This window comes from Odocoileus virginianus, unplaced genomic scaffold (assembly GCF_023699985.2).
Source record: "Odocoileus virginianus isolate 20LAN1187 ecotype Illinois unplaced genomic scaffold, Ovbor_1.2 Unplaced_Contig_50, whole genome shotgun sequence".
Lineage (NCBI taxonomy): Eukaryota > Metazoa > Chordata > Mammalia > Artiodactyla > Cervidae > Odocoileus > Odocoileus virginianus.
Window position 1 is genome coordinate 119,407 of NW_027224367.1, and position 72,089 is coordinate 191,495.

A 72,089-nucleotide genomic window follows, 5' to 3' on the forward strand; every position below is an offset into this window, starting at 1 on the left:
TCCCTGCTTATTTAACTTATATTCAGTGACTATCATTCAAAATGCCCAGCTAGATGAAGCTCAAGCTGGCATCAAGTTTGACAGGAGAAATATCAATAACTTCAGATATGCAGATGACACCACCCTAATGGCAGAAATCAAAGAGGAACTAAAGAGCCTCTTGATGAGAGTGAAAGAGCCAGTTTTAAGTGCTGGATTAAAACTCAAGATTCAAAAACTAAGATCATGGCATCTGGTCCCATCACTTCATGGCAAGTAGATGGGGAAATAACAGAAACAGTGACAGACATTATTTTCTTCATCTTCCAAAATCACTGCAGATGGTGACTGCAGCCTTGAAATTAAAAGATGCTTGCTCTTTGAAAGAAAAGCTATAACAATCCCAGACAGAATATTAAAAAGTAGGAACATCACTTTGCTGACAGAGGTCTCTTTAGTCAAAGCTATGATATTTCCGGTTGTCATGCATGGATGTGAGAGTTGGGCCATAGACAAGACTGCAGGCCAAATAATTGATGCTGAGAAAGATTGAGGGCAGGAGGAAAGGGGGTAACAGGGGATGAGATGTTTGGGTGGCAACACCGACTGAATGGACATGAGTTTGAGCAAACTTGGGGAGACAGTGAAGGACAGGCAAGCGTGGGCGCTGCAGTCCATGGAGGAGTGGGGGTGTCCCAAAGAATTGGACATGACTGAGCAACTGAACAATGACAGAGCTAAAGAATCATAGTCAGAATAAAATGAATTTTCTTGAGGCAAGTCATTTGTTGTAAGATGGGATCACATAGAAGGTTAAATGGAGACCTCTTGGGGCAAAACAGTATCTTGTTTCTGTACAGTTTTCCTTCCCTTTGTTCTGTCCTTCCTACTCTCCCTCCAGTCCTTCTTTCCTTCCTTTTTAAGGAATGTATACATGTGGCTTACATATATTTACGTATACACACATATATAAATATATATATATATTACGTTATATATATATATATAATACATACATCTATGTTTGTTTGGTCGGTCAGCCCATGGATTGTAGCCCACCAGGCTCCTCTGTCCATGGGATTCTCCAGGCAAGAATACTGGAGTGGGCTGCCATGTCCTTCTCCAGGGGAATCTTCCTGACCCAGGAATCGAACTCCAGCCTCTTCTGTCTTCTGAACGGGCAGGAGACATAAGACATATCTTCTTTACCACTAGAGTCACCTGGGAAGTAAGCCCATATATATATATATGTGTGTGTGTGTGTGTGTGTGTGTGTGTGTATATATATGTATGTATATATGTATGTATATATATGCCCCTATATAATTCCCTTACTTTCAGAGAGCTATGTGTAAGTCCTAAATTTCCTGATGAACCCCTGATCCCAGCAATAATTACTTTTATTGAGGAATATGTGGACGACACAGTTGTAAGCACTTTGGATGTATTAACTCACTAGTTCCAAGCTCAGTCACAAATACAGGTGGGTTAATACCAGTAATAAAAACATGAAAACAAATACGTAAAAAACAAGGAGAAAAAAAATGTTTGGTTTTCATCACTGAAAAACGTCAAGAGTGACGTTACAGTTACCAAAAAAAAAAAAAAAAACTAGCTTTGAGACACTAAAATTACAACTGGCTCCTTTAATTCTCGGCGGAAGGTGGGGCCAGGTGGCCCACAAGGAAAGCCCCATCTGGCTGGTCGCGCTCTATCGAGCTTGGGCTTTGTAAGAGCCCGGGCCACGTGATGGCAACGGGCGGCATTCTGTCTTTTTCCGCGCAGTCTCTATGGTATTCGTCTCAGCCCAGTAGCCCCTAGGGAAGCGGCAGTCACGTGACAAGCTCCGGGTTTAAGGCAGGTGCCCACGTGATCCTGGCCTGCAGTAGGGTGGCTGCGGTGGTGTACCTGCGCTCCTGAAGGGCGGGCTGTTAGGTCGTAGTCGCCGCTGCCTCCAACGGACTCTCTGGAGCAGTTAGGCTCGGGAACAAGGAGCCTACGAGGCATTCATCGCTGGTGCCTACGGCACGGGTCTGCTCTTTCTGCCACCTCTGCCTTCCTCATCCCCACCTCTTCGCGAGTGAAGTCCCCTTTGGGTTTCAAGACCTTGGGTCCTGAGGCCCAAACTTGAGACGAACCTCCCGCTCTCCCTCTTTCCTTCTCATCCTCCATCTCTTCCTTTGCATCACCGAATCACTTCGCCTTTGAGCTGGCCAGCTCGGCGGTGCCTTGAGGCCAAGTTCCAGTCGGTAAAGGTAACCGTGCGGAAAGCGGACCCCCGGTGGACAAAGGCGGAGGCGAGAATAGAGCAGGCCTAAGGACCGCAGGCGAGGAGAACAGGCGGCTGAGGGGGTGAACAAGGGGAAAAAAAAAAAGAGAGAGTACTGCGGATTTAGAAGAGACTGGAAAAGACTTGTTGCACGATGGAAGAATCTGACTCTGAAAAAAAGATGGAGAAAGAGAATCTGGGGCCGAGAATGGATCCTCCCATGGGGGAACCGGAAGGATCGCTTGGGTAGGTGAAGGGTATTAACTGAAAACTGGAAGCGGGGGTGGGGGGGGGGCGTAGACGTTCTGACTGAAGGGAGTATTGTGAATTAGAATACCCCACCTATGATAAATTGCTTCGATTTGCCAGTAAGGTTGCTTTTGGTGATTGGATAAGCTATCAAGAGGCCTGGTTGTTGGGACAAGCATGATATCACTCCAGGGAGTGAGGATTGTTCTAAGGAGGCAATCTGGATTGTTTTGAATTGTCCATAAAGAAGATTTGACGTCATTATGTTGAGAATAAGACTGAGAAGAGAGCTGGTTTTTCCTGGACAGAGATCAGTGGCTTGAGAATGCTTTCTGTGCCAATTTGTACTTGAGTTTGAGAATTTACATACTTTGTGCCTGTGATGAGTGAGATATGACTTGGAAGGACAGCTGAAGGAATAAAGATTTAGAAAAATATGCTGACTTTGAAAAAAGACATTCAAATATGACAATATTGTTTGGTTTATTAAAACATTTGTAAATGTTGCTTTGATAGTGTTTTAAGGTGGTAAAAAACTGAATGTTGAATTTTAACTCCTTTATATTTCTAAATACATCGTAGGAGCTATCTCCTCAGCAGGTAATTACAGTTTTATAATTTAGGAAATTGATGGCCTCTGTTTAACTAAGGTCTGCCACACAGCTGTACTTAGCTGTTGTGCTAAATATGCTCTTTTGCACCTCTGCATTTTTTTAAAAAATTGTTTCATTCTAATTTCCAAGGCAGCTGGATCATTGAAACTCTGTCTTTTGGTTTATATCTGCAGGTGGGTGCTACCAAATACAGCCATGAAGAAAAAGGTAAGATGTGTTAGGTACATCAAAAACATGAAAGTAAAGGTAAGACATTACTGTTTAGGGAATATATTTGTGGTCACATTTGCCATCTTTTCTTGACTGTTGTCGGAGCCTTCTACATGTTCTCCCTGACTCTTGTCCCCTTCTTTGCTATCAGATTTAATTTTTTCTAACATAGAAATCTCCCATACACATACTAAAGAACTTTTTGTAACTTCCCAAAGCCCACTAAATACAATCCAAAAGATTCATCTTATAGAATGCCCTTTAAAATTATATTCCTGACTAAATCATCTGCCACACCTTTAAACCCTATCATAGCCATGCAGCATCTGTTTTTCTCCAAGTTTACAGATTAATTTGCATTTTGGGCAAGCTATGCACGCACACTACACATGTCTCTGCCTGCACATTTATGTTGAACCCAGCTCAGATGTTACCACTATAAGGTTTCATGTGAGTTCTCCAAATGGAATTGTGCTCTTACGGTAATGTTCCCCACCTTGGGGTTTAGGAAGGATAGATAAGGGCACAGCTCTGGAGCAAATTTCTGACCCTTTTAGGCTTTCAGCTTCCTCATTTATAAAATGGTGATAATAGTGTTACCTATCTCATAAGATTGTTATTAAGCTTAAATAATCAAATGCAGATAGAGCACTTAAATTAGTACTTAATACAGTTAACCTTGATAAGTCTTTCATAAGCTATTAAAATAAGATTTCTTAAATTAAAAACCAAAGACCATAAAAAAAGAATGAAATACTGTCATTTGCATCAGTATGGATGGACCTAGAGAATTTTGTGCTCAAAGACAAATGCTATATGATGTCACTTATATATGGAATCTAAAAACTAATACAGATGAATCTATACACAAAATAGAGAAAGACACAGAAAGCAAACTACTGGTTACAAAGGAGAGAGAGACAATTTAGGGGTATGAGAGTAACATATACAAGCTACTATATACAAAATAGATAAGCAAAAAATATTTATTGTTTAGCATGGGGAATTATACTCATTATCTTTTAATAACCTATAGTGGAATATAATCTGCAAAAATGAATCACTGTTCTATATACCTGAAACTATTATAACTAATTATTTTGTCATAAATATTGTTTGTATGCATGCTAAGTCATTTCAGTCATGTCCAACTCTTTGAGACTCTATAGACTGCAGCCGGCCGGGCTCCTCTGTGCATGGGATTCTCCAGGATAGAATACTGGAGTGGGTTGCTGTGCTCTCCTCCAGGGGATCTGACCAACCCAAGGATAAATACTATGTATTAGTATTCAATTAACAAAAAAAGAAATATACTATATTTAGTCTTTATTTAATAATTCAGTTATATAACTTCAGTTTGCAGAGGAAATGTTCTTGATGAGCCTGTCTAAAGTTGCTATCAACAAGGATGCCTAAAAATACCAGAAATTTGTAAATGCTTGAGAGTAAAAATAAAACTTTTTTTTCTAATGACTTTAAACAATATCCTCAGTAACACTTCCTTAGTAAGATAAAGTTATATAGCTAAATAGTTAGATTAAGTGGAACTTGAGTGTAGTATACGTTTTTAATATTCTCAATATTTGTAATTATAAATTTTTATAAAATATCTTAGAATTGAAGATAAAATGTGTACCCCCTTATCTGAAAATCAAAGTAATTGGAACTATAGTTCATAAATTTTAAGTGAGAAAAGACTCTTAAAAGTTATATCACCTAGTTTCTCTCTTAGTGCAAGTGTCTTTGTTAAATGCTGTCACTGACTAGAAGGTGCTTACCTTCACTGTTTCCACTGGACAATTCTCATTGCTAAAAATTTGCTTGTTTTATATCTTTTTGTTTTGATGGCTTGCTCATTCTTTTGATGAATGTATTTTAAGTGACTGTTATATATGTTAGGCACTGAAGACTTAAAGGGAATTCTCCTTGCCATTCAGGAGCTCAGAGTCTTGTGAGACACACTGAAACAAAAATTGAATAACTGCAATGCATTATGGTCTTTGCAGTATCATAAGAATGTCATGGGAGAAAAGAGATGAAGTATACCTAAGCCAGCCTAGAGTATTGGAATCAGAGAAATTATTATTATTTATTTATTTATTTTAATTGGAGGCTAATTACTTTACAATATTGTGGTGGTTTTTGCCATACATTCACATGAATCAGCCATGGGTGTACATGTGTTCCCCATCCTGAACCCCCTCCCACCTCCCTCCCCATCCCATCCCTCTGGGTCATCCCAGTGCACCAGCCCTGAGCACCCTGTCTCATGCATTGAACCTGGACTGGCAATCTGTTTCATATATGATAGTATACATGTTTCAATGTTATTCTCTCAAATCATCCCACCCTTGCCTTCTCCCAGAGTCTAAAAGTCTGTTCTTTACATCTGTGTCTCTTTTGCTATCTTGCATATAGGGTCATCATTACCATCTTTCTAAATTCCATATATATGCATTAATATACTGTATTGGTGTTTTTCTTTCTGACTTACTTCACTCTGTATAATAGGCTCCAGTTTCATCCACCTCATTAGAACTGATTCAAATGCATTCTTTTTAATAGCTGAGTAATATTCCATTGTGTATATGTACCACAGCTTTCTTATCCATTCGTCTGCTGATGGACATCTAGGTTGCTTCCATGTCCTAGCTATTGTAAACAGTGCTGTGATGAACATTGGGGTACACATGTCTCTTTCAATTCTGGTTTCCTCAGTGTGTATGCCCAGCAGTGGGATTGCTGGGTCATATGGCAGTTCTATTTCCAGTTTTTTAAGGAATCTCCACACTGTTCTCCATAGTGGTTGTACTGATTTGCATTCCCACCAACAGTGTAAGAGGGTTCCTTTTCTCTGCACCCTCTCCAGCATTTATTGTTTGTAGACTTTTTGATAGCAGCCATTCTGACTGGCATGAGATGGTACCTCATTGTGGTTTTGATTTTCATTTCTCTGATAATGAGTGATGTTGAGCATCTTTTCATGTGTTTGTTAGCCATCTGTATGTCTTCTTTGGAGAAATGTCTGTTTAGTTCTTTGGCCCATTTTTTGATTGGGTCATTTATTTTTCTGGAATTGAGCTGCAGGAGCTGCTTGTATATTTTTGAGATTAATTCTTTGTCAGTTGCTTCATTTGCTATTATTTTCTCCCATTCTGAAGGCTGTCTTTTCACCTTGCTTATAGTTTCCTTTGTTGTGCAAAAGCTTTTAAGTTTAATTAGGTCCCATTTGTTTATTTTTGCTTTTATTTCCATTACTTTGGGAGGTGGGTCATAGAGGATCCTGCTATGGTTTACATCAGAGAGTGTTTTGACTATGTTTTCCGGAATCAGAGAAATTCTTGAGATGATTGCTGAACCAAGTCTTAAAGGATAAGTGGAGCTTAGGTGAAGAAAGAAAAGGGAGTGTAAAGTTAATGGCAGAGAGTTCAGCATAAAAAATGATATAGAACTGGGCTCCCTGGAGACCTGACACATTCAAAGAAACTACAAGCAGTTCAGTTCATTGTGGCTGGACTCTACAAGTTTCAGGCTAGGAGGGTCAGAAGACAAGGGCAGAGGAGTAGATAAGCCAAATCAAGGAGGGTCTTATATGTAGTTTAAGGACTTGATCCTGTAAGCAATGGGACACTTATGAAAAGAAAGAAAAGAGTATCTAGGACTTCCCAGGTGTCTCAGTGGTAAATCCACCTGCCAATGTAGGAGACGTGGGTTTGATCCCTGGGTTGGGGAGATACCCTGGAGAAGGAAATGGCAACCCACTCCAGTATTTTTGCCTGGAAAATCCCATGGCAGAGGATTCGGTTGGGCTACACTTCATGGGGTTACAAACTGTCGGACACAACTGAGCAACTGAGCACACGCACAGTGCAAAAGAGTAAATAATGGAACAAAATTATGAAGGTGAGTAAAAGGGATGAGATTAATGGCAGAAGTGGTAAGGTTGACCCTGAGGAAGAGGGTGAAATTTAATTTATACTGAAATACCCTGACAGATAGTGCAGTGCATAAAATATTAGATTATGAGAGTTTCCTGTTAAGTTGATTCCTTTCATCAGATTATTGGAGCTTCCTTTATTTCACTAACGTAGTACTGAATGTATGATAGTATATATTTATAACATGATAAATTCACCGTGATTCTATCACCAAGAGAAATTGTGACTTATGACAGGTAAGTGACTGGTCTCTGAAATTCTAGGTACCTCCATGTTCACATTGGTCAGAGAGCTAGTCAATTACAAGTATCCACTTTAGGTTGTGTGTACTGTCACTTCAGTAAAACATCAAGTTCAAGAGATAAATAGATCCCTTTAGATTTGATTTGCCCTTGATTGCTGACTTCTTTCTTTTCTTTTTTCCCATTTTGTCTTTAGGTGCTGTTGATGGGTAAAAGTGGGTCGGGTAAGACCAGCATGAGGTCTATTATCTTTGCAAATTATATTGCAAGAGACACACGTCGCCTTGGTGCAACAAGTAAGATGTTTTATCTTATTGTAAAGTCATGTGATCTTAATCTGCATAACACACTTGGTTGCAGTAGCTTGGTGATACAGAGACTGACAGATTTGTTTTTGAGCACTTTTCCTTTTTTTTCCATTCCTTCTCAGAAGGATGTGACCTAATTCTGGTTACTACTGCTGGCTCTCTTGGAGAGGTTCTTTTCTTTCTAGGTTGCTTACCAAATGGGATATCCTTGTCCAACTTCGTTTTTATCCTGTTCTTTCTCAACAAGCATAGAGGTCCTTTCGTTTGTTCAACTTTTATATGGGGGAGGGTATTTATTTTTAACTGTTATTATGTAAAAAGAAATTAATTATAGGTGTTAACAAGCACAACATTAAAATATATGATTTTTAAAGCAGTTGTTAGTCCTAGTCTTATTAAAAGGTAAATTGCTGGGGTTGGGAGGCTGTCAGAGGACGATTATTTGGATCTGTATTCTATTTCTCTTCCTGGATATACATAGATGTTCTCATTGGAATTCAAGCTTTGACTTGAGAAATGTTTCATTGCCCTTTATGGTTTGAATCTTAAATCTGATTTCTTAGTACAAGCTAGCTGGGCTGCCATGGCTGCTCAGTAGATCTATGCTCCTGGGAGACCCTTTCTGTCTTTAGACTATAATGCCATTTCATTTTGTAGCATCCAAGAATTTTTGGATTCTTGGTCCTTGGCCTTAGGTAACAAAACCGTTGTCCTACTTGGCTTTCGATTTTTCCTGATCTGGGTTACTAGCATCTTGAACACTTTTAGGGACAAGCTACCTACTACTTCCAAAGGTATCTCATTATGGTTTCAAGAACCACAGACATTTTTAAAACACACCTATATTCCAGATGCTAGGATACAAAGGAGAAAGAAACCTCTTTTCTGTTCTTAAAGTGCTTAGAGTATAGTATAGACTCTCATAATTGGGTAAGCTTATAATGATTAGAAAGTTATTTCTTAGTTAAAGCCCCAGATCTATTTCCCTTTATTTCTGTTAGTTGGTACCCTTTCTGTTCTCTTGAACCTCTGCAAATATTTTAGTATGATTAATGTCTCAATCTATCCTAGCCATCCCTTGCCTCCCAAATCTTATCTTCCTTTAGTTAAAAATCTCTGGTTCCTCCTCTCTCTCATTTGACATCATTTTGAAGTATTTTTAGGGACTTGTTTGAATATGTCTGTATTTTTTTAGAGCTGAGATTTAAATGAAGACATGGTCTAATCACAGGAGAGTATGACTAGTACATCTTTTGTCCTGGGTGTCACACTGCTGTTAGCACAGTCTAGCCTCTACTCTCCTGTGGAGTGGCTTTCATTATACTGAGTCATACTAAAAAGTATTACTTTTCACATATATTTTTATTAAAACACAAATCATCCTTTTGATTCTTATGCACTTAACAGTTTGAACATATGAATAAATGTTTATTGAATTATTCAGTTTTGATTGTTTTAGCCCATGAAAGGTTAACTTTGAAATCTAGAACAAGTTACTGTCTCACTGGGCCTGTTTCCTTATCCATAGAAAAGGAGTTGGATCCTATTTTCATTTTAGCTACTTATTTGCTCATCTGATATGTTAACTATCCTTCCTAGCTTTGTGCAATTTTTACATTTGATAAGCATCTCATCTAGTTTTCATCTACGTCATTTATCAAAAATTTTGGTCAGGACAGGGTCCTATGGTCTATTATGCCTCAAGAGACTTCCTTCTAGAAATTATCTGTTCAGACTCCTCCCTGTTTTGATTGGCTATATTTTAATTTTTTTCTGTTCTTCCAAGTTTAATACTTGGACCTTAATCAAATGGTTTCAGTAGAACAGACAAAGTTAATGTTTAATTATATGCTGTTCTATTTACTTCAGTTCTCATATGAACTTCATTTTAATAGGTGAAGAAAATATGACCTTGAAGTTAAGCTCACTCAACTCATGAGTGTTAGAGCTAGAATGTCAGTCTGTGCTCCTGCTTTATTCATTAGGCTACAGCTGCAATTTCTGGCAGACTTCTCTTTGTGTTTTAAGTTCTGCACCTTTCATTGAAGTTGTTTTCTAGTCCAGTTAATATTTTTGTCTTTAGCTAATCAGAGTTGAATGACTACTCTGAGTCTGGTGAATAGTCTTATCACCCAAATTTCAGAGCTAGTCAAGCTACTTACAGTAGTTATGAAATAATCCAGCAGCTTCATTAAAATGTTATGAAAAGAATGTTGCAAATTATATTAACCCTGTACATTTAAACAGGCCATTTATTTAACAAATGTTTTTCTGGAGCTTCCTGTGGATGGGACAGGGCTCTTGGGGCTATCTCAAGTGGGACCTTTATTGATAATACTTTGTTAGTAATTACTATATTTCTTAAAGTTGGTAAAAGTATACTTCAAAATATTATGTTGACCTTAATGCTTTAGTGTATCATTAACTAGCTTGTCATTTCTGGAAGAAAGGTCTGAGTTCTACTGCTAAATTTATAGACTAAATGAAAATATGTATAGTATATTGATTTTTGCTTACTGTTCAGTTTTGTTCAATTGCTGATTTTCTTTAAAAGTAGTGAAAGAGTACATATTCTAAAATATTATATCACTTTGAATGTTTTAGTGTTTTTCTAGTTTGTCATTGCTGAAAAAAGTCCAGTTTCATTTTATTAAACTTAGAGTGTACTGTGTTTTGGAATTTGAAGTAAGGATACAGAATGGTGGTATTTATTTATTAGGGCACTGTTAAAATGTTTGTTGGAATAGTAAACTTGTCAATAAAAATTGTGCTTATGAAGTATGTTAGTCTCAAACACTGTTGACAGCTCCAAGATTTCCTACCTTCTCAAAATTCTCTTATCTCTTGGCTTTTATTTAATGCTGTATTACCCTGGTTTTATTGCTTTATCTTTAATCATCCCTCCCTTTAAAAAAAAGAATTTCTTCTTTCTGCCCCATAAGTGTATGTGATTTCTCAAAGCTCTGTTCTTGGTTCTTTCCAGTTGCTCTTATGATAGCAAGACAGGAAGACTAGGAGAGCCAGAGGGCCCTGTAGGAGAACTGAGACTGAAGAGAGAGGCAGAAAGTGGGGGTTAGATCATAAAGTGCCCTGTATGCCAAGTCAGGTAGTTTAAACTGAAGTTGGAGGGAAACCCTTAGAGAGTTTCTAACAGAAAAGTAATATGATCAGATTTCATTATTTTTAATTTTCAACTTTAATTACAAAAGTAGTATTTGTGAAAAGTCCCTCATTCTCAGGCCTACTTCCTATGGACAACCATCACTAATAATTTGAGGTTATCCTTCTGGCCTTATTTTTTCTGAGCATATGCAGTCATGCATAGAGACATATTATTATTTTACTTTTTAAAGAAGGATTAAGTAAAATCTGCATTGTGGAGAGATCATTATATCTGTAATATGGAGGATAGATTGGAGAGAGGCAAGGGAAGAAACAGATTGACAAATTAGGGAACTATTTTTAGTAGACCAGGTAAGAGATGATGGGGGCTTAATGTGGGTTAGGGTAGTAGTAGTGGATATGTTGAGAAGCAAATGGATTTGGGATATATTTAAGAGGTAAAGTCATCAGGACTTGCTGGTATGTTTGGGGGGAATGAAGTAGGAAAGAGTGAACTCAGGATGAAACTTAAGGTTTTGGCTTAGTCACCTGGTTAAAATCACTGAATTAGGGAAGACTAAAAGAGGAATAGATTTTGTGGGAAGAATGGGGAGATGATGTTATATTTGGATATATTGAGTTTGGGATACTTGCAGTATATGCAAATGAAGATGTCCAATATATGATTCAGAAAGGGAAGAGAGAAATCTGTATTACAGATAAATAATTATGGATTATCAGTATCTAAATGTTAAAATAATATGAATTGATTAGCTTGCCTGGGAGGGGAAGAATACATAGAGAGAAGAGTAGGTTGCCAAAGATGGAATCCTGAAGAACTCCAACATTTAAGGGACAGAAAGAAGAACAGGAACCTGTGAAAGAGGACCTGCTGGAGCAGTTATAGGTCTCCTATCAGAGGCCAAGAGAAGAGAATTTTTTTGAGAAGAGAATAGTCAACAGTGTCATCTGCAGAAAGTAAGACAAGGACTAAAAAGTCCACTGGATTTGGTAATGGGCCATTGGTCACTTGATGAGAACAATTTTTATGATATGGGAGTAGACCAGATTTTTATCCCATGTGCTCCATATCTAAAGTCACTGAATCCTGTCACTTCCTTTGTTATTGTCTTTCCCTTTCTCAGTAGCACTTCTTTCCATTTTTTTTTAGTACTAGACCGTTTACATAGTCTTCAAATTAATAGCAGTTTGAGCACCTACTCTCTCGTAGACTCTGTTGGAAATACAAAGACATGTAAGATATGATTCCTTTTCCAAGGAGGGGGAAAAAGTGGGAAAAGGGAAATAGTTTGAGCAACTACTACATGCCAGGCACTTGAGGTATGATAATCCCTTTAATCCTGTGAGGTCAATAGTATGCCTCCCACCTTTTTTTTAATAGAAGAGGAAACTGATACTCAGGGGTTAAGTGACTTACTCAAGGTCACACAGAGAGGTAGAATGGGTATCTGAGCTAAGAGCTGTTTGACTCCAATGCCCGTATTTTTAAAGTAATGCTTTGCTGCTTATGATCTAGTTTATGAGAAGATAAAATTCCACAAAGTTAGATAGCAGTCAGTTTAAGCAACAGCTTCAAGATAGTCAGAGAAGAAACACCACTGTGTGTTGATTAACTGTTACAGAAATTATAAAGATGATAATTGCTAGACTTTAAGAAATTTCCAGGAAAAGAATTTTCATTATTCCTTGTGATTTTTAGTGCCTGGCAGAGAGTAGATGCTTAATAAATGTTTAAATGAATTCAGAGGGAGTGATGATGGTAAGTGGGGGTGGCTAGGTAGGGTTTTTAGAGGAGGTGGGGTTTAAGCTGGGTCTTAGAAGATGAATCTAACTTTGGAAGAAAGGTGGGGAAGATTTTCAAGGCAGATGGACAGAATAGACAAAGTATAGGGTGGGAAGGGACATGGAAGGCAGAGGTCGCAAACAGGCAGCTTGTATGCTGGATAAGGCCTGTAGATGTGTTTTGTTTGACCTGTGCAATGTTTTAGAAAAATTTGAATTAGTTATCAATATGTAAAAGTTTCCATAAAAACTCTGGATTTCCTGCTACTATTGAAAAATTTAAAGATCTGGAAATCCTGAGCCTATGTTCCTGCATGGCAAATGAGCTAGAGCTAAGTGATTGCTGTCCATTCCATTGTCCCCTTCAGTGGATGTTTACTCTCCATACATGATCAACTTCACACTTGTACGTTTACTGGCCTGGCTCCTATTAGCAAGTTTGCGACCCCTGATATAAAGTGTGTTGGAGGCTGGGGAGGTAGAGGGATTTGGGAGGACTGTGAATAAACTGAATAAAATTGGACTGGAGCAAAAGGCTTTATTAATGTGATTCATTGGGGGAACATAAAGGTAGATTGGAAGCCAAATTCTGAAGGACCTTGCATGCCCCTCTGTAGGCATGGAGGAGCCATTGAAAGTTTATAAAATGGGGAGTGACATGTTCAAAGTAGTGTTAAGAAGATGAACCTGGCAGTAGTCTGTAGGATGAAGTAAAGTGAGTAAGGCTTCCTGAGGCTGAGCATGTGCATGCTCAGTCGTGTCCAACTCTTTACGACCCTATGGACTGCAGCCCACCAGGCTCCTCTGTCCTTGGGATTTTCTAGGCAAGAATGCTGGAGTGGGTTGCCATTCCTCCTCCAGAGAATCTTCCTGACCCAGGAATCAAACCCTCATCTCCTGTGTTACCTGCAGTGCAGGCAGATTCTTTACTGTTTGAGCCATCGGGGAAGCCCCCAAGGCTTCCTGGTGGGAGGTAATTATGGAGCTACTGTAGCTGTATAGACTTGAGAAGGTAAGAGCCTTCCCTAATATTAGTAGCAGATAGTGAAACAAAGAATGGAATTGGGAATAGCAATGAATTGAATGTGGACAGAGGAGTCAAAGATGACCCCCTCAAAATGGGAAAATGATAGGGTCCTTAATCAAAATAAGCAAATCAGTAGAGGGAGTGAGTTTGGTTATGTTTTATGTTCATTTATATTTGGTTTTTGTTGTCCTTTTTAATTTTAATTTTTTTGTGGAATGTATTGATAGGTCAGAAAAGAGCTATTAAATGGTATATGTCTCTGTCTTACATGTTGAAATTTTAACAGTATTATAATTGGAGATTGTTTCTGCTCTAAGCACTAAAACTACTAAAATATATTGACTTACATGAAAGCCATTTCTGTAGCTCAGGATAGTTTAGGTGCCCACCTTGCCACTAAACCACACTGCTAAGCTGAAAATCACCTTCTTCTTGTAGCTTTGAGCATTTCACTCCTTTGGTCCTTCTAAATTCTATGGGTTAGTGCTTTATTTTGAATTTCATCTTGCATGCTACAATTACTAGATTTGTCATATTTGTTTTCCAGTTGATGTAGAACATTCTCATGTTCGATTTCTGGGAAACCTGGTATTGAACCTGTGGGACTGTGGTGGGTAAGTACTATCTGCTTAATTCTTCATAAAGTCAATGACAATAATCATGGCATCTAGTATAATCAGCACAGAGAATGCTATTGCTGCTGTTTAGTCACTAAATTATGTCTGACTCTTTGCAACCCCATGGACTCAGCAAATATACTAGAGTAACTATCATTTGTAATAGATAAATTAGATAAAATTACTTCAGAATTGGCACTTCATTGAATGAAGATATCTGATTTTTCTATTACTGTGAAAATACCCTCTATATTTGACATGTTTAAGCAGTACTCACACAAGCTATATCTAAGTATCTATGGTATGGGATCAATCATCCTTCTCTGTTTCAGATGAAGAAATTAGGTTTCTGTCTCAAGCAGCCTAACACCAATGCTGAGCTCTTAGCCATCACACCATATCATCTCATTCTTTGGTATTTTAATGATTATCTCCAGGCAATCTAAGCAGTTATTTAGACTTCCGCTCTCCAGCTGAGTTCCCCACTATTGGAGGAATAGGAGACAGTTTTTCCTCTTGTGTCCAACACACTTCCAGAATATCCCATCACAAATACACATTCACTGTGCATATGGAGCTCCCTTCCATATGGTGTGCTTTCTATTCTTGCATCTCTATGCTACAGTAGCAATATATAGTGCACAATAATTAGGAGCCCTTAAGCTGTGGAATTAGATTAGGGTTTGTATCTCAGCTTATTTGTTATCTTGGATAGATCATTTAAACACTCTGAGCTACAGGTTTTTCATCTGTATAATAAGAATAATGATGGTACCAACCCATAGAGTTTTGATGATTGAAATTATATATATATATATAAAGTAAAGAAAGTAAAGAAATGTTATAATTAGCTCAGTGTCTCCTAGCTCCTAGTATAGAGCCAATTAGGGAATAGGTGCTCAATGAGTATTTGGTGAAAGAATAACAAATCAGAAAATAACTTCATTATTGCTAACAGGTGGATCACTTAATACACTAGTAGCTTTCTCCATGTAAATCCTTCTTCAGTATCATGGCTTTCAATTCTGTAATCTGTATCAAGAGATTAGTCCAAGTCCTTTGCTTTTAGTTACTAACATGTTATTGTCACTTTTACAGATAAGGCAGCTGAGGTCCAGTGAGATCATGAATCTCCCAAGGTCACATAGCAACTTGAGAGCAGAGTGCAGGACTAGAAGCTGCATTCCCGATTTCTTGTAAAGGAACTGCTATTTATTGAGAGCATGCCATATGCCAGGTTTCATGCTAGATTCTTTCCTTTAGGAAAGAAAAACCATAGATTTTCAGAATAGCCTCCAGAAATTTAGGAAGTTAAATTTACCAGAAACCCCCACCCCAATTCAATGATTATTCTTATTTTCTAGAAATCTATTCAACATTCACTCAGCAAATACCTATTGATCACCTTCTGTGTATCACACAGTAAGAAAAGCATTGAAAGTTACACCATACTAGATTAATATACACAGTATTTGGTGGCTATGACAAAAGCTTTCATAGTACATATCTTTTTTCTTTTCTTCTTTATATAGTTGTTTCATTTTTGTTTTTTTTAAGATTTAATTTTTGTTGAGGTAGCATTTGTTTTTACTATCATATAGATTTCATGTGTACAACATTGTATTTCTACTTCTGTATACCCTACAGCATGCTCGCAACCCAAAATATAGTTTCTCTCCATACAGTTTACCCCCTGTATCCTTTCCACCCACCCCCTGCCCCTTTCCTTCCAATAATCACTACTCTGTTTTCTATATCTATGTGCTTGTTTTTTTAGTTTGATCTGTAAATTTATTATTTTTTATATGATGAGTAAGATCATATGGTATTTGTCCATCTGACTTATTTCACTTAAAATAATATCCACAAGATCTACCCATGTTGTTCATATGTCAAGTTTTCATCTTTTTTATGGTTGAATAGTAGCCCATTGTATATAGATATGACACCTTTTTTATCTATTCATCTGTTGATTGACACTTAGGTGGTTTCCATATCTTATCTATTACAAATAATGCCACAGTGAACATGGGGTGCATGTTTCTTTTCAAGTTAGTGTTTTCATATTCTTTGAATAAATATCCAGAAGTGAGATAGCTGATAGTTGTAGTCTTGATTTTTTGAGGACTCTCCATATTTCTTCCTTTATCGTGGGAATCCACAATAAAGGACAGAAACAGTAAGGACCTAACAGAAGGAGAAGAGATTAAGAAGAGGTGGCAAGAATACAAAGAAATATAAAAGAAAGATCTTGAGAGCCCCTTGGAAAGCAAGGAGATCAAGCCAGTCATTCCTAAAGGAAATCAACCTGAATATTCATTGAAGAGACTGATGCTGAAGCTGAAGCTCCAATAATTTGGCCACCTGATACAAAGAGTCAATTCATTGAAAAGGCCTTGATGCTGGGAAAGATGGTTAGATAGCATCACCAACTCAACAGACATGAATTTGAGCAAACTCCAGGGGATAGTGGAGGACAGAGGAGCTTCTTTTGCTACAATTCATGGAGTCACAAAGAGTCTGACACAATTTGGCAACGGAACAACAGCAACAACATATTTCTTCCATACTGGCTGCACCAACTTACATTCCCACAAAGAGCTCATAAAGGTTCCCCTTTTTCCACTTGTTATTTCTGCCTTTTCGTTAATAGCCAATATAACAGGCCTTAGATGATTATTATGGTTTATATTTACATTTCCCTAGTAATCAGTGACATTGAACATCTTTTCATGCTCCTGTTAACCATTTGCATACATTTGGAAAAATGTCTGTTCAGCTGCTCTGCCCATTTTTTAATCAGATTGTTTTGTTGTTGTTGTTGATGATGATGATGAGTTTATATGGATTATTTATATATTTTAGATATTAGCACATTATCAGATGTATGATTTGAATGTGTTTTCCCATTCAGTCGGTTGTCTGTTTGTTCTGTTGTTAGTTTCTTTTGCTGTGGAGAAGCTTTTTAGTTTGTTGTAGTTCCATTTGTTTATTTTTATTTCTGTTTCCCTTACCTAAGGAGACATATCTAGAAAAATATTGCTAAGACTGATATCAAATACCATACTGCCTAAGTTTTCTTTTAGGAGTTTTATGGCTTCAAATACTGTGTTGAAGTCTTTAGACCATTTCCATTTTCAGTTAATTTTTCTGTATGGTATGAGATTAGTTTAATTTCATTTCTGTATGGTGTGAGATTGATCTAGTTTCTTTTTTCTTTGCATGCTGCTCTTCATTTTTTCCAACACCATTTACTGAAGAGATTATACTTTGTTCATTGCATATTCTTTGCTTCTTTGTCATAAATTAATTTCTGTATATGCATAGATTTCTAGACTCTCAGTTCTGCTCCTTGATCTGTATCTATTTTTCTGCTAATACCATGCATCTTTGATTACTGTGGCTTTGTAGTATTTTGAAATCAGGGAGTGTTATATCTCCACCTTTGTTCTTTTATTCAGAATTACTTTCACTATTTGGGTCTTTTGTAATTCTATACAAATTTTAGGATTATTTCTTCTATTCCTATAAAAATGTTGTTGGAATTTTAATAGGGATTATATTCATTTTGTATATTACTTTGCATTATAGAGACATTTTAACAATATTCTTCTAATCCAAGAGCACACAATATCTTCCCATTTATTTGTTTCTTCAGTTCTTTTTTTATCAGCGATTTATAGATTTCAATGTACGGTTCTTTTGCCTTCTTGATATTCTTTTTGTCGTAGTTATAAATGGGATTGTTTACTTAATCTCTCTATCTCATTATTAGTGTATAGAAACATACCATTTTTGTACATTGATTTTGTATCCTTCAACTTTATTGAATTTGTTTATTATTTTTATTATTTTTTTGGTGGAGACTTTAGGATTTTATACAAAATCATGTCATCTACAAATCAGTTTTACTTCTTCCTTTCCAATTTATATATCTTTTGTTTCCTTTTCTTACCTAATTGCTCTGGCTAGGATTTCCAATACTATGTTGAATAAAAATGGCTATGGTGGGCATTCTTGTCTTGTTCCAGATTTTAGAGAATAGCTCTCAATTTTTCACCATTGAGTATGATGTTAGCTGTGGGTTTATCATATACATCTTTTATTATGTTGAGGTGCTTCCTTTTATACCTACTTTATTGAGTTTTATCATAAATGTATGTTGAATTTTGTCAAATGCTTCCTCTGCAGTTACTGAGGTAATCATATGATTTTTATACTTCATTTTATGAATGTAGTATATCACATGGATTGATTTGCAGATGTTGAAACATCCATGTATCCCTAGAGTAAATACCACTGATCATGGTGCATGATCCTTTTAATGTATTGTATTTGGTTTGCTGTTATTTTGTTGATGATTTCTGCATCCATGTGCATCAGAGATACTGGCTTGTAATTTTCCTTTTGTGTGTGTTGACTTTGTCTGATTTGGTATTAGGGTGATATCGGCTTCATAAAATGAGATAGGAAGTGTTCCCTTCTCTTCAATTTATTAGAGTAGTTTGAGAAGGGTAGTCATTAAATCTTCCTTGAATGTTTGGTGGAATTCATCTGAAACCATCTGGTCCTGCACTTTTGTTTTTTGGTAGGTTTCTGATTACTGTTTCAACCTCTGTACTAGTGGTCAGCCTATTCAAATTGTCTGTTTCTTCATGGTTCAGTCTTAGAAGGTTTTATAATTCTAAGATTGTGTCCATTTTTTTCTATGTTGTCCAATTTGTTGGAATATTCTCTTACAATCCTTTGTATTTCTGTGGTATCTTTTGTTATTCTCATCCTTTGTATTTTTATTGTATCTTTTGTTTCTGATTTTTTAATATGGGTCTTACTTTATAACCCATCCAGCTGCTCTGTGTCTTTTGATATAAATTCAGTTCACTTACATTTTGGGTGATTATTGATGGATGAGGACTTAGTACTGCCATTTTATCTTTTGTTTTCTACTTGCTCAATGTTTTTATTGTTTATTTTCCTTGAGTTTCTGTCTGCTATTTTTGGTTGGTAGTTTTCTATGATATTTTCCTCAGTTTCCTCTTTTTGTATGTTTTGTGTCTCCATTTTAGATCTATGTCTTGCAGTTACCATGAAGTGTATATCAAATATCACATAGATAAATAGTCCTTTTTCTGTTAATAGCATCTTATCTTCATTTAACTACATGGTTTTCCTCTTCCTCTTTTGTGTTTTTATTGTCTCAAACTTCCCCTTTTTATATTGTGAGTTTGTTACCAACTTAAAGTAGCTATAGTTATTTTGTTTGCATTTTCTCCCCTTTTAACCTTTATGCTATAATAAAGCATTTAAAAACCTGTTCTGACAGTTGTAGTTTTCTGATTTTGTCACCTTCTCATGCTCATGATGATTCGTGTCCAACTCTTTATAACCTTTTGGACTGTAGCCCTCCAGGCTCCTCTGTCCCTGAGATTTTTTAGGCAAAAATCCTGGAGTGGGTTACCATTTCCTTTTTCAGGGGATCTTCCTGACCCACAGATCAAACCCATGTCTTCTGCAATGCAACTGGATTCTTTACCACTGATCCATCGAGGAAACCCATTTATCACTTTATTTATGCCAAGTTTTGTGTACTTTTGTCTTTTTGTTTCTGGTATAAGAACTCTGTTCAGCATCTCTCATAAGGCAGCTCTAGTGTTGATAAACTCAGCTTTTGTAAACTCTGCTCCCTTCTCCCTCTGGGATGTCCACTATCCTAATGTTGCCCTACCTAGAAGAGTCAGATAGCTCTTTCCTCATTGTTTTGCATCTTAGATTTCTTTCTTCATACTTGCTAATTCTCTCTTTCATATGGTCTGCTTCATTTCCAGTGCTTTTTAATGCATTCTTCATCTCATTTATTATAAGTTTTCAGCTCCAGAATTTGTTTAGTTCTTTCTTAAAGTTTCAATCTTTTTGGTAAAGCATTTCTGTTTATTAGTTTTATTCCTAAGTTCATTGAAGTGCCTTTCTGAGTTTTTGTAGCTTGTTGAGTTTCTTCTTGATAGCTATTTTAAATTCTCTATCAGTTAGATCACATTATTCTTTGACTTTATGTTTGATTTCTTGAGAATTGTCATTTTCTTTTTGTGGTGCAATGTGACTGCTGTGGTTCTTCCTGATGCTTCTTCTGACAGAGCATGTGATATGGAACTGGTTAGAAATTAGAAGTCTTTTCTTTTTCCATAGCTGGCACTTTAGCATAAGTTTTTGGTTTCTCTTACCTGAGCTATCTCTGTCAGAAGTGTGTCCCCTGCTCTTGTGCTCATTATCACTTCTTGTGTTTTCAGATTCATTGGCACCTTGCTTTGGCCTGTTTAACTGGCAGAAGCTTCTTGGTGTACCTGGATGGTGGTTATTCCCTTGCTTCCAGTATCCTCTGAGTCATAGGCTCTGCCACTGCAGGGGGCAGGGGTAGGGAGAGCCAAGTTCATACCAGTACCTCTTCCCTATCTGGTTTTCTAAGGTTCACAGGCTCTGCTGCTACTGGGGAAGAACAGAGGGGCTGGAGACTTAGGAACCTCAGTGGCTGGAGACACAGGGCCCCAGCCCCCATTCCCACTACTGTACAGTTACTTGTGGTCATGGGTGTCACTGCAGCCAGGAGGCTGGAGTTGTGTGCACTGCCTACCCTGCTGCTGCCAGGTTATATGGGTCTGCGGGCTTAACTGCCCTGGTCAGAAGGTCAAAACTGTAGGTAATACTTTTACTATTCCTTAGGTTCTGCCTACTTTATCTATTCCAGTCCATCCATCTTTAGAGGTGTAGGTGTGTGGAATTCTCTAGCATCCTGGTATGTTGGGAAAAAACACCTTCGCTGAGTTGTGAATGTTTTACTGGTTGTAGATTAAAGGGGAGAGACAAAGGTAGCTTTTCATTCTACCATGTTGTTGATACCACCCCTTGACATTTTTGTTCAGGACAAAACACTACTGTTTTCTACTAGTAGCTGGTAATTGAGAATTTCTTGGAAAGCTGCATATAGCCTAAGAAGCAAAGAGCAAAATCTACTAAAAAGTTAGCTTGGAGCCATTTTCATATAGTTCAGAGTGTTTGACTAGTTATTCATTCAGTAAATATTCATTGAACAACTACTCTGTGGCAGTTGTTCTGTGCTAAGCTCTGTGCTAAAAGCTGGGAAACAGTGTTGAATAGTAATGGCCATAGTTCTTGCTTTCATGGAGCCTGCTGTCTAGGGAATTGAATGCCATTAATTAAAAACTCACACAAATATGTGTGATATCACACTTGTGGTGAGTGTTACAAATAAGACTGGTGTGTTGGTATAAGGGTCTGTGGTGACTGGATTTGCCCAAATCAGTGAGGGCAGGGATGGTTTCTGTGAGGAAGTATGGATTATACTGAAATCCAGTGCAAAAAGTAGCCATTAATTAGGTGTAAAAGTATGAGACATGTGAGACAGTGAACAGCATGGTGGATAGACCATGGGCCTCTAGAACTATCAGAAGGTCAAAAGTATTTGGAACACAAGGAAGGGGGCAAAATGTGGTGCAAGCTGTGGCCTAATAAGTAAGAAAGTGAGCCCATCCTGATTTATTATTATCATTTGCCTTTTAATTAGAAATGTTAGCATTATCTTTCACACTGATTAAGCCAACAAAAAGAGATCATAAATAGGAGTGATTAAGTGATATTTGCTTACTACCTAGATTTTCTTTTACCTCCTAGACAGGACACCTTCATGGAAAATTATTTTACTAGCCAACGAGACAACATATTCCGGAATGTGGAGGTTTTGATTTATGTCTTTGATGTGGAAAGCCGCGAACTGGAAAAGGACATGCACTATTACCAATCATGCCTGGAGGCCATTCTGCAGAATTCTCCAGATGCCAAAATCTTTTGCTTGGTACACAAAATGGATCTGGTACAGGAGGATCAACGAGACCTGGTAAGTAGAAAGGGTGATGCACCACATGATTATTGTGCTTTGTAAACTTCTTTTGTAGAGATATAGGTAAATTTGTATCATTCAATTTTAGGGAAAAAGAAAATCTCAGTGTAGGCTTTCAAAATAAAATTGATATCTGTTTTAAACAAACCTTCTCTGGTAAGGTAAAGATAATGTTCATTTAACAAATAATGTTCAAATTTAGGAAAGGATCCTAACCACATGATATCACTAAGCAGCTTTATATATATTTAAAATATATTCGCTGCCCTTGTTTTACTGTCCTTCAGAGCAGGCAGTTATTGTCAAGGCTAGAAGACCCACCAGGGTTGAGATGAAGAAAGGTCACAGCTGTTTCTAGATTGACCTAGGAAATTGGCTTGCACCAATTCAAATGCCAATTACACAGTGTTAGGCGCAATTCCAAGACCTCATAATTGCACTGATATGGTATATTTATCTTCTTTTCTACCAGGGGAATTAGTACACAAAGATTAAACCAGAAAAGACACAGTAGGAAGGGCAAACTCCTAGCTAGCTATGAGACCCTAGGACTGGCAAGTCACAAACACAGTCTAGCTTTAGTTTACTCAATATAAAATGAGAAGATTGGATTTTAAAGTCTAAGCTGAAAGAGAAGATTCTCTATTTCCAAGAGTAAATAAAGTTGAGGAAAGCAATTTCAAAATATACTGGTGATATAGAAGAATATGCTTCCTCTTTGAGTTGGAACCTAGGAGTCTAAGGATCCCCTTTAGCTTAAGAATTTTTTTGGTAATAACTGTGGTCAAGAATACTTTTTCCATAATTAGTTATATGATTGCCTTCAGTGTTCCAGTATTTGCATATGTTTTCTTGTTTCTGGGTTAACTTCCAGACTTTCAGAAACAACTTGACAGACAGTTCAATATTTGACTCTGAAAAGAACTTTGGAGTGTCTATCCTTTCTAATTCCTTTTCCCTCTGACTAAGTATCAATTTTGTCTTAATTCAGCTGAAAATTCTGTATGTAGCTTGGCCTTGAGATTGTGAGGGTTTGTTATTTTAGAGTTTTCTGTTTTGTTTCCCTGGCCCAATTTACACAGAAAATCCTAGATCATTCCAATGGATTTTTAAAATACTTATAATTTTTAGTGATCAACTTAATGTTTTCTAAATACTTATGTAAATATCCCCAAAGATACATTAATGTTCTTTGTGGGATTTTAAGCTTAATTAATAGAAGTATACTCTTTCATTAAAGATTCAGACTTGGAAGTTTTAGAGTAAAATGGCTAGGGTGTTCTGTGAATAGCAATTTCAAGCAAAATAAAGTGTTTCCTTATATGTGTGTGTATTACTCAGGTTCCTCAGAGAAAGAGAACAAATAAGAAATATGTGAGAATAAGAGAGAGATTGAATTAATTTTAAGGAATTGACTCATGATTGCAGAGGCTGGCAAGTCTGATATCTACAGGCAGGCTGATAACCCAGGAAAGAGTCAGTGTTGAAGTTTGGGTGAGAAGGCAGTCTGGAAGGCAGAATTCCCTCTTCCTGGGAAATGGGAGTCTTTTTGTCTTAAGGCCTTCAACCAATTATATAAAGCCTACTCATATTATGGAGGGGGATCTGCTTTACTAAAAGTCTATTGATTTAAGTATTAATCTCACCAAAAATATCTTCATAGCAACATCTAAATTGGTGTTTAACCAAATGTGTGGGTCCTGTGGCCTAGTCAAATTGGTAATATAAAATTATCTACCACAATGTTGAACATACACTCATGCAAGCTCTGGAAAATATCTGTGTATCTGTTTATATTTGTATAGATAAATGTTTTTCCATGTGCATATGGGTGTGTGTGTGTGTATATATATATATATATTTGTGTGTAGTTAGTTGTTATATCTATGTAGGCAAATAAATACAGCCTGTACAGAAATAATATGTATGAATGTATGCATGTGTGTATGAGAGAGAAACATATCTATACAAGCTTAAGTATTTTGATTTATAAAATCTTGATATTGGTATGGATATCTTAAAAGTGACCCAGATTGGGTGATTTGAAATGTTAGATATATTTTATTAAGATTTCTCTATATGGTGAATTTTATTTTCCAACATAGTACTCTCAGTGAGTACTCAGAATAAGCAGCACACTCCTGAAGAATTCTAGTAGCTGTTGCACTTTTTAGACCTGACCTGAAATCATTTCTGCCATCCTAGTCTGTGAAGCAAGGTACACATTTAAAAATTTCTCTGGGGGAAAATGAAATACCTCTGTTTAAAATATTTTAAAATATTACACCTCAGATTTTGCAGTGAGAGAGGAGAGCTGTTATATGTTGATCAGTATATTGGTCTTTTTACTTCAGATTTTTAAAGAGCGAGAAGAAGATCTGAGGCGTTTGTCTCGCCCATTGGAATGCTCTTGCTTCCGAACATCTATCTGGGATGAAACTCTCTATAAGGTGTGTATGTTTCCCTGAGTTTAAAGAGCATGAAAAAAAAAAGCTAGAAAGGTATTATCAAAACTAAAAGATTTTAGAGTCTTTCATAGCAATCTAGATGTGTTGAACTAAAAGAAGAAATTATCTACAATAAATTGAAAAGTATCCAACTTAACCTTAAGAGATTTTGGGTTTGATTTTAGGTTGGGTCGACATACCTACCAGATCACACCTAATTAGCCCAGTTTGGTCCTGGTTAATTTGATGCAGATCTTCATGACAGTAGAGGTTTCACTGGCCATCATCCATTTTGACCTGTTTTGGTCTCAATGCTGATTGGAAGTGTATCTAGTATTCAGGTACCTCTACAGGATATAAGCTAGTCTATCTAAGTTTGGATGGCAATAGAAGAACAGTATTTAGGGGAGAAATTGGAGACGGGAGTCTTAGAATGAGACGTGTTATTCCAAGAATATGATAGCTGCAACTTTCATGCAAAATTAAAGACTAGCATTCTTTCAACCAAAGAAATTGTTCCTATTGCTGGGACGGATATCACACTGCTTGTAGTAGTTGTAAAGGTTACAATAATAGCTGTGTTATGGATGAAGTTGAAATTACCTCATTGGCACATAGGCTCCTTATCCTGCTTTCTCCCTTTCTCCCAGTGATTTAGTGATTTGAAAGACTGGCTTCTTTTGGGTCTTCCTGTGGTCAGACCTTTCCTTCAGACTGTTTCTGATATTCATTGACAAATCTGGGTAGGAAAGCATCCTTCTTAGTGACTCATAGCTACAGCCTCAGTATCAACTGCATCTGACAAGTATCTTCAACCAAAAGCACAGAAACCTGATTTGCCAAGGAGAAAAACAGTTGGACTTTAAAACATAACCACTGATTTTTTTTTAACTAATTAATTTTTCCCAATATTATGTTGACCCAGCCTCACTCTAATAACAGATCATTTTGAGATACCTGTCTAGGAAATACTGTTCTAGATTAATTTGGGCCGAATTTCTCTCAAAGCCTTATTCCCATAGAACAGGTAACCGTGAATAAGGATGGACATGACGCACTGATAAGAACCAACTGCGGTGTGAAGGATGGCAATACATAACACGACCAAAGACAATTGGCTAATCACAACACTGCTGTGAGTGACAATGTCTCTGCTGTGGTTAGCTTTGGTGCCTTCTCCAAGGTAAATTCAGCAGTGACATTAACACCGACCTGGGAACTTGGAACCTGAACCCCCATGCCTAAGTAATAAAACTAATTGGAACAGAAACATGGCTCTTACATCTCTTACATCAATGTTACATAGAGCTGACATAAATTTTTATATTTATTAAGTTTTATTCTACAAGCACTCATTGCATATCTGCTTGATACTGTTGGACACACAAATAACTCAGACCAGGTTCCTGTGCTCTAGTAGGGGAAGAGAAGATTATACACCCTACCAGACAAATTGGAATGATATTTAAAGAAATATTATAATGAAAATTCAAATAAAAGAGCCTTAGGAAAATAGAGGGAGAGTGTGATTAATTTAAATTCCTATTATAGTCATACTCCTCTGGATGAAATCAGTTTTAGGCAAACACACAGTGGACCATTTTTAATTTGATTAGATCAATAATTTATACAGTTGACAATAAGCCTTTACAAATAGTGCCACTATTTTCTCTTGTAATTTCTCTTGTATGTTATCCCATTGAGGGGAGGGGCCATTTTTCTATGTGGCTCTGGTGTTTACACTAAATTGATTATTGGATGTATGTAAATATTGGGTTCTGATCTTAGCAATCTACACTATTGGTCTTAGATATCTATTTGAATGACTGGATTAGAAGTTCTTTAGCCAAGTAAATCAGAGTTTTCAGCTTTCCCTAAGGCAATATGATGGAACTAAAGTATTTGTTGATTTCTAACTATCAGTGGAAAGAAGCATTTCATAAGTGTTTGAAACTTTTAAAAATGTAACTGAACAACAGAAATAAAATATTAGTTTCATTTTCTCACTTCATTTGTGTTATATTTGTTACTAGAATTTGTTTAAGACTTAATTATCACTATATTTTCCTATCTATATATTGTAGTATACTTCCACCAGGGAAGCCCATAGTATACTTACACATTTGCAAAGATCTGGGCCTGTTTACCAGTTAGTAATATTGCACTGTGCTTCTGTTCTGTTAGGCTTGGTCCAGCATTGTTTATCAGCTGATCCCCAATGTCCAGCAGCTGGAAATGAACCTAAGGAATTTTGCTGAAATTATCGAAGCTGATGAAGTACTTCTATTTGAGAGAGCCACTTTTCTGGTGAGAACTTTCTGCTGTGCAGATGTATTTCACACTCACCTTTTTCTGTTCAGCAATGGAGAATATGTTGCCACTTTCAGAAAGACTTGTTTTCCTTCTTGTCATTACTTCAGCATACATAGCTTTATTTATGAAGTAGTATTGTCAGCAAGTAACTTGAAAGAAGTTCTTTTGTGTGTTGGTCTTTACTAATTAGTAGCACTTAAGCATTTGCAGGTATTTGTTACTATATAATTTAGATTGTTTTGTTAATAATTGTCCATTTGTCTTAAATAATTCCTATTTCCCATTGACTTCTATTATGAAACGATGGGTATTTTCCTTTGAGAAAACTTGTATCACACCCCTTTCTCCAAAACAGTTTAAAACTTTTAACATGGAGGAGATGTAATGGTCACCTCAGTAACATAAATAAGAGTTCAGATGGTGAGGTGAAAGGGCAAAGAGGTATGTTGGCATTATTTTTCTTATAAATTCAACTTAATAATATTATCTCCTACTGTGTATATGGCTGTGAGGGAGTATGAAAAACCCAATATTATATTTATAAGTGAAATGTTTAATAACAGTAATAAAAACTCATTTGACATGTCACAAGAACTGCATAAGTACTTGCCGATCAGCTGCATAAATATAACCCTAAGAGTAGCTCACAGTAAATAATTTGTTTCTGAGCTCTACCAAAGCTTGGTGATTTTAGACACATTTCTTTTCTTTTTTTACATATACATGTATCTATTCTTTTTCAAATTCTTTTCCCATTTAGGTTATTACAGAATATTGAGCAGAGTTCCCTGTGCTGTACAGTAGGTCCCCATTGGCCATCTGTTCTAAAATATAGCAGCATCTATCTATGTGTCAATCTCAGACTCCCAATCTATCCTTAGACCCACCTGTCCACCCTGGCAATCACATGTTTGTTCTGTAAGTCTGTGAGTCTGTTTCTATCTTGCAAACAAGTTCATTTGTATCATTTCTCTCAGATTCCATATATAAATGATATCATATGATATTTGTCTTTCTCTTTCTGACTTACTTCACTTAATATGATAATCTCTAGGTCCATCCATGTTGCTGCAAATGGCATTATTTCATTCTTTTTTATGGCTGAGTAATATTCCATTGTATATATGTACCACATCTTTATCCATTCAACTGTCAGTGGGTGGTTAGGCCGTTTCCATGTCTTAGCTATTGTGAATAGTGCTGCTGTGAACATAGGGATGCATGTATAGTTTTGAATTATACTTTTATTGAGATATATGCCAAGGAGTGGTATTGCTGGATCACATGACAACCATGCTTTAGTTTTTTAAGGAACTCTCCATACTGTTTTCCATAGTGGCTGTACCAATTTACATTCCCACCAACAGTGTAGGAGAGTTCCCTTTTCTCCACACCCTCTTCAGCATTTATTGTTTGTAGATTTTTTGATGATGGCCATTCTGACTGGTGTGAGGTGATATCTCATTGTAGTTTTGATTTGCATTTCTCTAATAATTAGTGATGTTGAGCATCTTTTCATGTGCCTCTTGGCCATCTGTATGTCTTTGGAGAAATATCTATTTAGGTCTTCTGCCCATTTTTTGATTGGGTTGTTTGTTTTTTTTGATATTGAGACACATGAGCTGTTTGTAAGCCTGGAGATTAATCTGTTGTCAGCTGCATAGTTTACAAATATTTTCTTCCATATCGTGAGTTGTCTTTTTGCTTTCTTTATGGTTTCCTTTGCTGTGCAAGGCTTTTCAGTTTAATTAAATCCTATTTGTTTGTGTTTAATTTCTATTAGTCTAGGAGATGGATTGAAAAAGATATTGCTGAGATTTATGTCAAAGTGTTCTGCCTATGTTTTCTTCTCAAGAGTCTTATATACTGTCCAGTCTAACATTTAGGTCATTAATCCATTTTGAGTTTTTGTGTATTGTGTTAAAGAATGTTGTAATTTAATTTTTCAAATGTAGCTGTCTGGTTTTTCCAGCACCATTTATTGAAGAGATTGTCTTTTCTTCATGTATTCTTGCCTCCTTTGTTATAGATTAATTGATCATAGGTCGTGGATTTACATCTGGGCTTTCTAGTCTATTCCATTAATCTATATGTCTGTTTTCATGCCAGTGCCATACTGTTTCATTTACTGTAGCTTTGTAGTATAGTCTGAAGTCAAGGAGCCTGATTCCTCCAGCTCTGTTTTTCTTACTCAAGATTGCTTTGGCTATTCAGGGAATTTTGTGTCTCCATACAAATTTTAAGATTTTTTGTTCTAGTTCTATGAAAAATGCCATTGGTAATTTGATAGGGATTGTGTTGAATCTGTAGATTGCCTTGGGTAGTATAGTCATTTTGACAATATTGATTTTTCCAATCCAAGAACATGGTATATCTTTCTATCTGTTTGTGTCATGTTTGATTTCTTTCATCAGTGTCTTTGTTTTTTTGCTACTCAGTAAAAACTTGCTACGGGGACAGTAAGATGAAGAAAAGTGAGGTTCTGGCAGTCTGGAAGAAGTTTCTTTATGACACAGAGAAAAGAAAATTGAGATGAGTCTACTATTCTGTAGATTCCCTAAATGTTTTTGTGTTCTATTTCAGTTCTATGGAAACTGAAAAGTTAGGGTTTTGAGTAGTTCTAGTTAGTGTTGTCCGGAGAAGGCAATGGCACCCCACTCCAGTACTCTTGCCTGGAAAATCCCATGGACGGAGGAGCCTGGTAGGCTGTAGTCCATGAGGTCACTAAGAGTCGGACACGACTGAGCAACTTCACTTTCACTTTTCACTTTCATGCATTGGAGAAGGAAATGGCACCCCACTCCAGTACTCTTGCCTGGAGAATCCCAGGGACGGGGGAGCCTGGTGGGCTGCTGTCTATGGGGTCGCACAGTCGGACACAACTGAAGTGACTTAGCAGCAGCAGCAACAGTTAGTATTGTCAACCTCCATTTCTCCCAGTTCACAATGGCTCATCTTTTCATTAGGGGATGAAATCAAATAAACTCCCAGCTTGAAAGAGTATTTGTTGAGGAGTTTTGCTTCCATGTTCATCAGTGTTACTGGCCTGTAATTTTCTTTTTTGTGTGGTATCTTTCTCTGGTTTTGGTGTCAGGGTGATGGTGGCCTTTTAGAATGAGTTTGGGAATATTCCACGCTCTGTGGTTTTTTGGAAGAGTTTAAGAGTGATAGGTGTCAGCTCTTCTCTAAATGTTCGATCTAAATCACCTGTGAAACCATCCGGTCCTGGACTTTTGTTTGTAGGAAGATTTTTAATCACAGTTTTAATTTCATTACTTATGATTAGTCTGTTTATGTTTGCTACTTCTTCCTAGTTCAGTCTTGGAAGGTTGTACTTTTATGATAACTTGCCCATTTCTTCCAGGTTGTCTATTTTATTGGCATATATTTGCTTGTAGTAGTCTCTCACAATCCTTTTTATTTCTGCTGTATCAGCTGTATGTAATTTTTCCTTTTTCATTTCTGATTTTATTTGAGTCCTCTCTTTTTTTCTTGATGAGTCTGGCTAAAGGTTTATCAATTTTGTTTATCTTTTCAAAGAACCAGCTTTTAGTTTCATTGATCTTTTCTGTTGTTTTCTTTATGTCTATTTCATTTGTTTCTGTTCTGATCTTTATGATTTCTTCCCTTCTATTAAATTTTGGGTTTTATTCTTCTTCTCTAGTTGCTTTAGGCCTAAGGTTAGGTTGTTTATTTGAGGTTTTTCTTGCATCCTAGATAAGATTGTATCACCATAAGCTTCCCTCTTAGAACTGCTTTTGTTGTGTCCCATAGGTTTTGGATCATCATGCTTTCATTTTCATTTGTCTCTAGGTATTTTTTATTTCCTCTTTGATTTCTTCAGTGATCCATTGGTTGTTTAGTAGCATATTGTTTAGCCTCCATGTGTTTGTGTTTTTTACAGTTTTTTTTTTCTTGTAATTGATTTCTAATCTCATAGTATTGTGGTGGGAAAAGATGCTTGATATGATTTCAATTTTATTAAATTTACCTGGCGGGGCTCACTTTGTGGTCTAGCATGTGATCAGTTCTGGAGAATGTTCCATGTGCACTTGGTAAGAATGTGTATCCTGCTGCTTTTGGATGGAATGCTCTATAAATACCAGTTAAGTTCATCTGGTCTGATGTGTCATTTCAGGCCTGCATTTCCTTATTGATTTTTCTGTCTGGATGATCTGTCCTTAATGAAATTGTGGTGTTAAAAGTCCCCTGATATTTTTGTGTTACTGTCACTTTCTCTTTTTATGGCTGTTGGCATTTACCTTATATATTGAGGTACTCCTATGTGGGTGCATATATATTTACAATTGTTATGTCTTCTTCTTGGATTGATCCCTTGATCATTATGTAGTGTCCTTCTTTGTCTCTTATAACAGTCTTTATTTTAAAGTCTATTTTGTCTGATATGAGTATTGCTATTCCAGCTTTCTTTTGATTTCCATTGCACAGAATATCTTTTTCCACCCCCTCACTTTCAGTCTCTATGTGTCCCTAGATCTGAAGTGGGTCTCTTGTAAACAACATATGTATGATAGACACATATTTTAATCTGCGTTTGGTTCCCCTTTTATAAAATAGAGATACTAATTACATCATAATTTTTGTGTGGTTTAAAATAGGACATGATAACATTAAATCTTAGTACAAAGTTCAGCATATAGCTGACAGACTGTCAAACATTGGTTTCTTTTCCTATTACAGCCAACAGAATGCAGAGAATGCAGGTGCAGTTTTTCCTTTTAACTTTGTAGAAACATTATTTTTAATGGCAGCATACTTGGCAGTCATTCTTCCTGCTAACTGATACAGCTGAGGCAACAAGACCTAACCAGGGTCTTCTGCCTCACCCCATAGGCAGGGGTTACTTGCTTGGAAGTTCATTATCCTGAGCCCTGTCTTTCCCACTAGTGTAAATAGTAGCAAGCAAGTGAGCTTTTCTGTCTGTCCTGATAGACATGACATTATAGAATCCTGCTTAGTGGTATTTTCCTGCCACATCTACCACATATGATCATAGAGGTTAATTTAATATGAGCTCTGCTTTTCACCAACAATAACAGGTGGCTTTTGGTTTCTCTTGAGGACTGTGTTTAGGTGTTTTGACCATTTTCACTGAGGTGCTTGAAGTCAAGCAACAGGAACCTATTCCACCATTGGTCTAGGAATTATGTTTTTGAAATTTAGATAGTTTCAGGGAATTGCCCTGTGAATTTTCTTCTGGCAAATGACTCCGTTTTGCTTACTACTAGAAACTTAACATCAGCCTGTGGGAAATATTTTTGTGGTTTTATTAATCTGAAAGTGTTAGGGGATGCATTTTCAGCTGGCATTGGTGTCTATCATGAATAGTTCATTTTTCATTTATAAATAGTACATCCTCAGAGGTTAGAATCAATCAGTTAAGATTTTTAAATATAATACCAAAAATCACTTGGTTATAGCCTTCGTTAAAATTAAGTACATTAAGTACACCTCAAGAACAGCTAAGATTTTTTTTTTATTTTTCTGTTTTGATTTGTACTTTTTTGAATCAACAACCATTCTGTGAAATATTGAAATAAGATGAATATTTAAAGTAAGTGAGAAAGGCTAGCAGTGAACCAAAATAGATAATACTTAAATGTTCTAATAAAATTATAACCAAACATTACTGGATGGGTCATCCTTAGGGATGTTGAATTTATTCAAAATACTGATAGAATATGGGACAGATCAATAAAGACAGCAAAGCCAGTTGCCAACTCTACCCTGAAAATCAGGGTGACTAAGAGACTGATGGATGTAATGGCTTGAGGAGTAGTAGAGGGTGATATGACAATGCGGCATGGATTGAAAAGGCATTGCTCTTTTTTGCAGGTGATTTCTCACTATCAGGGTAAAGAACAGCGTGATGCCCACAGATTCGAGAAAATCAGCAACATTATTAAGCAATTTAAGCTGAGCTGCAGGTAAGAGATCTTGTGTGATGTATTCGATATTTATCTCTGGAAAAAATTATCATATTTGAGAGGTTCGAATACCTTTAGTAGACTCCACTTCTATATTCAGCATAGTTCCTTATATTAAAAATAAATCTTGGGCTTCCCTGGTGACTCAGTGGTAAAGAATCTGCCTGCCAATGCAGGAGATGTGGGTTCGATCCCTGATCTGGGAAGATCCCACATGCCACAGAGCAACTAAACCTATATTCCACAAGAGAGGCCACCACAATGAGAAGCCCGTGCACTGCAACTAGAGAGTAGCCCCCACTCCCACAACTAGAGAAAAGCCTGTGCAGCAATGAAGACCCAGTGCAGCCCAAATAAATAAAAAAGATTTTTAAATAAGAGAAAAGCTCAACTCTATAAACTTCTTGACTGAAGTGAAAGACAATATCCTTTAATGCAAACTCAACTGATGCAGAAGAAGCATAAGAAAAATATCTAAGGTGAGTGCCCTTTCAATGTGTTTGTTACTATTTGGGAAGAAATAAGCAGACGATGTCCAAGAGAGTTTTGAAAAAGAAGAAAGAAGGAAGGTTTACCTTACCAAATACCAAGATTTACTATAAAACTACGATAATTAAAATAGTATGGTACTGATTTCAGGAATGGTACAAAGAAGAGCATCTAAAAATGTCTGATCATATTGTCTCAGCTTTGTTTAAATCTAGTTTGAATCTTAGCATTGTGAATGTAGGAAGTAGGAACAGCTGAACATCATAATCTAGTAAAGTTTTAATAATAAAAATTCTTATCATGGTAAAACTTTGATACTCAGACAATAGAATAAGTGTAAGTTATCCCTTTTATGCCTTAGCACACTTTGAGACTTTCTGATATGTTTATGCCAACATTTTTAAAGAATAAATGCAAATGGCATATAAATATTATTACTCTTTTTGTTTTCACAGAAATGGGGTCATTTCTAGAATTTCAACATAACTAACATTCAAAAGGTATAGTTGTTAATCTCAATGATAGGAAAATTTCAACAGAATAAACTTAAATATTAGAGAAATCTTTGGCAACATGATTTTTAACGTGAATCTAGGTCTAAGCCCGCTTTTCATTTCACAGTCACTATCAAGTCCTAATCTGCTTTCTGTCAAGGCCACTTTCCAAGGCATGTTAAATTTGTCATTAGAGTTTCCTGGGAAAAGAAAGTGAGATTAATGACTGTCTTAATGAGGTGGTGGATTGAGATATAATGGTATGCAAATGTTAACATGAAAGATAAGAATGTCTGATATTACTATTACTTTATGTCCTTTACTCACTTTTCCCCTTTCTCCTATAGCAAGCTAGCTGCCTCTTTCCAGAGCATGGAAGTCAGGAACTCTAACTTTGCTGCTTTCATTGACATTTTTACATCCAACACTTATGTGATGGTCGTGATGTCGGATCCATCCATCCGTAAGTTTAAACTTAGCTGACATAGATTCAAAGCCACATATTCTTTAAACTAATTGCCTTAGAAGTTGTACATTATTAAAGATACTGAAAAACTATTTTATAGTGCACAACCCTGTGAATGTACTTAGTGCCACTGACCTATACATTTAACAATGGTTAAAATGATAAATTTCATTTTATGTGTATTTTACCACAATGAAAATAAATTAGTACTAATGGTAAATAATTTTTTTAATCGATTTATATTTTGAAGCTTAGAAATAATTTAGACTCTAGGGTATTATATTTTTCATGGGAGCTTCAAAAATCAAATTACTAAATCTGGGGATTTTAAAGAAAACAAACTCAAATGTATGAGTTGTGCTCCACATAGGGTATATTTTTAAAGGACTAGTCACTCTAAGCTCTGAACTTTTCATTGTTGAACCATTTTATATGTTATTGTATATTTCTAAGTACCGTACTCCCATATTTGTATTATGGGCATAGAGATAGATATTTGATGCCTCCATGCCATAATAGCTGTATCGATCACAACTATTGAAATAAAGGTTCTAGCAGTATTTCTAGGATGTTCCCAGAAATTTAAATTATCTCTTAAATTATCTATCTTATGTTAATATTAGAATATAGAAGAAGATAATGTTTTACTATTAGCCCCAAACTAAACGAGTTTGAAAATTTATTTTGAAAATATTATGTTTAGAATATAAACAAATCTTTCACTCAAAAAAATTAAACTCTGGTTAACTTGGGACATAGGTTCTCTGTGACATACATTGAGGGATTTGGCTCTCTTTCATTTGTTTGTTTTTACTAGTAATATATTCCTTTGGCTATTTGTACTAACTATGTTGGCTATCTTCCCTACCCCATCCTCAGCTTCTGCAGCTACTCTGATCAATATTCGCAATGCCAGGAAACACTTTGAAAAGCTGGAAAGAGTGGATGGACCAAAGCAGTGTCTTCTCATGCGCTAAAACATTGCCAAATGCTGTTTCAGAAAAAAAAAAATTGGAATACTGTTTCTTAGTGTTGTATTAGTATATATAGGCTCTGAAATGTTGTGATGATTATCACTTCTGCATTTCTTCCCTACTCCCCAGTCTTAATGTATAGTCTTGAATGCTATTTACTCAAAACAGCCTGTAAGAAGTTAGAAGATAAACTGTCTGTGAATTTGGTGTGACATAAAAGTAGGTGATATGTAAGTGTTCTGATAACAATGTTCTAATAGTGTAAGTGTTCTAATAACCTGGTTTCAGTTGTTGTGTATGCCAAAGCCTTTTCCAGCATCATCTTATATTCCTTATCAGATAGTAACCTATGTGTTTGGAATATTACTGTTTTCTCAGCATGCACTAAAAATATTCCCTAAATGCAATTATAAATAAAGTTTTGCTGTTACAGATTTCAGTAACATTCTTTTCTTCTTTTTTTCTTTCCCTTGTTTCTTCAGCTTTTCCCTAAGAAAAAGAAAATGAATTTCACAGTTAACCTGGGGGAAGAAGACTTGCTTTTTGGGAAATAGTATAAAATAAAGTTGGTTGGGAAGGATGAGCCAAATGATAGCTTTAAAGCTAGGCAGAAGAGTTTTGATATAATATGATAGGAAATGGTAAAGGAATTTTGAAAGAAAGTTAAGCGACGGGCTGACTGATGGCAGTTGGAGAAACAGATAGTAATCCAGGCTTGAAGTGTGTTGAAAGTCTGTTTCAAGATGCAACTAGAGAAGGAATGAATAAAAAGTTGAGGGAAAATAGATAGTATTTATGAGATGTAAGTCTTCTTTCTATGAGGTCCAGGAATGGTTAATTTATATATTCCATAATACCTAATGGTATGTGCTTTCACTATACTCATTAAGTGTTATTAAAACCTCATTCAAGGTGGGAGTTTATTTGACTTCATTCCCAAGGAAAAGATGAGCCATTGTGAACTGGGAGAAGTGGAGTTTGACAACACTAACTAGAATTACTCAAACCCCTAACTTTTTCAGTTTCTATAGAACTGAAACAAGACACAAAAGCATTTAGGGAATCTACAGCACAGTAGATTCATCTCAATTTTATGTCATGAAGAAACTTCTTCCAGACTGCCAGCACCTCATCTTTGCTCATCTTATTGTCCCCAGTGGAGATAAATAGAGTTTTTACTGAGTAGCAAAGAACATGCTGTCATTATGTAGATTAAAAATGTAAATTCTTAAAAGAATCTCATGGGATTAATTTTATCAACAGTTGCATTAATCTTCTATAGAAGAAGAGTTTAAGTTTGATGTCCTAGATTATTTGTCCTATTAACATCTAGGAAAATGAAAAGAGGAAATGAATAGGGAGTCTGTTCTGTGACTAATGATTTGGCATCTTCTCCTTATCCTTTATCTGGGATGAGATTTGAAGGAAAACACCCAAAAGTGTTTTTTTCTTTTTCCTTTGGAAGGTAGATATAGGTCTCCCACATTGCAGACAGATTCTTTACCAGCTAAGCCACCAGGGAAGCCCAAGAATACTGGAGTGGTAGCCTATCCCTTCTCCAGGGGATCTTCCCAACCCAGGAATTGAACTGGGGTCTCCTGCATTGCAGGCGGATTCTTTACCAGCTGAGCTACCAGGGAAGCCCTAGGTATAGATATATAGATATTCAATTAGTTGAGCACCAGAAAAAAACTGTTACGTGATTACTTTGTTTGCTCTTCATTCAACCTTTTCTCAGATTCTAGTTATAATTTGAACTTGGAAGATGTATAAAATTATGAAAGGTTAGAAAAATGAGGTTAATTTGACTTAATCCTAATGGTAATGAACAGCCAGTCTTCTTTGTCACTGAAGACAAGAAAAAAATGTTTGGAGAAATTTGCCCAAAGATGTGCCACTTAGAAACTGAAATAACACAAGTGGACAGTGAAGACATGTACACAGAAAGAGTTGGAGAGAAGAAATCAAAACCAATGATGTAAAACATATGAGTTTAGTGATACAGTGAGCTGATTCTTTTTATAGGCCTTGTTAGCTATGTTAGTAAGGAGGATTACAGATAAAAAACACTGGAGGATTACAGATAAAAAACACTGGTGCCGGGGGGCACTCTCTGTCCCCCTTCTGATGTCTATGTCAGAAGCTTTCTCTGCCCCTTTTCATACTTTAATAAAACTCTGCTATACAAAAGCTCTTGAGTGATCAAGCCTGGTCCCTGGTTCTCTTCTTTGGAGATCACAAATCCGACATCGTTCACTGTAAGCTATCATCTTGGGGGCTCATCTGGGATCTTCAGGACAAGGTAAGAACACTCAAGAGCTCTAGCTCTTTCCTTTCTCGGTCACCTTTTCCTGGTCTCTTTGACCATTTCATAATTGTGTGGGGAATTAGAACTACTAACCTAATCTGTTGGATCATAGACTTTCAAGGGACTTGTGATCCATGCTGTTACTGTGTACTTTTACTTAGACCCATGTATGGAAGCGCCTAGCCTTGCTAGGAGCCAAAGTTACAAGAGCACGTTTGGGAGTGAGGTGCAGCTCTAGCTCCAGGAACATCTCTCAGGCTAGAGGTCACTCTCTTGGCTGCCTGCCTCTGGGGCCAGTGACCTGAAAGTGAGTCTTTGTCACAGCTGTCCCTCTAATCTGTGGATAAAAATATTGCTTGTGACCATGAGCTTTTTGAGGACACAGATAAGGAATTGTAGGATCTGGTCAGATTGGAAGCACTTCTTCCTTTGGTAGTGCTAACTCTTAGTGGATCAGAGGAGGCTCTCTGGTGGGTTTTGTCTCAACTCCCTAGATATTCCTTTTGTGGAATCTGTGGGAATGAACTGGAAGGATTGGCCCTAGTAGCTTGAGGACAAAAATCACTTTTTCCTCACTGGCCGACCCTTTTGCTATCACATATACTGGTGTGGTGACACTCAGAACAGAACTCTTGATTGTTGTTCATCCCTTTATAACTCACCTCTTCTATTGTGATCAGGACTGTACTCAGAAATGTGCACAGGCACATGGAACACGGATGCTTCCCCTAATAGTCCTAGCTTGGGAAACATTCTGAAAAGCTACTCTGTTCCACCCTGGGTGGCATCAGAGAAAAGGGAAAATCAAACAAAGGTCTTGGTGGTATGGAACTAAATCAGTCTGGGATGCCATCAGGTCTACCCCTGTGCATCTCCACCCCGCCTCAGTGGTAGAACTGAGAGAGTCAGTTCCTAGGCAGGTTGATAAGAAGTCTAGGGGTCCCCAAGGAGAGAGAAGTATGGAATATTCAAGGAGGAAGAAAGGACAAACTTTTTTTACTTTTTTTCCTCTACATTCCTTAGGATTATATAACAATAATGTATCCTGCCTGAGGACAGTCTCTGGCTAATTCTGTTATCTTAAAACATAAATTATGGGAGTGGGTCTGGTGAGGTCTTTGCAACCTCCAGACATTCTTTGGATTCATTGGAGAGTATATAACTCCATTGCTAACACTAGCAAAAGGGGTACTCTTTTGCCCCCTTCTGATGCCTATGTCAGAAGCTTTCTCTATCTCCTTTATACTTTAATAAAACTTTATTACACAAAAGCTCTGAGCGATCCAGCCTCGTCTCTGGCCCCGGATTGAATTCGTCTCCTCCGGAGGCCAAGAATCCCGCGTCTAATCGTTCAGCAACAACCTTTCAGAACCAGTAGGGATGAGTAAGGTAACTGTATCAGTAAGGGACAGACTAAGTCCTACCAGGGAAGGAAAGCTTTGGTGGAAAGTCTGTCTAACCCCTATCTGGAGTGGAGAGGGATGCCCCCGGTGGGAAGAAGCCACAGCTGTGGATGCAGCTGCTTTCTCTCTTACAGATGGGAGCTAGCAGTTCCAGAACCACTCCTTTAAAATGTATTTTAAAAAAACTGGGACAAGTTTGATCCCCAGAGTTTAAAAAGACATGCCTGATCTTCTTCTGTGATACTGAATGGCCACAGTATCCTTTGGAAGATGGGGAATGCTGGCCTGTTGAAGGGTCTCTTAATTATGATCAGTTCAGTTCAGTTGCTCAGTCGTGTCTGACTCTTTGCGACCCCATGAATCACAGCATGCCAGGCCTCCCTGTCCATCACCAACTCCAGGAGTTTACTCAAACTCATGTCTATCGAGTCAGTGATGCCATCCAGCCATCTCATCCTCTGTCGTCCCCTTCTCCTCCTGCCCCCAATCCCTCCCAGCATCAGGGTCTTTTCCAATGAGTCAACTCTTCGCATGAGGTGGCCAAAGTATTGGAGTTTCAGCGTCAGCAGTATCAGTCCTTCCAATGAACACCCAGGACTGATCTCCTTTAGGATGGACTGGTTGGATCTCCTTGCAGTCCAAGGGACTCTCAAGAGTCTTCTACAACACCACAGTTCAAAAGCATCAATTCTTTGGCACTCAGCTTTCTTCACAGTCCAACTCTCACATCCATACATGACCACTGGAAAAACCATAGCCTTGACTAGACGGACCTTTGTTGACAAAGTAATGTCTCTGCTTTTTAATATGCTGTCTAGGCTGGTCATAACTTTCCTTCCAAGGAGTAAGCATCTTTTAATTTCATGGCTGCAGTCACCATCTGCAGTGATTTTGGAGCCCAAAAAATAAAGTCTGACACTGTTTCCACTGTTTCCCCATCTATTTGCCATGAAGTGATGGAACCAGATGCCATGATCTTAGTTTTCTGAATGTTGAGCTTTAAGCTAACTTTTTCACTCTCCTCTTTCACTTTCATCAACAGGCTGTTTAATTCCTCTTCACGTTCTGTCATATGGTGGTGTCATCTGCATATCTGAGGTTATTGATATTTCTCCTGGCAATCTTGATTCCAGCTTGTGCTTCTTCAGCCCAGCGTTCCTCATGATGTACTCTGCATATAAGTTAAATAAGCAGGGTGACAATATACAGCCCTGACGTACTCCTTTTCCTATTTAGAACCAGTCTGTTGTTCCGTGTCCAGTTCTAACTGTTGCTTCCTGACCTGCATACAGGTTTCTCAAGAGGCAGGTCAGGTGGTCTGGTATTCCCATCTCCTTCAGAATTTTCCACAGTTTATTGTGATCCACACAGTCAAAGGTTTTGGCATAGTCAATAAAGCAGAAATAGATGTTTTCTGGAACTCTCTTGCTTTTTTGATAATCCAGCAGATGTTGGCAATTTGATCTCTGGTTCCTCTGCCTTTTCTAAAACCAGCTTGAACATCTGGAAGTTCACAGTTCACGTATTGCTGAAGCCTGGCTTGGAGAATTTTGAGCATTACTTTACTAGTGTGTGTGAGATGAGTGCAATTGTGCGGTAGTTTGAGCATTCTTTGGGATTGCCTTTCTTTGGGATTGGAATGAAAACTGACTTTTTCCAGTCCTGTGGCCACTGCTGAGTTTTCCAAATTTGCTGGCATATTGAGTGCAGCACTTGAACAGCATCATCTTTTAGGATTTGAAATAGCTCAACTGGAATTCCATCTCCTCCACTAGCTTTGTTTGTAGTGATGCTTTCTAAGGCCTACCTGAATTCACATTCCAGGATGTCTGGCTCTAGGTGATTGATCACACCATCATGATTATCTGGGTTGTGAAGATATTTTTTGTACAGTTCTTCTGTGTATTCTTGCCACCTCTTCTTTTTTTTTTTTTTTTTTTTTTTTATTTTATTTATTTTTTTTTTATTAGTTGGAGGCTAATTACTTTACATCATTACAGTAGTTTTTGTTATACATTGATATGAATTAGCCATGGATTTACATGTACTCCCCATCCCAGTCCCCCCTCCCACCTCCCTCTCCACCCGATCCCTCTGGGTCTTCCCAGTGCACCAGGCCCGAGCACTTGTCTCATGTATCCAACCTGAGCTGGTTATCGTTTCACCCTAGATAATATACATGTTTCAATGCTGTTCTCCTGAAACATCCCACCCTCGCCTTCTCCCAGAGTCCACAAGTCTGTTCCATACATCTGAGTCTCTTTTTCTGTTTTGCATATAGGGTTATCGTTACCATCTTTCTAAAGTCTATATATATGTGTTAGTATACTGTAATGGTCTTTATCTTTCTGGCTTACTTCGCTCTGTATAATGGGCTCCAGTTTCATCCATCTCATTAGAACTGATTCAAATGAATTCTTTTTAATGGCTGAGTAATATTCCATGGTGTATATGTACCACAGCTTCCTCATCCATTCGTCTGCTGATGGGCATCTGGGTTGCTTCCATGTCCTGGCTATTATAAACAGTGCTGCGATGAACATTGGGGTGCACATGTCTCTTTCTGATCTGGTTTCCTTGGTGTGTATGCCCAGAAGTGGGATTGCTGGGTCATATGGCAGTTCTATTTCCAGCTTTTTAAGAAATCTCCACACTGTTTTCCATAGTGGCTGTACTAATTTGCATTCCCACCAACAGTGTAAGAGGGTTCCCTTTTCTCCACACCCTCTCCAGCATTTATTGCTTGTAGACTTTTGGATAGCAGCCATCCTGACTTTGCCACCTCTTCTTAATATCTTCTGCTTCTGTTAGGTCCATACCATTTCTGTCCTTTATCAAACCCATCTTTGCATGAAATATTCCCTTGGTATCTCTCATTTTCTTGAAGAAATCTCTAGTCTTTCCCATTCTATTGTTTTCCTCTATTTCTTTGCATTGATCGCTGAGGAAGGCTTTCTTATCTCTCCTTGCTATTCTTTGGAACTCTGCATTCAAATGGGTATATCTTTCCTTTTCTCCTTTGCTTTTCACTTCTCTTTTCACAGCTATTTGTAAGGCCTCCTCAGACAAATCATTTTGCCTTTTTGCATTTCTTTTCCATGGGGATGGTCTTGATCCCTGTCTCCTGTACAATGTCACGAACCTCCGTCCATAGTTCATCAGGCACTCTGTCTATCAGATCTAGTCCCTTAAATCTATTTCTCACTTCCACTGTATAGTCATAAGGGATTTGATTTAGGTCATACATGAATGGTCTAGTGGTTTTCCCTACTTTCTTCAATTTAAGTCTGAATTTGGCAATAAGGAGTTCATGATCTGAGCCACAGTCAGCTCCCGGTCTTGTTTTTGCTAACTGTATAGAGCTTTTCCATCTTTGGCTGCAAAGAATATAATCAATTTGATTTCAGTGTTGACCATCTGGTGATGTTCATGTGTAGAGTCTTCTCTTGTGTTGTTGCAGGAGGGTGTTTGCTATGACCAGCGTGTTCTCTTGGCAAAACTCTATTAGCCTTTTCCCTGCTTCATTCCGTACTCCAAGGCCAATTTTGCCTGTTACTCCAGGTGTTTCTTGACTTCCTACTTTTGCCTTCCAGTCCTCTATAATGAAAAGGACATCTTTTTTGGGTGTTAGTTCTAAAGGTCTTGTAGGTCTTCATAGAACCATCCAACTTCAGCTTCTTCAGCGTTACTGGTTGGGGCATAGGCTTGGATTACTGTGATATTGAATGGTTTGCCTTGGAAATGAACAGAGATCATTCTGTCATTTTTGAGATTACATCCAAGTACTGCATTTTGGACTCTTTTATTGACCATGATACTCCATTTCTTCTAAGGGATTCCTGCCCACAGCAGTAGATATAATGGTCATGTGAGTTAAATTCACCCATTTCATTCCATTTTAGTTCACAGCATTGAACCTTGCTTACCAGTCACATCCACAACTGGGTATTGTTTTTGCTTTGGCTCCATCCCTTCATTCTTTCTGGAGTTATTTCTCCACTGATCTCCAGTAGCATATTGGGCACCTACTGACCTGGGGAGTTTCTCTTTCAGTATCCTATCATTTTGCCTTTTTCATACTGTTCATGGGGTTCTCAAGGCAAGAATACTGAAGTGGTTTGCCATTCCCTTCTCCAGTGGACCACATTCTGTCAGACCTCTCCACCATGACCCGTCCGTCTTGGGTGGCCCCACACAGCATGGCTTAGTTTCATTGAGTTAGACAAGACTGTGGTCCGAGTGATCAGAATGGCTAGTTTTCTGTGATTATGGTTTCAGTGTGTCTGCCCTTTGATGCCCTCTCACAACACCTACCATCTTACTTGAGTTTCTCTTACCTTGGACGTGGGGTATCTCTTCATGGTTGCTGTGTTACAATTAGATTGGTTCTGTAGAAAACAAGAGAAATGGGTAGAAGTGCCATATGTGTTGCTCTTTATCTCTCTGTGAGACATGCCAGACTTATGTCCTAAGGGTGCAGATTTGGGTGTGAAACCTTCAGCTACCTCCTGTCCTCTTACTTTGCCCCTGTATCTGGGGCTCCCAACTGAACAGGCTGAGAGTCAGGGCACCTTCCAGGAGGGGTTGCCTCAGTCTTGGTAGAAATTCAAACAGTACCAATTGTGGTTGAGACTATTTAGAGGATCCAAAAAGTACATAGAAGCCTTTACAGGACTAACTTTACTTTATGACCTTACTTGGAGAGATGTAATGTATGTCTTGGGACAGATGCTGACTCCTGACTTGAAGAGCTTGAGTTTTGGGGGAAGCTACTACTTTTGGAGATGAATGGCTTGAATGTGAGACAAGGGGAAAGAGGGAACATGAAATAGCCCTCCTCCCTACTGGGAGCCAAGCAGTTCCCATAACAGAGCCACTTTGCTGGATGTATTCTTGAAGGACTCAAGTGAGCGCACACTAAGACTTTAAACTATGCTAAGTTGGCTGACATAGAACAGGGAGAGAAGGACTACGGGAGGCTCTCTGCAAGTTTACTGATGTTGATTCCAAAAATGCAGAGGAAGAAATTTCTTTTTTTTTTTTCCCCATTTATTTTTATTAGTTGGAGGCTAATTACTTTACATCATTACAGTAGTTTTTGTCATACATTGAAATGAATTAGCCATGGATTTACATGTATTCCCCATCCCAGTCCCCCCTCCCACCTCCCTCTCCATCTAGATTTCTCACTCACTCAGCTCCAGATATCTGCTGTAAGTTACAAAGACAGGCATTTGAACTAAATCAGTCTTTAGAAAAACTGTTGCAGCTGGCTCAGATGGTATATGTGGTAGAGAATATGAGGAGGAAAATAGGAGGCAAAAAAGAACCAGCAAAAGACTGAAGCCCCAGCATGGCTGTTAGATCTGCTCTGAAACAGCCTGAGGAAAAATGCCCAGAGGAACCCAGGTGAAAAGGGATGGACTTGTTATTACTGTGGAAAGGAGGGGCATCTCAAGTGGGATTGCCTCAGGCATCTAAGCTACCCCCAGCCTCATGTCCGGTCTGTAAAGGACCATACCTGAGGAGAGACTGCCCTCCAAGGTATAGGCCCCAGGGGTCGGACTCTTAGGACAATCAGGACTGAAGGTGTCCAGGGGTCCACACACAAGCTCCCATCCTAATTACACCTGAGGAACTGGGTGGGGGGGGGGGCAATCAGTTGGTTATCGTTTGGACACCAGGGCAACTTTCTCTGTGCTCACTAAAGCCCCTGGTCTGCTTTCCTCCCAATCCACTACTGTAATGGGACAGTTTGGATGAGACAAACGGTATTATTTCAGTTGTCCTTTAAGCTGTAACTAGGACTCTGTGCTATTTTCTTGAGTTTTAAATCATGCCAGTCTCCCTCAACTCTTCTGGGGAGGGATATATCGAGCAAAGTCTGGGCCTCTGTTTTCATGAATATGGAAGCCACTTTTTTTAACTGAACAAAATGTAAATCCTAGAGTGTGGGCTGATGGAAAAACTGTGGGTTGAACACAAAATGCTGTTCCTGTCATTATCAAGCTCAAAGACCCTCACCTATTTCCACATCAAAAGCAGTATCCACTAAAGTTGATGAATGGGTGAAATCTTACTGTACTGATTTCTCATGGTGCAAGTGGGATCTTAAACTCTAAAGTTCAGAGTGACAATGGCTCCTCTTTAAAGCTGCTGTAACTCAAGGGGTGTCAAAAGCTCTAGGAATAGAATATCACTTACACTGTTCCTGGAGACCCCAATCTTCAGAAAAAGTTGAAAAGGCTAATGACATTATTAAGAGACATCTGTGTAAGCTAACTCAGGAAACACAAGACAGTTGGTTTAAAGTTTTACCCATAGCTTTAATGAGGGCTCAAACTGCCCCTAAGAAGGGACTGTCTCTATGACAGACTGTTTTTGTGCACAGATATTGTCATAGATCCTGAAGCCTTAGAATTAATTAACTATGTGACTCAGCTTTCAGCTTTTCAACAGACATTACGAGAACTCTGGGAGGTGACCCTGACCCAGCCTCCACAGTCAGTCTAATTGCTGGGTCTGTGGAGCGTTCCCCCTCCTCATCAACTGAAGACTTCCTATGGTGGGTTTCTCTGCTTCAAGGAAAGGACTTTCTTCAACTCTGCAAATACCTTCACCAACAACAATCATATGTGATGCCTCTTCTTGATCTGATGACATCTAACAATCCTAAGATGGACTGATGTAACTATGGACATAATGTAACTTTTAATTTTGATTATGTTTTAACTTGGTTTAATGACTATTTTGCCTTACATCTGTAACTGTAAAATGGGGTTTGTTTCTAACTGTCTGAAAGCTTTTAAGTTACAAATGGTTGTCCAGGCTCCTATGAGTGCCACAGCCTCCTCCAACTATTACTTGGGGTCCTGGATCAGAGACCCTCAATATGAGGTTAGGAGAATATGTTGCCTCAACAATTTAGGGACGACACCCTTCAACAGCAGGAAGTAGTTATAGAATGAAAATGATGCCCCTTTCCCTTGGCAACATAATTCTCCTAAAAGAAAAGGAGGGAGGGGGCGGTCAGAGAGTCAATTCCTAGGTAGGTTGATAAGAAGTCTGGGGTCCCTGAGGAGGAGAGAGGGGTCTGGGGCTCTCAAGGAGGAGATAGGGGTCTGGAGTTCTCAAGGAGGAGAAAAGGACAAAATTTTTTTTCTTTAAGCCCAGAGCTGATGATTGCACAACAAAACAACTCATCTTGCTCAAGGATATGTTTTCCCTTAAACTCTGTACCAATGACAACAATGTATCCTGCTTGAGGACATGTTTCTCCTTCTTGAGAACCTTCTGACTAATCCTGTCATCTTAAAATGTATATTATGGGAGTGGGTCTGGTAAGATCTTTCTATTGTTAGTTCTAATCCTGTTATCTTAAAATGTATATTGTGGGAGTGGGTCTGGTAAGACCTTTACAACCTTGAGACATTCTTTTGATTTACTGTAATAACCAATTGAAAAAGTATATAGCTCCCTTGCTAAAACTAGCAAGGGGGGTACTCTTTGTCCCCCTTCTGATGTCTATGTCAGAAGCTTTCTCTGTCCCTTTTCATACTTTAATAAAACTCACACACACACACATACACACACACACACACACACACACACACACGCACTGGTGCCTCACACACCACAACTGAGAGTTTCAGATTCAGTAGGTCTGGGGTGGGGCTCATGAATCTACATTTCTAATATAAGTTCCCAGGTGTTTCTGATACTGATTCTGCTGACCCACTTTGGGAAACACTTTTAAGGGAAAAAAAAGGAAATATAGATATGGAAGCAGGAATGAGAAAACATATTCACCAGGTTTGTAAGGATAAGTTGAAGGCATTATACCAAAATATATAGTTTAGACCACTGAGTCTCAAAGTAATCCAAAACTTTGTAAAGCACTGTCTTAGATTAAAGCAGTGACTAGGAAGCTTCTATTTCATAAGTAATATGTTCCAAATGGAAACCATTGCTAACATATGGGTAGTTTGCATAGGGACTTAACTTTTTCCAGTTTCAATCAGCTTTATTTGTTAACTCAGTAGGATATGGAAGTGTAGATGGGTTGCCAAATGGAAACAGTGTTACCTTTAGTTCAGTATTTACTAAGTGTCATGTTGTAAATCCTTTATAGGGATATCTCATTAGTCTTCACAAGAATCCCATGAGGTAAGTACTATCACTATCTCACTTTTTTTTAGATGGGGAAATTGGGCTCAGAGAGGATAAGAAATTTGGCCACATTTAAACAGTAGTGGTGAAGCTGGGATTTGAATTCAGGTATTATAACTTGAGAGCTTGTGCATTTAACCTTGAAATTATGTTGCCTCCCTGAATTTAAGGGTCTTCTTAGGCTGGAGAGTTTGAGGTGCACCCAAGTTATGGTACCTAGCTGAGAGATTACCACTGTGTTTGTTTGAAAATGAAGTCGCTCAGTCGTGTCCGACTCTTTGTGACCCCATGGACTGCAGCCTCCCAGGCTCCTCCATCCATGGGATTTTCCAGGCAAGAGTACTGGAGTGGGTTGCCATTTCCTTCTCCAGGGGATCTTCCTGACTCAGGGATTGAACCACCGGGTCTCCTGCATTGCAGGCAGACGCTTTACCCTCTAAGCCACCAGGGAATGGCTGCTATAGAAATAGTAAACCAGATGCTTGTGAATCTGTATTACTCTTGTTTTCAGTGGGACTTTACTACATGAAATAAAAAGCTTTACCACAGTTGGCAGTAAAAAGCAGAGTCAAATAGGAGGGGTAAAAATTTCTAGCTTGAAGGATTTAGGTCAAACCTAAGCAGTTTCTCGGTATTTGTTATTTTTTCCCCAAGAATTGGACTGCTGTGAGCAGTTATTTATAACCTCTATGTCTCTGTGTGCTCAGTTGGTCAGTTGTGTCCGAGTCTCTGTGACCCCCTGAACTGTGTAGCCTGCCAGCCTCCTCTGTCCATGGGATTTTCCAGGCAAGAATACTGGAGTGGTTGCCATTTCCTCTTCCAGGGGATCTTCCCGACCCAGGGATCAAATGCATGTCTCTGCCATCTCCTGCGTTAGTAGGCAGATTCTTTACAAATGCACCACCTCTGGGGCCCTTTAAGAATAGGAGGGGAAAACTTTATAACATTTTTAGGTCTCTCACAGCAAAGGCCACCTTATGATTTCCCACTTAAATTCCTGATTTCCTTGTATAGCAGGAAAGCAGTTAGGGTCTTCCTGCAGTCTTCACTAAGGTTTCTGGCCTCATTGTATATAAATGTTCTCACTGCATGAGATTTAGTGGAAAACAATTAGCATTTTTCCAGCTTTATTGAGGTATGATTGACAAATAAAATTTGTATACATTTAGGTTGTACAATGTCATGTTTGTTTTTTTAAGGTGTACAACATTGTGATTCCATATACAAATATATTGTGAAAAGATTATTACAATTAAGACATCCATCACCCCACATAGTTACCTTTTATTTTTCTGGTAAAGAACACTTAAGATCTACTTTCTTAGCAAATTTTAAGTATACAATACACTATTCTTAATTATAGTCACCATACTGTAATTAGATCCTCAGAATTTATTCATCTTATAACTGGAAATCTGTTCTATTTGACCAGCATCTCCCCATTTCCCCCACCCTTCAGCCCTTATGGGTCCTATGGTGGCTCAAATGGTAAAGAATTTGCCTGCAATGCAGGAAACCCAGGTTCAATCCCTGGGTTGGGCAGATCCCCTGGAGAAGGAAATGGCAACCACTCCAGTATTCTTGCCTGGAGAATTCCATGGACAGAGAAACCTGGCAGACTACAGTCCATGGGGTTGCAAAGAGTCAGACACAAATGAGTGACTAACACTTTCACACTTTCTCAGCCCCTGGCAACCACCATTCTATTCTTCTTCTATGAGTTTGACATTTTTAGATTCCACATATAGGTGAGATGATACAGTATTGGTCTTTCTCTAACATCTCACATAGCATAATGTCCTCAAGGTCAGTCTGTGTTGTCATAAATGGTTACATTGTAGTGGAGGAGGCAGAAACCATACTCGGGCTTGACGAGTATGTGGACAGTGATGAAGCAAAGGAGTGACAGATGTTCCTTCAAGAAGCAAGGTTATGCAGGGATGAAGAAAGGATGGAAGCAATATTAAGGGAAGTATTTTTCCATAACTGCTGAAGAATTTCTTCTTTAGGTTGGTCTCATCCCAAAAGAAATTCCTCAAAATCTGGTCAACAGCTTCTGAGTGAAAGATTGCCTCATTTATGATCTATTTTCAACATCACGTATATACTCCTCTTGAGCACTACTTGAAACTGGAAAGACTGAACGCAGTGTAGGAGAAAGTAGCTAAATTCTCACCCCATAAAAAGTAAGACACTGAATTCTTTGGAGTAGCTCAATTGGAAACTGCTAATTTTTTTGTAACTCCCTTCATTCTGGCTCCAGAAGAACAATTATGATTTCCAACGTTTACTGATTGCTTACCATGTATCATGCACTATTATAAATAGTTATATTAGTTACATTATTGCAGGCAAAGTCACTTCAGTGGTGTCTGACTCATTGTGACCCTATGGACTGTAGCCTGCCATGCTTCTCTGTCCATGGGATTCTCCAGGCAAGAACACTGGAGTGGGTTGCGATGCCCTCCTCCAGGGGATCTTGCTGACCCAGGAATTGAACTAGTCTCTTATGTCTCCTGTACTGGCAGGTTGGTTATTTGCCACTAGCACCACCTGGAAAGTCCAAATATATTTTTAATATATATTTATTCATTTTGTCCTTAAAATTCCATTAATTAGTTACTGTTATATATGATAAAAATGAGACACAGAGAGATTAGGTTACTTATCCACAAGTCACATGCTATGTGAGTGACAGATTTGGGACTTGAATCTAGGCATCTGGTGTGTGCCACAAACCTCTCCTACTGTACTGCTTGAGTAGCAGAGAAGATTTTAGAGAAAGATATGTCTGCACCTTGTATAACTCAGGAAATTTCAGAATAAGGTAGCTAGAACTGGACAGACACACTATCTCTGGAAGAGACTGAATATAAATTAGCTCCATAGGGTGTCAATTCCAATTTCTCTTCATATGTTAGTAAGCACTGATTGACTAATCCTGTGTATTTAGCTGTTTTAGGCCTTGTGGTTAGGAAGACAAAAAGACAGTCTGCTTGCAAAAAAGATCTTTCACAAGATCTTTTGGAAAACTTCTTGAGAGCATCAGTTCAGTTCAGTCACTCAGTTGTGACTGACTCTTTGTGACCTCATGGACTGCAACATGCCAGGCTTTCCTGTCTGTCACCAACTCCTGGAGCTTGCTTAAACTCATGTCCATTGAGTTGGTGATGCCATCCAACCATCTCATCCTCTGTCGTCCCCTTCTCCTCCTGCCTTCAGTCTTTCCCAGCATCAGGGTCTTTTCTAATGAGTCAGTTCTTCACATCAGGTGACCAAAGTATTGGAGCTTCAGCTTCAGCATGAGTCAATGCAATGAATATCCAGGATTGGTTTCCTTTAGGATTGACTGACTTGATCTCCTTGCAGTCCAAAGGGACTCTCAAGAGTCTTCTCAACACCACAGTTCAAAAGCATCAATTCTTTGGTGCTCAGGTTTCTTTATGGTTCAACTCTCTTATCCATACATGATGACTGGAAAAACCATAACTCTGAGTATATGTACTTTTGTTGGCAAAGTAATGCTTCTGCTTTTTAATATGTTGTCTAGGTTTGTCATAGGTTTCTTCCAAGGAGCAAGTGTATTTTAATTCAGTGCTTGCAGTCAATATTTGCAGTGATTTTGGAGAGGAAGAAAATAAACTCTGTCACCGTTTTCATTGTTTCCTCATCTATTTCCCATGAAGTGATGGGACCGGATGCCATGAACTTCATTTTTTGAGTGTTGAGTTTTAAGCCAGCTTTTCACTTTCCTTTTTCACTTTATTCAAGAGGCTTTTTAGTTCCTCTTTGCTTTCTGCCTAAGGGTGGTGTCATCTGCATATCTGAGGTTACTGATATTTCTCCCAGCCATCTTGATTCCAACTAGTGCTTCATCCAGCCTAGCATTTCACATGATGCACTCTACATATAAGTTAAATAAATGAAGTGACAATATACAGCCTTGACATACTCCTTTCCCAATTTTGAAATCAGTCCATTGTTCCATGTCCAGTTCTAATTGTTGCTTCTTGACCTGCATACAGGTTTCTCAAGAGGCAGGTAAGGTGGTCTGGTATTCCCATCTCTTTAAGAATTTTCCACAGTTTGTTGTGATCCACACAATCAAAGGCTTTAGCATAGTCAATGAAACAGAAGTAGATGTTTTTTCTGGAATTCTATTGCTTTTTCTATGATTCAACAGGATGTTGACAATTTGATCTCTTGTTCCTCTGCCTTTTCTAAATCCAGCTTGAACATCTGGAAGTTCTTGGTTCATGTACTGTTGAATTCTAGCTTGGAGAATTTTGAGCATTACTTTGCTAGTGTGTGAGATGAGTGCTATCATAGGGGAGCTAGAACATTCTTTGATATTGCCTTTCTTTGGGACTGGAATGAAAACTGAACTTTTCCAGTCCTGTGGCCACTGCTGAGTTTTCCAAGTTTGCTAGCATATTGAGTAGATCACTTTAACAGCATCATCTTTTAGGATTTGAAATAGCTCAGCTGGAATTCCATCACCTCCATTAGCTTTGTTTGTAGTGATGCTTCCTAAGGCCCACTTGACTTTGCACTCCAGGATGTCTGGCTCTAGGTGAGTGATCACACCATCATGGTTATCTGGGTCATTAAGATCTTTTTTGTATAGTTCTTCTGTGTATTCTTTCCACCTCTTCTTAATATCTTCTGCTTCTATTAGATCCATTCTGTTTCTGTCCTTTGTTGTGCCTGTCTTTGCATGAAATGTTCCCTCGATATCTCTAATTTTGTTTAAGATATTGCTAGCCTTTCCCATTCTAGTATTTTCCTCTGTTTCTTTGCAGTGATTGCTTCAGTTCAGCTCAGTTACTCAGTCGTATCTGACTCTTTGTGACCCCACGAATCACAGCACGCCAGGCCTCCCTGTCCTTCACAATCTCCCAGAGCTATGCTCAAACTCATGTCCATTGATTCAGTGATGCCACCAACCATCTCATCCTCTGTCATTCCCTTCTCCTCCTGCCTTCAATCTTTCCTATCATGAGGGCTCTTTATAATGAGTTGGCTCTTTGCATCAGGTGGCCAAAGTATTGGAGTTGCAGCTTTAGCATCAGTCCTTCCAATGAATATTCAGGATTGATTTCCTTCAGGATTGACTGATTTGATCTCCTTGCAGTCCAAGGGACTCTCAAGAGTCTTCTCCAATACCACAGTTCAAAAGCATCAATTCTTCAGCGCTCAGCTTTCTTTATGGTCCAAATCTCACATCCATACATGACTACTGGAAAAACCATAGCTTTGACTACATGGACTTTTGTTGGCAAAGTAATATCTCTGCTTTTTAAAATGATGTCTCTGTTTGTCATAGCCTTTTTTCCAAGGAACAAATGTCTTAATTTCATGGCTGCAGTCACAATCTGCAGTGATTTTGGAGCCCAAGAAAATATAGTCTGCCACTGTTTCCATTGTTTTCCATCTATTTGCCATGAAGTGATGGGACCAGATGTCATGATCTTTGTTTTCTGAATGTTTGAGTTTTAAGCCAGTTTTTTCACTCTCCTCTTTCACTTTCATCAAGAGGCTCTTTAGTTTCTCTTCAACTTTCTGCCATAAGGGTGGCATCATCTGCATATCTGAGGTTATTGATATTTCTCCCAGCAATCTTGATTCCAGCTTGTGCTTCATCCAGTCTGGCATTTTGCATGATGACTCCCATTCAGGTATGACCTAAATCAAATCCCTTATGATTATACAGTGGAAGTGACAAACAGATTTAAGGGATTAGATCTGATAGACAGAGTGCCTGAAGAACTATGGACAGGAGGTTTGCAACATTGTACAGGAGGCAGTGACCATACCCAAGAGAAAGTAATGCAAAAAGGCAAAATAGTTGTCTGAGGAGACCTTACAAATAGCTGAGAAAAGAAAAGAAGCAAAAAGTGGAGGAGAAAAGGAAAGATACACCTATCTGAATGCAACATTCCAAAGAACAGCAAGGAGAGATCTGAAAGCCTTCCTAAGTGAACAAAGCAAATAAATAGAGGAAAACAATAGGATGGGAAAGACTAGAAATCTCTTAAAGAAAATGAGAGATACCAAGGGAATATTTCATGCAAAGATAGGCACAATAAAGGACAGAAACGGTATGGACCTAACAGAAGCAGAAGATATTAAGAAGAGGTGGCAAGAATATACAGAAGAACTATACAAAAAAGATCTTAATGACCCAGATAACCATGATAGTGTGATCACTCACCTAGAGCCAGACATCCTGGAGTGTGAAGTCAAGTGGGCCTTAGGAAGCATCACTATGAACAAAACTAGTGGAGGTGATGGAATTCCAGCTGAGCTATTTCAAATCCTAAATTATGATATTGTGAAAGTGCTGCACTCAGTATGCCAACAAATTTGGAAAACTCAGCAATGGCTACAGGACTAGAAAAGTTCAGTTTTCATTGCAGTCCCAAAGAAGGGCAATGCCAAAGAATGTTCAAACTACCACACAATTGCATTCATTTCACATGCTAGCAAAGTAATGCTCAAAATCCTTCAAGCTAAGCTTCAACAGTATGTGAACTGAGAACTTCCAGATGTTCAAAGTTTATTTCGAAATGGCAGAGAGAGAAAATTGCCAACATCTGTTGGATCATAGAAAAAGCAAGAGAATTTCAGATAAACATCTACTTCTGCTTCATTAATGATGCTGAAGCCTTTGACTATGTGTGTGGATCACAACAAACTCTGGAAAATTCTTCAAGAGATGGGATTACCATACCATCTTACCTGCCTCCTAAGAAATCTATGTGCAGGTCAAGAAGCAACAATTAAAAGCAGACCTAGAACAACGGACTGGTTCAAAACTGGGAAAGGAGTATGTCAAAACTGTACATATATTGTCACCCTGCTTTTTTTTTTGGTTTTAATTAACTTTAATTTACTTTTGGAAAAAGTCTTAAAATTAGAGAAAAGTTCCAAGCACCAGACAGACATTTTCACAAAACTCCCCTATCTCCCATATATCCTCCTAAAGTACCATTTATCTTTCCTAAATGTTATTTGTTATAAGTGCCCCTCCTCCCCCAAGTCACCTGTTTTTCAGAAGATGCCTTTTTCTCCTACTCCCTGTCATTTATTTTTTTTTCATTTATTTTTATTAGTTGGAGGCTAATTACTTCACAACATTGCAGTTGGTTTTGTCATACACTGACATGAATCAGCCATGGAGTTACAGGTATTCCCCATCCCGATCCTCCCTCCTGCCTCCCTCTCCACCCGATTCCTCTGGGTCTTCCCAGTGCACCAGGCCTGAACACTTGTCTCATGCATCCCACCTGGGCTGGTGATCTGTTTCACCATAGATAATATTCATGCTGTTCTCTCGAAACATCCCACCCTCGCCTTCTCCCACAGAGTCCAAAAGTCTGTTCTGTACATCTGTGTCTCTTTTTCTGTTTTGCATATAGGGTTATCATTACCATCTTTCTAAATTCCATATATATGTGTTAGTATACTGTAATGTTCTTTATCTTTCTGGCTTACTTCACTCTGTATAATGGGCTCCAGTGTCATCCATCTCATTAGAACTGATTCAAATGAATTCTTTTTAATGGCTGAGTAATATTCCATGGTGTATATGTACCATAGCTTCCTTATCCATTTGTCTGCTGATGGGCATCTAGGTTGCTTCCATGTCCTGGCTATGATAAACAGTGCTGTGATGAACATTGGGGTGCACGTGTCTCTTTCAGATCTGGTTTCCTCAGTGTGTATGCCCAGAAGTGGGATTGCTGGGTCATATGGCAGTTCTATTTCCAGTTTTTTTAAGAAATCTCCACACTGTTCTCCATAGCGGTTGTACTAGTTTGCATTCCCACCAGCAGTATAAGAGGGTTCCCTTTTCTCCACACCCTCTCCAGCATTTATTGCTTGTAGACTTTTGGATAGCAGCCATCCTGACTGGCGTGTAATGGTACCTCATTGTGGTTTTGATTTGCATTTCTCTGATAATAAGTGATGTTGAGCATCTTTTCATGTGTTTGTTAGCCATCTGCATGTCTTCTTTGGAGAAATGTCTGTTTAGTTCTTTGGCCCATTTATTAATTGGGTCATTTATTTTTCTGGAATTGAGCTTCAGGAGTTGCTTGTATATTTTTGAGATTAATCCTTTGTTGCTTCATTTGCTATTATTTTCTCCCAATCTGAGGGCTGTCCTTTCACCTTACTTATAGCTTCCTTTATTCCCTGTCATTTATTAAGTAGTATATCAACTCACAGTTGTAGTCACCCCTTCAAGTCACATTTCTTTGTGAACCTCTGCATGTTGTTGTTATAGTTCCGTCGCTCAGTCATGTCCATCTCTTTGCAACCCCATGGACTGCAACATGCCAGGCTTTCCTGTCCTTCACCATGTCCCGGAGTTTGCTCAAACTCAATGTCCATTTAGTCGAAGATGCCATATAACTATCTCATCCTCTGTCTCCCCCTTCTCCTCTGGCAGCAATCTTTCACAGCATCAGGGCCTTTTCCTGTAAGTCAGCTCTTCCCATCAAGTGGCCAAAATATTGGAGCTTTAGTATCAGTCCTTCCAATGAATATTCAGGGTTGATTTCTTTTAGGATTGACTGGTTTGATCTCCTTGCAGTCCAAGGGACTCTCAAGAGTCTTCTCCAGCACCACAGTTTGAAAGCATCAATTCTTTAGCACTCAGCCTTCTTTATGGTCCAACTCTCACATGTGTACATCATTCCTGGAAAGCTATGTAAATCTTTTTTTCTCATGGTTATCTGCTTTTGTCAATTTAACTGGCAGACTCCCAATAGCTGAACCTCAGAGGGTGGAGGAAGTGTTTTCCTCCCCAACAATTCCAAGAGCTGACATGTTAATAATGCTCACTTAATCCTTGATCCCCTTGTCTTTCTGTCCTCTCAGATATCTGACTTGGGAGAACTCCAGTTTCATATGAGACTGATGATCCTTCTCTCCTGTCACCCTCTCCAAGGGTCTCCGTGCTGCACTGCCCAGTGATGCTGCTGCTAAGTCGCTTCAGTCGTGTCCGACTCTGTGCAACCCCATAGATGGCAGCCCACCAGGCTCCCCCGTCCCTGGGATTCTCCAGGCAAGAACACTGGAGTGGGTTGCCATTTCCTTCTCCAATGCATGAAAGTGAAAAGTGAAAGTGAAGTCACTTAGTTGTGTCCGACTCTTAGCGACCCCATGGACTGTAGCCTACCAGGCACCTCCATCCATGGGATTTTCCAGGCAAGAGTACTGGAGTCGGTTGCCATTGCCTTCTCTGAGTGATCCTGCTACTTTTATTTAATTTGTATCTTCTGATGATTTCAAATCTCCTTTCTATAAATTTCTCACCCTGCTCTTCCCCTCTCACTTGTACCAGACAATCTTAGGTCCCACAACAAACTTCTTGAAAGGTTTGCCTGTATCTCTAGCAACTCTAGACTGTCTTCCTCTCTTTCCTCAAAACTGCTCCCAAGTCACTGATGACTTCCGCCTCACTGAATCAAAGCCACACCTTTCCAGTCCTTGTCTGTCTGAATTTCTCCTTCCTCTTGGTGTTCACTGTCACTCACCTCTTTGAGACCCTCTTGCTTTTGGCTGGGCTCTCAGTATTCGTTCCTTCTGTCCTGAAGGCACGGACAGGTTATTGCCGTCAGAGACACAGTCCTTAGTAAATATCTCACAGTAAACGTCCGGTGTTGCCCCCTCGCCCGGGGCTGCGCCCGGGGCCGTGTGTTGAGAGCAGGTCAGCTGTCCACAGCAGCAGGGCAGGACGGCAGGAAACCTTGTCCCTGCTGCTTGTGAAGGGCCTTTTCCTCTCCTGGAAGGATCTCCTCCTTACTCTGGCCTTTGATACGTAAGTAAAGCTGGTACCCACCCCAAAAGGGTCCTTCTGCCCAATGTTTCTCCGCCAATGGAGTGAGTTGTGTTGAGAAGCAAAGGAAATGAGAAGTTGAGCACCCACTGTACAGTCCACGCTCTCCAATAGGCCATGGGTGGGCCTGCTCCATAGGGCTCTTATCAGTGGGGGAGTGGGTAGAGTTGGCGGGGTTCTGGGAGCAGAGACAGGCACAGCTGCTCCAGGTAATGGGGCTCACAGGGCTCATTGCCATCTTGCATTAAGGTGTCCTAGCAGCATCTACGAACACGGCCCCCCTACCCCAAGCAGGAGCATCGGCCAAGCCGGTTCACACCAGGAACTGGGGTTTGAAGAGCCAGAAGCAAGGCCTCTGCAGGAAACACCATTCCTGGTTCACATCAGCCTCTGAAGGGAATGTATTAATTTCTTTCCTGCAGTCATTGACAGGTGGGCTTGGTCAGGTTGTTTCCGGCGGCCCCCCGAGCCAGCAGGTACAGCACGCAGTCCGGATGTCCCATGGAGGCAGCCTCGTGCAGAGAGAGCCCGCTTGTAGTCCTGGTTGACGGCCTCGATGTCCAGGTCCCAGGTATCAACCAGATAGGCCAAGATGTCCCAGGGGCTGTGGCGCGTAACGAGTGCAGGAGGGTATCTCGGGCAGGCCCCGCGAAGCCCGCGCGCCCAGTCGCGTACAGCTCCTCTCATCCAGCACCAACCAGCACAGCCGCCGCGGACCCCGAAGCGCAGTCCTGGCCACCGGCTCGGGTCTGGCGGGAACGCCCCGTGACTCTCTCTCGGGCCGGGCTCGGGCCCGCGCCGCTTCCTCTGCCCCCCCCCGCCCCCCCGCGGCCTCCTCCAGGCCCCCACCCCGCCTCCGTCACCCTGCTTATTTAACTTACATGCAGAGTACATCATGTGAAATGCTGGGCTGGATGAAGCACAAGCTGGAATCAAGATTGCTGGGAGATATATCATTAACCTTGATATACAGATGATACCCCCCTTATTGCAGAAAGAGAAGAGGAATTAAAGAGACTCCTGATTAAGGTGAAAGAGGAGAGTGGAAAAGCTGGCTTAAAACTCAACATTCAAAAAACAAAGGTCATGGCATCTGCTCCCATCACTTCATGGCAAATAGATGGGGAAAAATAGAAATGATGGGAGACTTTATTTCTTGGGCTTCCAAATCATCATGGTTGGTGACTGCAGCCATGAAATTATAAGACGCTTGTTCCTTGGAAGAAAAGTAATCACAAACTTAGACTGCATATTAAAAAGCAGAGACATTACTTTGCCTACAAAGGTCTGTATCATCAAATTATAGTTTTTCCAGTAGTCATGTACGGATGTGAGAGCTAGACAAAACTAAAGACTGAGCACTGAGGAATTGATGCCTTTGAACTGTGGTGCTGGAGAAGACTCTTGAGAGTTCCTGGACAGCAGGAGATCAAACCAGTAGATCCTAAAGGAAATCAACCCTGAATATTCATTGGAAGGACTGATGCTGAAACTGAAGCTCTAATACTTTGGCCACCTGATGTGAAGAGTGAAAACATTGGAAGATACCCTGACACTGGGAATGATTGAAGGCAGGAGGAGAAGGGGACAACAGAGGATGAGATTGTTGGATGGTATCACCGACTCAATGGACGTGAGTTTGAGCAAACTCTGGGAGATGGTGAAGGACAGGGAAGCCTGGTGTGCTGTGGTCCATGGGGTCACAAAGACGGACACGACTGAGCAACTGAACAACAACTTCATTGGGAAGTAGTGGGAATCCAGTGAGTTTTACTACATACTTGGGGGGTATGACAGAACATATAGATAATTTGACTCCAAAAAAGGAACACATCTAGAGACAAAGATTCTATTAATTCAAATAAATCAGGTGGCCCTCAAGAACTATGCTCTCTAGCACTGACATGACAAAACTAAGAATACTGAACTCAACCCCCAGCAATCAGCTGCAAACTCTAAAGGCCAACCTAAAAGCACATTACTACTGCTCCAACCATGGCTGACTCAGCTCAGAGACAAGGTATCCAGATGTTCTAAGAGGGAATATATGGGGCCAGTGTTTCATAACCAGGTTCACTTCTCTTTGCCGTCTTTTTTGTTTGTTGTTTAAAAACAAGATAACATTCAGATAGATGCAAGAAGAGCCTACCTTCAATCATTCTTTCAACAAATATTAATTGAGCCCCTACTATATGGCAGCCACTGTTCAGTATACTGAGGACAGAGCAGAGAACAAAATAGATGAAATCTCTGTTCTTACTGAGCTTATACTCTAGTGGGAAATACATTTTACCACAGAAGCAAACACACATATAATATTGTTTTGGACTGTGATCAGTGTTGTGATAAAAATAAAAAGGGAAGGGATAAGGTCACAGAGAATGCCTGGGCTATCCGACTTACTTTAATCTCTCTTTCCTGAGTTCTGAAGGATATAGAGGCCCACCATGGGCAGAACCAGGTAGAAAGAAAAGCAAGTACAAAGTTCCTAAGGTCAGATGGATCCTAGCATATGGGTATAAAAAGGAGATCAGTGTTGCTGTTGCTGTTCTGTTCAGCCACTCAGTTGTGCCCAACTCTTTGCGACCCTGTGGACTGCAGCACTCCAGGCTTCCCTGTCCTTCACCATCTCCTGGAGCTTGCTCAAACTCATGTTCATTGAGTCAGTGATGCCATCCAACCCCAGTGTTGCTAGAGGACAGTATACAATGTTTTTATAAATCACATCAAAGAGTTAGGCAGGGGCTGGATCTATTGATGGTAGTGTCTGTGACCAGGAAGGGTTTCCCAGGTGGTGCTAGTGGTAAATAATCACCTGTCAATGCAGGAGACACAAGAGGTGGGCTGGATCCTTAGGTGGGGAAAATTCCCTGGAAAAGGGCATGGCAACCCCTCCAGTATTCTTGTCTGGAGAATCCCATGGACAGAAGAGCCTGGAGGGCTACAGTCCAACTCTCACATCCATACATGACTACTGGAAAAACCATAACTTTGACTAGATGCACCTTTGTTGGCAAAGTAATGTCTCTGCTTTTTGGTCTGAACAACCAGATGTTCCCATTAACTGGAACGGAGAAAGACATTAAACATGATTTCTGATGGGTCATTCTAGAGTTCCACTAATACCTGTAGACGGGACCTCAGGGTCCTGCTCCAACTTTGACCAGCCTAATTATGGAGTGGGGCGCTGGTGTGAGATTCCCGTTTTGGCTAAGAACAATGAAGCACATTTTGGGGAATCTCTGCCTCCTCCCTCCTGATTGTGTTCGTAAACCTGGAGATTTACACAGATGAGATAGAGAAGACTGATCACATTGGGCCAGGCAAAACGGAGAGTCCCCAGGCAAAGGAAATCTGCCGTAGCCACTTCAGCACAGAAACTATGAGATTGGGCAGCGCCAACGAGGGCGCTGCAGGAACCTTCTTGGCGATCTGGAAGCCTAGGGAACCAATTTGTTTTTTTTAAACTAGAAACAAAGTAAAGAAAAGAGATGGGGTGGGGTTTGGTGGTCTGGCCCGCCGGAAGGAGCTTGGGTGGAGCCAAGTGTGCAAGCTTCAGGGCAGAGGGGGAGAGAAGGCCGCCACTAGCAATAACGTGAGCTTCCTAAACTCACCAGAGAGGTCGGAGGTATTGTTGGAAATGCTAGGAACCCCGTGATTCTGTCTGCCCGCCAAAGAGAGATGAAAACCCAAGTTGTGCGGTGCAGCTTTAAAGGGGCTGGTGATTGACAGAATGTGTAGCAGTGGATGGGGTGGAGCCGCTGGGTGGGGTCTGGGACAGGCAGCTGGGAGAAACCAAAAGGAAGAAAAAAGAAAACCGTAGCCCCTGAAATCGCTAATGCCAGACGGGGGAAGCTAGCTAGAAAGGGAGGATAGGAGGGTTTTAAAGCTCACCTCCATTCCTACCCTGATCAACTCTCTCAGACTCTTCTATCTCCTTTTGAGATAATTAAAACCTACTGTACAACGGCCCTAGTCGGTGCCCGTTCCTAACTCCACTGAATTAGATTTGTAGTACGAGTGAGTGAAGACCCCGGGTCCACCACCTCAACCCCGGCCCCGCCCCATCGGCCTGGCCCGGGGCTAGGAGCAGAGGATGCCTTTGGAGGCGCAGAGTCCGAAAGTAAGTCCCTTTCATTTTGCTTACCCACCCTCTCCCCTTCCTTTTGCTGCCCTCACTGGGGTATTCTCTGGGCGGCAAAGAGCCACCTTACCGAAGGAGACTCTTTCAAGGAGGACACAGAGGGTTGGACCGGGTAGGGTGGGGTAAGAAGGGGAGGGGAACGGAGGAGGGGTGGCGCTTTAAAGCCTAGTGGAGCTGCCATCCACGGGATAGGAAGCTCAGAGTTTGCTGGTTGTTTGATTAGAGCCTTGATTTCCTCTCCTGCCCTTAGAGCCTCGACTTACCCCTCTAGGCATTTTTTTTCTTTTTGTCACAATCCAGCGCGTTATCTGGCTGCTTAAAGCTTCTAGCTGTGAGTTGGGAGGGCTCCATCTTGCCCAGCTTCTTAAAGCGGCAGTGCACCAGTTCAGCTGTGGGAAATAGGTACTGAAAATTCGATTTCGGAAAGGATGGCACTGACTCATCTTACTATGACACAAGGTGTGTTGGGGGAATTTGTACAGAGAGGCCAGTTTTTCCTCCTTATACCAGCCTCCAAACTTGTTCTAATATCCAGTTGATTCTCAGGAGGCGCATCCTGGGCTATGCTGCCAAGTTGTACATTAGTTAACTGCAGAGTCAACTGGCCTTGCAGTTTTAGCTCAAGAGGAAAATTTATCAAGATTTCAAAAAATAATTTATTCTACAAATATTTATCAAAAGCTAGGTTCATTGTCTGTGGCTGATCCCACTGCTGAATGTCTGTAATATGTAAAGACCATGTAGAGTGATGTCACTGACTCCTTTCTTAACAGATTGGTGGCCAAGGTTTCTTCCTAGAGTCGACTGTTGAATTTGATTTCAGCATTTATCAAGCATGTGTCACGTGAAGGTTCCCATTATTCATCTTTATTGTCTTGTCTTTAGTATCAAGCATCCATATGCCCAAGCCCAAGTGACTGGGAGATTCAGCTGAAAGAGACAGGAACTCAAGTCAAAATGGCATTCAAAGAGAGAAGGGCAGGATGTTTCAATAGGGAAGCTAAGGCTACCTTGGCTGATCTGTTACTCCCATGTCCATGTCCAGCCTGGAAGATTGTCTTGGGCAGGAGGGCTTTACCAGCTCCCTTCTGCTGTTAAATAAAAGAACTAGTGTGGTGGAAACTTGTTAGAAGGCCGCATATGGATCAGTGGCATCTTTTCTAAGTTTATTTTTCTTATGTTTCTGCTTAAGGAGGATGGCAGGTCTGAATGGGGCCTAATGATATCCTGCATGTCACATATAAGACAATATGTTGTTTGAGGTTTTAGGTCTAATATTTCACTCTGGGTGTCTTTTTTTTTTTTTAGGTATGAATTGTTTGTGCATATCTATGCATTTCTATTTGGTCAGTGGAATGCCATAGCTTCTAGCACTCTGCAGTTTCCCAGTTCAGCTATCTCTGGTATTAAATGCAAGGCAGAGACCCTCTATTTTTTAATGTGCTAGATTTCATTGCATCCCCAGTGTCAGCTCCCATTAAGGGCCTGTATTGGTTTTAGGTTTCTCAGCACCATTTATTAAAGCACCTTCCTCCATCCCTTCTTTTCTCAATTGGTTTTCCAAACCCCAGAATGACCTTATTCTGAATGGCTATAACATTGAATCCACTGGATTCAGATAAAGAAGAAACCTTCAGTGTTCTTTCTGTCTAAAGTCACTGGTCTGTGGGGGTCCTAAAAACAAAGGAAACACGAATTCAACTGGAGCCCTCCTGGCTACTTTCACCAGTGGGAGTGCAGTCCTGTTCTAGAGCCAAGAGCCACTTGTACTTGTCACACACACTAAAATCTGCTCCCCACACCCCTGGCATGGAGAGTGGGAAGGAACTGTATGCTGACTCCACAGCCAACCTCCTAAATTTGATAAGCATAGAATATGTTAGGTATTGCTGTGCTTCCATTTTAATATTTGATTGTCCCTTTGTGTTCATGTTGGTTTTTCTTTGGGATAGTTTCTAGATGCAGGATATAGCTGTCATAAAAAATATGGTTGATGAAATATGGTTAATCTCTTCCTAGGACAGTGAAAATTTTGTGAACCCACTAACAGTTATTACAGGCAAGCAATAGAAATCTTTCTCCAAAGGTTTCAAGTGACTTTCCCAGATAAATTAGTTTGTTGTCATTCATTCTGCTTTTTGTGTTTGCAGACAGTTTCTGTCTACACAGAGGCAAAAGGGCTTCGTAAGAAATAATTGCAGAAAGAACACTTTGTCCTCTCTCTTTCTATTTCACAAGCAGTAGTTTTGATCCCCCAACTCCTCTTCTGAACTCTGGTAGCCTAGGCTGTTCTTGCTTAGACTGGTATAGCCTATGCCTACATTTACTTTGGTCTGAGTTCCTTCCTGGCTTTTTCTCAGTGTTCAAGGATAAGGACCTATGAAAGACAAAGGTATCAATAGGAAAGTACATTGTGTTATGAGATTCATTCATTAATTCAACAAATACTTATTGAGAACCTACTCTGTGCCATCACTGCACAAGACTCTGGAGAGTCTGCAAGATAAGTCCCCTGCCTTTTTGGAGATTGTATTCTAATGAGTGTATGTTAGTGGATGGGTTTTTTTGGGGGGGGGTGTGAATAAGATAGCAGAGGGATTGGGGAGGTCTATTTAATAAACAGTCAAGGAGGGCTTCTCTGATATGATGATTTTTAAGAATATATATGAAAAAAGTGAGAGAACTAGCCATGAGAATACCCAAGGGAAGAGTATTCTTGACAGAGAAAATAGAATTGCAAAGGCTTGATGTGTTCAAGGAATAGCAAAGCCAGTATCACTGGAGTGAAGAGGGGAGTGGTAGCACATGATTTCAGAGAGACAGAGAAGTGCCAGATCATATAGGACCTTGTAAATACTTTGGATTTTATTCCGAGTGAGATAGGGAGTCATTTTTAAAGAAGATAAATAATCGACAATTATTATATTTATTATTATATTTAAAATTCTACTCTTGTAAGGAGGATAAATCTTCATTTGTTCATCTTAACACAATCAAGATAGATTATGATTTTATGATTTGAAAAAATTAGTAAGCTTATTGCTGAATTCATGTAACATTTAATTTTATACTAGCCATTGTTTCATAGCAATTATCTGAAAAAGATTTCAAACATATTTGAAACTACTGAGATACAAAAAATATTTTCAGCATAATTTAATTTTAAAAAATCACAATAAATTTATTAGCACTAGAAGAATGCTTAACCTTGTTAAGAAAACATTCACAGGATTGTATAGCACTATTTTACTCTAGCATGAAATTGTGAAAATTATTCACTTGAAAACTTTTTTTTTAAAATTTCGGTCTTGCTGGCACACATAATTTCATGTAGGTTATATACTATTCTTCTCCTCAAGTTCTTCCCAGTAGGGAAGTGTGTTTCATGTATCATTTCATTTACTCCTCACAATAACCTTGTGAGGTAAGCAATATTATCATTTATATTTTACAGAATAGGAAACTGTGGCACAGGAATGTAAAGTGCCTTACCAAAGGACACAGAGCTCATAAGTTAAAGAGGATTCATTCTTTCCTATACCTTCTGAAAAGTTGTTCCATCAGCTTCTTTTTCTTCAATTCCTTTTTCTTTGGTTCTTCCACCCATCCACCCATTCCCGCCTAATATAGATAACATTTATCTATATCTGAAAGTGAAAAGTGTAAGTGAAAGTTGCTCAGTCCTGTAGACTGTTTGCAGCCCCATGGGCTATGCAGTCCATGGAATTCTCTAGGCCAGAATACTGGAGTGGGTAGCCTTTCCCTTCTCCAGGGGATCTTCCCAACCAGAGATTGAACCCAGGTCTCCCGCATTGCAGGCAGATTCTTTACCAGTTGAGCCACAAGGGAAGCCCAAGAATACTGGAGTGGGTAGCCTATCCCTTCTCCAGTGGATCTTCCTGACCCAGGAATCGATACACTGGGGTCTCCTGCATTGCAGGCGGATTCTTTACCAACTGAACTATCAGGGAAGCCCTATTGAATACCTACTGTGTGCCAAGCCCTCTATTGAACACTTTGCATTTATCAATTCATATAATTTTCACAATAATCCTATGTAGTAGGTACTGTTGTTTTCCCAATGTTTCAGTTAGGGAAATTGGGACAGAAAAATTAAGCAACTTGCCCAAGTTTATACAACTCGGAAAGAGCAGATGTGAGATTTGAACCCAGGTCTATAAAGTCTACACCTTGATTATTATGCTCTACTGCCTAGTCTTTAGCTTGCAAACACATTTATTTCCTAAGTCAATCTTTATTTAAGAGCACTTACTCAAATTACCACCCTATTTTTTGGCAGTTTCCATTTAGATCATTATTGAAACTGCTCTCGCAAGAGTTACCCGAAGATCTCCTAGATGTCATGTCATATACTCTCTCTTTAGGTTTTCAACACACTTGACTTTACTACATTTAAGGTTGTTGTACTTTCCTTCCATCTTTAAACCCTTCCCTTCCTTGTCTTCTGTGATAATACTCTACCGTGGATTTCCACGAAACTCTCTCATTGCTCTTTTTATTCTCTTATCTTGCTACTCCTTATTTAGGTCATGTCATCCACTTAAGAGTTTCAACTGCTATTTATGTAACCTATATGACTGTCTCCATCTCCAACTGAATGCTTTTTCTTAGCCCAGACCCATCCATTTGTCTGTTAATCAGACATCTTAACTTGACACCTCTACACTTAATATGTTTAAAATTGAATTCGCCATCAAACTCCTTGACTACAGTTTCTCTCCTTGACCAACAGTCACATAATCAACCAAACAATAAAAACCTAGCAATAAAGCCTAGAGTCACTGATGACTCTTCTCCATAACTTCTAGATTCTGCTTCTTAAATCTTTGTATCCTCTGCATTCCTACTTGTAGTGTCTTTGTGTAATTTTTCACCACATACGACCTGGCCTATTAACATAGCCCCTTACTGTTGTTTTATCTGCCTCTAGTCTCTGTGCCCTTTGTTATATGTTGAATTATGTCCCTCAAAATATATTGGATTCCTAATTTCTGGTACCACAGAATGTGACTGTATTTGGAGATGGGGTATTTACAGAGGTAATCAAGTTAAAATGAGGTAGTTAGGACAGGCCCTAATCCAATATGACTTGTATCCTTATAAAAGGGGAAATTTTGACAGAAAGACTCATAGAGGAAAGATGATCTGGAGAGACACAGGGAGAAGACAGTAATTTGTAAGCCAAGGAGAGAGGCCTAGAACAGATTCTTCTCTCAGAGCCCTCAGGAGGAACCAAACTTGATGACACTTTGGTTTCAGAGTTACAGCCTTCAGAACTGTGAGACAATACATTTTTGTTGTTAAATCCCCTGGTTTTTAGTACTTTGATGTGGCAGTCCTAGCAAAGTAATATAATTTCCAATGTAGTCTACATTTTAGGATATTTCTAAAACACATGCTTTTATCTTGACAATCCTATGTTTAGAATTATTCAGACTCCCCTTCACTTAGAGGATTAAATCCTTGCCTTTTAGTAAGACACTTCATAATTTGTCCTCAACCTACCTTTCATGTTTATTGCCTGTGACTTTTCCTTATCACAGGAGTTACATTAAGCTAACAGCTACTTCTTGAACATGCCATGATCTTTCACAAACATCATGTCTGTGTTCATACTATCAGGAATTCCATGTGTTCTTTCTCCTCTTACAACATGTACTACTCCACCTCCACCTTTCCTTTCACTCCATTCTTCTCTTTTTGATAAACTCTTATAACAGAGCATGATACCCAATTCATTTTCTCTGTGAAGCCTTGAAGTATAGGTAAGATTTGAATAGCCAGAGTTAAGGGGAAAATATATTCTAAGCAGGAAGAGTCATATAACAAAAAGCAGGTAATGAGTATCAATATAATGTGGGTTGGAGGGGAATGGAGTAGAGTTATGGAAAAGTGAGGTTAGAGAACTCTTTTCCTTTGGTGATAATATTTGTTGTTGTTCAGTTGCTCAGTCGTGTCTGACTCTTTGTGACCCCATTTACTGTAGCATGCCAGGCTTCCCTGTCATTCATTGTCTCTCAGAGTTTGTTCAAACTCTTGTTCATTGAGTAAATGATGCCATCACCGACTCATTGGTGATAATATAGATGGGACCAAAGTAGCTTCTGGAGAAGCTGCAAGGTCAGTATTCTCCCTCCATAATGTCTCAGGGAAACAGATAAACGTCAAAGAATATTATTATCCAGCTAATGTCACCTGATAACGAGATAAGATAGCCTGTATTATGTTCCTTGGAAAGCTGTTCTTTATAATAGGACCATGGGCTTGGGGCACTTTTGCTGATCAGTGATGGTATGGTAGTAGAGCAGAAAATACTCAGCAGGGTTCAGAGTCCTTTTCTGCTGTAGGTTATTTAAACCTGACTGTATATATTAACCATTTCTACTTATATAAAGCAGATAGTTTTGAAAGGAGGAAGCAAAACTGATTCATTAATCTCACTCACTCATTCAACATACATGCTGTGGAAGCCCTCTATGTGGATAGCTCTGTGCTACAGAATGGGAATACACAAATATAAGACCTCAGCCTTGCCCTGGAGGTCAGCTGGGAGACAGACGAAGTTCTAGCTAACATCTAGTACTGGTTGATCACTTACCATATGCCAGGGACCACACTAAGCTTTGCATGTGTCTCACTTAAATTCCCAGTAAGGTTATACCCATTTTGTAGGTAGGGGCACAGGTTAGAGAAAGGTTGAATAAATTCAGGAGGGAGGAATTGGAAAATTGACAAGTAAGCAAATTGTTAACATGAGTAGAAAGAATGTTGGTGGCATTTGGGGTAAAGACGTCAAAGAAGACTTGGTAGAGGAGGTGATGTTTGACTCTTGAAGGATAATAAGAGTTTTCAAGTGTCAATAAAAAGAAATTAATCGATCTAAGAAAGAAATGGAAAATTTTATTTGAGCCAACCTGAGGATTATAACCTGGGAACAGTCTTTCAGAAAGCTCTGAGGACTGTTCCACCCATTAGAGGTCAAAGCACAGTTATATAAGTTTTTGAGACAAAAGTTCATATGTCAAATGATGTACTGATAGTTTAAACAATCCAGATCTACACATACAAAGTGGATTGGCAGATCATGGGTCATTGTGGCCCCTTATAAGCATAAGAAGGAAGACTGTGTCCTCAGGATTTGTGACTCTATATGAGATTAAGGAGGAATGCTATCTCCTCAGGAGGTCTGGTTAATGCAGATGCACAATACCCACTAAAGGGAAGGAAGGAGACATGAATGGGCAAAGAAAAATATTATGTTCAAAGTTTTTCTTGCTTTGCCATAGAATATAAATTTTATGTCATCCATTTCCCCCTTTTGATAATTAATTTTTTTTGTTAGAAAGCACTAGGTGATAAAATAGTTGGTCCCTCAATGCCAGAGTGGTTGCTTACCTGCCTTTGATCCATCATGTCCCTCAATGTGGGGTCTTAATGGCCTGTATTTTTTTTTTTCCCTTTTTGTAGGATATGCTAGTAAAGATGTCTGGCAAGGACTAGCAGTCAATTCCAAGTTGTCCAGTAGTACTTAGTGCAATTTTATCTTGCATGTGCATTGTGTATGTCCATTTATAGAGAGATATAGATGTGATCAAAATTGACAGTAGGAATGACCATGTCATTAATAAAGTTTTTAGCCAAGATTCTCCTAAACCAAACTATTCCCTAATGTTTTTCCTAAACAGGAAAAATAGAGCAGAAATTTGATTCTTCATGTGTCATAAGATGAGTTAACAAATGTTATGGCCAAATGATCTTTGTGAGTGGTGTAATATAGGGACCTGATTTCATATTTGTGCATGTGGTTATCCAGTTTTTGCAACACCATTTGTTGAAGAGACTACCCTTTCTCTACTGAGTGTTCTTGGCTCCCTCATCAAATATTAGTTGACCATGTAGGTGGAGATTTATTTCTGGGCTCTTTTTTCTGTTCCATTGGTTTGTGTGTCTATTTTTATGCCAGAACCATACTGTCTTAATTACTATAGATTTGTACTATAGTTTGAAACCAGAATGTGTGATGCCTTACTTCTTTGTTCTTTCTCATGATTGCTTTGGTTATTTGGAGTCTTTTGGGGCTGTATACAAACGTTGGGATTTTATTATCTATTTCTGAGAAAAATGACACTGTAATTTTTATGAGAATTGCTTTGAATTTATAGATGGCTTTGGGTAGATAGGGATATTTTAACAATATTAATTCTTCCAATTCATCAACATGGGATGTCTTTCCATTTGCTTGTGTCATCTTTGATTTCTTTCAACAAAGTCTTGTTTTTGTTAAACAGATCATTCACAGCCTTGGTTAAATTTATTCCTAAGCATTTTATTACTTTTGATGCTATTGTGAATGTGAAATATTTTCTCCTTTCTTTTTCAGATGTTTTATTTTTAGTGTATAGAAGTGCAACAGATTTCAGGATTTTTTTTCCTGCTAAATGCTTAATTTTTAAATTGTATAAATGAAGGAACTGAGACATAAATAAGCTATACAGATGAAGAAATTGAAACACAGATAAGTGTTATACATTAGGTCATATAGCTGACTAAATAGTTAGTGACTTAAAATGAGGATGTTTATTTTATAGCCTGCATTTTTATTGAATTTGTTGATTAGTTCCAACATTTTTTTGGTTGAACCTCTGAGATTTTCTAGATATAAGATCATATCATCTGCAAGTAATGACGATTTTGCTTCTTCCTTTCTGATTAGGATCCTTTTTATTTCTTTGTCTTGCCTAATTGCTCTAGCTAGGACTTCTAGTAGTATATTGAATAACACTAGTGAGAATGGGCACCCTTTCCATGTTCCTGATCTTAGAGGAAAAGCTTTCAACTTTTCACTGTTGGGTACCATGTTACCTGTGGGTTTGTCATATGTGTTCTTTAAGGTACATTCCTTATATACCCAATCTGTCAATGATTTTTTTTTTTATCATGAAATGGTACTTTTTGTGTGAAATACTTTTTCTGCATCAATTGAGATAATCCTATGATTTTTCTTTCATTTTATTAATGTGGTATATCACTTTTATTGATTTGTGTATGTTGAAACATAATTATATCCCAGGGATAAATTGTACTTGGTCTTAGTATATAATTCTTTTAATGTGTTCTTGAATTCAGTTTGCTAATATTTTGTTGAGAATTTCTGCATCTGTATTCATCTGGGATATTGGTCTATATTTTTCTTTTACAGTATTCTTAGTCTTGTTTTTGTGTCTGGGTAATGTTGACCTTGTAAAAATGAGTTTGGAAGTGTTTCCTGCTCTTCAATTTTTTAGAAAGTATAGAAAGGTTGGTGTTAGTCTTTAAATGTTTGGTAGAATCCATCAGTGAAGATATCTAATCATAGGGTTTTCTATGTTGGGAGGTTTTTGATGACTGATTTCCTTACTCATTATTGATCCAGTCAGCTTTTCTATTTCTTCCAGATTTAGTCTTGGTAGGTTGTGTGTTTGTAGGAACTTGTCCATTTCTTCTAGGTTATCTAACTTGTTGATGTATAAATGTTCATAGTGGTCTCTTATAGTCCTATGTATTTCCGTAGTATCAGTTCTAATATCTCCTCTTTCATTCTAATTGTGTTTGCATCTCCTTTCCTTGTTAGTCTAGCAAAAAGTATTGTCAGTTTTATTTATCTTTTCAAAAACCTAGTTTTAGGGGTGTTAATCTTTTCTATTGTTTTTCTGGTCTATTTCATTTATTTCCACTCTGATCTTTATTACTTCCTTTCATCTGCTAATGTTGTGAATAATTTGTTCTTCTTTTTCTAGTTCTTAGAGGTGTAAAATTAGTTATTTTATTTCTTTCTAATTTCTTAATATGTGCATTCAGCACTAAATTTTCCTCTCAGAACTGCTTTGTTTTGGTATGCTGTGTTTCCATTTTTATTTAAGATACTGTTTAATTTTCCTTTTGACTTTTTCCTCTGACTGGTTGTTTGAGAGTTTTGTCATTTAGTTAGTGTCCACATATTTGTAGATATTTCATCTGTCCTGTTGTTGTTAATCTCTAGTTTCACACCACTGTGGTCAGAAAAGATGCTTGCTATGATTTTACACTTCTTGAATTTACCAACACCTGTTTCATGTCCTGTCATTATGATCTACTTTGGAGGATTTGCTGTCTGCTCTTTAGAAGAGTGTGTATTCTGATGCTGTTGGATGGAATGCTCTATAAATTTCTGTCAGGTTCATTTAGATTAATGTATCATTCAAGTGCATATTTTCCTTTTAGATTTTCTGTCTGGATGATGTATCCATTGCTGACTTTGGGGTATTGAAGTTTCTATTATTGTATTGTTTTTTATTTCTTCCTTCAGATCTATTACTATTTGCTTAACAAATGTTGTTGGTCCATGTTGTGTGTGCAGATATTAATGAGTTTAAAATTTTCATTTACTTTCAACTGAAAGATACTTGCTTTATAATATTGTGTTTGTTTCTACCATACATTGACATGAATCAGCCGTAGGTATACATATGGACCCTCCCTCATGAACCTCCCTCCCACTCCCCCCTTTTATGTTGCCACACAGCACCAGATTTGAACTCCCTGTGTCATACAGCAAATTCCCACTGACTATCAGTTTTGCACATAGTAATGTATATGCTTCAGTGCTACTTTCCCAATTCATCCCATCCTCTCCTTCCCACACCGTGTCCACAAGTCTCTTCACTATGTCTGCATTTCCATTGCTGCACTGCATATAGGTTCATCAGTACCATCTTTATAGATTTCTATATATATGTGTGTGTTTATATATGATATTTGTTTTTCTCTTTATGACTTACTTC

The 72,089-nt window shown here is 38.8% G+C and overlaps 1 protein-coding gene across 2 annotated transcripts; it reads left to right on the plus strand.

Annotated features, from left to right (window-relative positions):
* The first annotated feature begins 1,800 nt into the window (after window positions 1–1,800).
* LOC110122823 (ras-related GTP-binding protein B) lies at window positions 1,801–35,832 on the plus strand. Of its 2 annotated transcripts, XM_020870384.2 has the most exons (11): window positions 1,801–2,494; window positions 3,285–3,318; window positions 7,698–7,797; window positions 12,083–12,166; window positions 14,289–14,355; window positions 22,042–22,264; window positions 24,622–24,717; window positions 26,899–27,021; window positions 32,884–32,975; window positions 34,306–34,421; window positions 35,304–35,832. In XM_020870384.2, exons 1-11 carry the CDS (start codon window positions 2,403–2,405, stop codon window positions 35,399–35,401), a joined length of 1,125 nt encoding a protein of 374 aa, XP_020726043.1. In that variant the 5' UTR covers window positions 1,801–2,402; the 3' UTR covers window positions 35,402–35,832. The 2 variants fall into 2 exon arrangements, with proteins under 2 accessions (XP_020726043.1, XP_020726044.1); XM_020870385.2 differs by lacking the exon at window positions 12,083–12,166.
* The last annotated feature ends 36,257 nt before the right edge of the window (window positions 35,833–72,089 follow it).

What these genes read in the sequence shown, in the direction of transcription:
- LOC110122823 (XM_020870384.2), top strand. Translation starts at nt 2,403, where the DNA reads ATGGAAGAATCTGACTCTGAAAAAAAGATGGAGAAAGAGAATCTGGGG. An exon ending in TGTTGGAAATACAAAGACAT is followed by an intron (nt 12,167 to 14,288) that starts GTAAGATATGAT and finishes TTTGTTTTCCAG; the next exon opens with TTGATGTAGAACATTCTCAT. An exon ending in GGGATGAAACTCTCTATAAG is followed by an intron (nt 24,718 to 26,898) that starts GTGTGTATGTTT and finishes CTGTTCTGTTAG; the next exon opens with GCTTGGTCCAGCATTGTTTA.